The sequence below is a fragment of the Neoarius graeffei genome, chromosome 4 (assembly GCF_027579695.1).
Source record: "Neoarius graeffei isolate fNeoGra1 chromosome 4, fNeoGra1.pri, whole genome shotgun sequence".
Classification (NCBI taxonomy): domain Eukaryota; kingdom Metazoa; phylum Chordata; class Actinopteri; order Siluriformes; family Ariidae; genus Neoarius; species Neoarius graeffei.
In genome coordinates, this window is record NC_083572.1 from 19,691,403 (window position 1) to 19,755,758 (window position 64,356).

Below are 64,356 nucleotides of genomic sequence, written 5' to 3' on the forward strand. Positions count from 1 at the left end.
AACCATGAGAACATGGCTTCCCCATCGCCACCCTCCAAAATCTAGTGTAAAGTCTTCCCAGAAGAATGGATGCTGTTACAGCAGCAGTGATGAGAACCAACTTGATATTTAATGCCCATGGTTTTGGAATAGGGGTGGCACGGTGGTGTAATGGTTAGCACTGTTGCCTCACAGCAAGAAGGTCCTGGGTTTGAGCCCAGTGGCTGACGAGGGCCTTTCTGTGTGGAGTTTGCACGTTCTTCCCATGTGTGCATGGGTTTCCTCTGGGTGCTCCAGTTTCCCCCACAGTCAGACATGCAGCTTAGGCTAACTGGTGGCTCTAAATTGACTGTAGGTGTGAATGTGAGTGTCAATGGATGTTTGTCTCGATGTGTCAGCCCTGTGAGGACCTGGTGACTTGTCCAGGGTGTACCCTGCCTCTCATCCATAGTCAGCTGGGATAGGCTCCAGCTTGCCTGCAACCCTGCACAGGATAAGCGGCTACAGATAATGGATGGATGGATGGGTTTTGCACTTAGATGTTCAGCACATATAAGTGTGATGGTCAGGTGATGTTCATAGTTTTTTCCCTATCTTACTGTCGGTCAGGGTCGAAAAATATTATCAAGCTAAAACTATTAGAGAGTAAGACTTTAATGGATTAGGAATACATTATTTGGACTGACTAGATAAAGAAGATATGTTTTATTTGGATACAAATATAGATACAAATAGGGGTGGCACGATGATGTAATGGTTAGCAGTGTCACAGCAAGAAGGTTCTGGGTTTGAGCCCAGTGGCCAACGGGGGCCTTTCTGTGTGGAGTTTGCATGTTCTCCCTGTGTCTGCGTGGGTTTCCTCTGGGTGCTCCAGTTTCCCCCACAGTCCAAAGACATGCAGGTTAAGCTAATTGGTGGCTCTAAATTGACCGTAAGTGTGAATGTGAGTGTGAATGGTTGTTTGTCTCGATGTGTCAGCCTTGCAATGATCTGGCAACTTGTCCAGGGTGTACCCCGCCTCTCCCCCATAGTTAGCTGGGATAGGCTCCAGCTTGCCCACGATCCTGCACAGGATAAGTGGTTAGGGATAATGGATGGATATAGATAAAGATTGGAGGTGAACAACTGTACTATAGAACACTATCTCCACCTGTGGCAGAATGTGCACTCACATGACTTAGTTCTCTCCAAAGTTCCCAGTTATGACTGGCTTGGTTTAGAGTGTCAAGGTTGCGCTCTGACCAATTGTAGATGTTATCATGCCACCTTTGTCGGTGGGCTCCCCTGCTTCTTGAACTCACAAATTTGAATTTAGCATAGTCATGTGGCTTTATGAGCCTACTCTTCCATGCTGACTCAAGGCAACTTGGAAGAGTTGGAAAGAATTTATACAGTCAAGTTTAAAGAAGCTCTTTTCTCCTCCATCAAGTGGGTTATCCTGTGCCAGATACCAACCTGGAATTTATATCCTCACATTATTGTTTGTGCTGTCAACACTAGATTACCTGCAGACCAATGCTAACAGCCCTAATCTGGCTGTGATGAGACAGACTAGCCCTTCCCGGATGCCACCCCAGTATTTCATGGTTTCACAGAGGGCTAACAGGTACTACATCTTGCCCAAGGGTGACCTGGAGGTAAAGAGTAACCGCATTATCCCACATCAACACTCCACAACTGGATGCAGTTTAATGTCATACCCAGTACACATATACTTAGTGTGTACAGTGCCTTGCAAAAGTATTCATCCCCCTTGGTGTTTGTCCTGTTTTGTTGCATTACAAGCTGGAATTAAAATGGATTTGGGGGGGGGGTAGCACCATTTGATTTACACAACATGCCTACCACTTTAAAGGTGAAAATTGTTGTTTTATTGTGACACAAACAATAATTAAGATGAAAAAACAGAAATCTGGAGTGTGCATAGGTATTCACCCCCTTTTGTATGAACCCCTAAATAAGAGCTGGTCCAACCAATTCACTTCATAAGTGACATAATTAGTTGATTAAGATCTACCTGTGTGCAATCAAAGTGTCACATGATCTGTCACACGATGTCCATATAAATCAACCTGTTCTGGAAGGACCCTGATTCTGCAACACTACTAAGCAAGCAACATGAAAACCAAGGAGCCTCCAAACAGGTCAGAGACAAAGTTGTGGAGAAGTATAGACCCTTCCCACTGACGTCACCGGAAACCGGAAGTAAACAGACCCTGCGCCATAATGGAAGACCAACAAACTCGTGATCAGGGGGAAATAACAGCAGCACGCGGAATTTAAACCCACGAGGCACTTGATTCATCATAAACCTACAATGGTAAACTTTTGTGCTGTGTTAGGGTGTTCCAACAAAGCTGATGGGAAAGGTGAAAAGAAGTCGTTCTTCAGAATACCAGCTGTGATTGAGACACAAGGGGAGCAAACTAAGGAGCTTTCTGCCAGGAGACAGAGAATAAGTGCATTACTGAGTGTCTGTGAGCAAAGGAGAGCCTGAACGTTGCAACCTCCCTATTGGCTGTTTATTGGCTGTTTGTAAAAATGTATCAATTGTTGCCCTTCATCGTGGACTCGAGAGACGAGACCTGACGAGTTAGTTCGTTGGTAGCAGAACAAAATGTCTGGACACAAATTGGGTTTTCAGAAAAGGAAAGAAAATAAACGCAGGGTCGAAAATACAAAAAAGGAGGCAGAAAATGCAAAACGAGTTTTAAGGTAGGACAAATGGTTACTTTTCTGAGGCAGCCCGCCGTGGCTGCAGGCTTTCAGTTGTGTCATTGAATGCTTACTTTTCTGAGGCAGCCCACCGTGGCTGCCTGCAGGCTTATTTATTATAGCCCTTTTAGTTAAAATAGTTGATCTAAAATGTTTATAGTTATAGTTATGTGATGGTTGTCCTCAGTGTTTGAACTATGCCGATATTTTCGGGGGGTCCCTTTTTTTCCCTGGGGGGTGCTTGCGCTTGTCTCAGAGAGCGGATCTCCAAACACATGAGAAGCCTATCTTACGCACATATCATGCAGACTCCACACCTCCGCACACGCATCGCGTCTGAAGTCATAACTCATCAGGGGAAATCGTGTCCGCATTGGCATGTTCAAAAAACAACCTCGCGTCAACAATGATACCACACGCAAGAAAAAAAAACAGTCAGGCTACTCAACAACCAACCTGGCAGCAGCAGTCGTTGTCATATCGGTTTATTTTATCTTTGATGTAAACACAACACTTCGGATATGCAAATGCTTCCCCTTACACACGATTGCTATGTCAATAAACATCATTTTGCCAATATTTTAGAGACCCCCCAACATTTCCCAAATCATGTTTTCAAGGGATCTCATGTCTGTTTCAGGGGATCTCGGATCCCCTGAGTACCCCCGTAGTTCGAACACTGGTTGTCCTGATTTAGACTGGTGTGGTATTTTTTGGGTTTTTTGGGGGGGGGGGGGGTTGCACGATGTTGCACCCGGGTCCAGATTAGGGCAGAACCGGCCCTGACTACATTTCAGGTGTAGTTTGTTTTATGTATGTATGTACTTGCATAGATGTGTACTTGGTCTTCCAATATGGCGACTACCAAAATCTCGCGGCGCGGTGACGTCATGCGGGATCCCTCTATAGATCAGGGTTGGGTCATAAAAAATATCCCAAATTTGAATATCCCAGGGAGCACCATTAAATCCATTATAGCAAAATGGAAAGAATATGGCACCACTACAAACCTGACAAGAGAAGGCCGCCCACCAAAACTCACAGACCAGGCAAGGAGGGCATTAATCAGAGATGTAACAAAGACACCAACGATAACGCTGAGGGAGCTGCAAAGATCCACAGTGGAGATGGGAGTATCTGTCCATAGGACCACTTTAAGCCGTACACTCCACAGAGTGGGGCTTTATGGAAGAGTGGCCAGAAAAAAGTCATCGCTTAAAAATCACGTTTGCAGTTTGCCCAACAGCATGTGGCAGACTACCCAAACATATGGAAGAAGATTCTCTGGTCAAATGAGACAAAAATTGAACTTTTTTGGCCATCATGGGAAATGTCATGTGTGGCGCAAACCCAACACCCTGAGAACACCATTCCTACAGTGAAGCATGGTGGTGGCAGCATCATGCTGTGGGGATGTTTTTCATCTGCAGGGACAGGAAAGCTGGTCAGGACTGAAAGAAAGATGGATGGCACTAAATACAGCGCAATTCTGCAGGAAAACCTGTTTGAGTCAGCCAGAGGTTTGAGATTGGGACAAAGGTTCATGGTCTAGCAGAACAATGTCCCTAAACATACTGCTAAAGCTACACTGGAGTGGTTTAAAGGGAAACATTAAAATGTCTTGGAATGGCCTAGTCAAAGCCCAGACCTCAGTCCAATTGAGAATCTGTGGCATAACTTGAAGATTGCTGTACACCAACGCAACCCATCTAACTTGAAGGAGTTGGATTAGTTTTGCCTTGAGGAATGGGCAAAAATCCCAGTAGCTACATGTGCCAAGCTAAAAGAGACATACCCCAAGAGACTTGCAGCTGTAATTGTAGCAAAAGGTGGCTCTATAAAGTATTAACTTTGGGGGGGATACCTATGCACACTCCAGATTTCTGTTTTTTCATCTAAATTATTGTTTGTGTCTCAATAAAACAACAATGTGCAACTTTAAAGTGGTAAGCATGTTGTGTAAATCAAATGGTGCTAACCGCCCCAAAATCCATTTAAATTCTAGCTTGTAATACAACAAAATAGGACAAACACCAAGAGGGATGAATACTTTTGCAAGGCACTGTATGTCAACCCAAAACATTATGGTTTAGGCCACACCGATTTTATGCTTAAGTCTGAATACATACACTAATATTCGGAGTACTAAACAAATAAAGAGAAAGACGAGACATTGCATTCCACAAGTTTAGGTTTTTAGTGCTCATTTAAGTGCTTGGAGAAGTGGGAGGTCTTTAGTCTTTGTTTGTAGACAGTCAGAGAAAGTTCATTATACAGCCTGGGCGCCAGAACAGAGAAGAGTCTTAATGCATGTCTTCATGTTGTACCTTGAAGGATGGTAGGTCAAGGTGAGTCAAACTAAAAATGAACTTGGCACAGAACAAGGTTTGAATCACCATTTCAAGATATGAAGAGAACTTCCTCTACGAGTGTTTGACTTGATGAGAGATGTGACAGGGCTATAACTGACATGTTTATGGCTTTATGATCAGTGAACTGGATGTTTTTCTCCACACATCTGTGAATGTAGCAATTTTACATGCCAACATTTGAGTGTACCCATTTTATGGGATCTACAGGACATATCTCTATTAAAGTCTTTATTAAACTGCAACTGAACAAGTCACACTGACTCTTGGCATCGTAATGACCAGTTATTCAGATGCTGATTCTCCATCTGTCCTGTCTGTGTGAATTTTGACCACGTGATTTATTCCATTTAATTTGATCCAAAAAGCAAAACACCCAAATGACACATTCTAAAAGTGCATGCCAATTAATTTAGGAATAAAGAACAATGGGGTGTGCTGTAATAGGAAATCATTAACCACAGGGTGGTGTGCTGTGGTTGCTACCACCCTGAAGTCGATTATTTCTCTGGAACAGCACGTCCTGAAGTGTTTTATTCTTCTTATACCACAGAATTTTACCAACAATTAAAATGCATTTATTAAAGAATGATAAAAAAAAGCCTTGTATAGTTATATTTAATATTTTGGAGCAAGTGAGTTCATGTTAGCACTTACGTTATAGCAATAAATCACTGGCGGCTCGTTAATAGGGGCGATTTGGGCGATGCACTCCCAAACAGGGAGGGAGATTTTTTTTTTTATCTACTCCTACTACCACGGCAACAGTAATGTCATTGTCCAATCAGGCTGAAGTCGCGCCTGGTGTAGCCACGCCCTTTTGGGGCGATTTCTGTCAGGTTCAGATTTGCCCCAAAATCTCCCATTGACAGTAATGGTACGTACATTTTTTTCAAAAATCATGCTCCCAATGCATTTTCTATTGGGTTTTATGTGCTCGCACAAGCAGCGTGCTTACGTCATACGCCTGTTGCGCCGCGCAAGTGTTGCCAGATTGGGCATTTTTAAGTGCATTTTAGCGGGTTTTGAACATAATTTTGGGCTGGAAAACGCAACTTGCGCGGGAAATGTGTGAACATTCTATGAAGAAGATGGCGGCAAGTGTTGAGTGCAACAATACGATAGCGTCTCTGAAAGAAGTTCCCTTTAGTCGTCGTACCAATGAGGAGAAAACAGCAATCAAACAGCTAGGACCTCCTAGACCGAATTTAAACATCAAGTAAGTGTCTACGAAGGGGGAGAAGACCTGCTCAAGAGGTTTTAACAAGAACTGGTACCACCGGAAAACTTGGCTAGCTGGCTGTGATGTAGTCAATGCTCTTTTTTGCTACCCTTGCGTTCTCTTCCACCCTGGAAGTAGCACAGCAGATGGTACAGTGATATCTGATATTTGAATTTACTAGGCAAAAGTTTTTTTTTTTTTTTGTGTGTGTGTGTGTGTTTTACCAATGGAAGTTGTTTTACCAATGGCAGTTTAACATTGCCATGTTTTTGTTTTACCAATGGCAGTTTAACATTGCCATGCTTGGAATATTTCAGTAGCCTCAGGTTCTCTCTGACTTGGTGTAAATTAAGCATATTTTCAGTTTTTATATATTGTACAGTATGTGTTCATTGGACCCAGCAGCACCTTACCTTTTTTCCAACTTGTTAAGCCAAGTTGCACTGACTACAAAACCTTGTGTAACCTTGTGTGTATATAGCTAAATAACTAAAGCCTTTTGTGTTCATTGACATGCTTGTAATACTTTAAATTTCCTTTTAAGGCATGGCTTCCTGGAGGAATTCTTGGGAAAAAAACTGCAGAATTTATTTAGAATTATTATTTGTTGTTAAAATGGTGCAATTCCATATAAAAAAACCACATAATTAAGCTGCACATGTTTGTTTGATGGTTATGCTTTTCTTCATCTTTTTCAAAACTTAAATAAACACTTGTTTTGGATTTATATCCTGCCACTTTAATTGCATTCTTTAGAATGAAGAAATTAGAATATGTTTATAATTAAGAATTTGTGTCTACTTATTATAGAATACTGGAAAAATATGAGAAAAAATGAGTAATGTAATATTAATTGATTGTGATGCCAAATGTTTTGCTTTGAATGCTTCACAATGAATCTTCCTTAGTTTTAGCCTGGCAAGCCAGACTAAATGTGAATATTTGCCACTCATAGGCAAAAATATTTTTGGCCGCTAGGCGGGTGGGTCTAGTTTACTAGGCTAGTTTGCCACCTTTAACTTGTTCAGTGTTGCCACCTAGTGGAGAGAAGAGATATTGTCTATTAGGGGTGGGCAAAAATATCGATACGGCAATATATCGCGATACTTTGTCTTCTGATTCAATATCGATACTCAAAATTTGAATATCGATATTTTTTTCAAATAATAAATCATGTTTCAGACGGGTTGTAAATCCAGTATGACTTCCGCACCTCTGCTCCGCAAGGTGTCGCTGTGCCGCTACCTCACTGCAAGGCACTCTTCGTCTTCTCTTTTTTTCCCGGTGGTTGCAGTGAGGAAAAAAAACAAGCAAGCATGGCTGTTAATGTAAACCTAGAGACGCCGCCGAACTTTAAGGCAGATGTTTGGAGGCACTTTGGATTCCAAAGGAAAGGAGAAAAAAAACAGTGAGCTGGACAAAGAGTACGCACTTTGCAAAACCTGTTTCGCTCCAATTAGATATTCAGGTAACACAACAAACTTGTGAACTTACTTAGCACGACACCACCCCGACATATTAGCTCAGCCGGAGCCACCGAAACCCGACCCGAAGCAAACTACACTGGACAGCGCCAAAGTCCTCCCGTCTACTTCAGTCATGTGTGACTTACTGTAACTGTGAACTTAATTTTGTCATTTAAGGCCAAAGGCAAGAAGCTGCACTTTATTTTGCATTTTCAATTTTAGTGTGTGTGAGACACTGCATTTTATTTTGAGTATTTACTCAAAGTTCAGAAGAAACATGATTCACTGAGGTTTCAATTCAGTTTCAGTGTGTGGACACTGACCCACACTGCACTTTGTTTCATAATTGTGCTCAGGGAGACTAAGATGCACACTGCACTTTTCAATGTGTTCCAGACAGTGTGTTGTTCCTGCAAATATGTTGGAACTTGCGCTTGTATAGTTACAATAAAATGGCATGGATAATTTGAATTACATTGTTTTGACTCAGTTTGTCCCATGAATTATCACTATCATCTGATGTACATACAACTCGGATTTTAAGATGCATAATGCAGTTTACATTTTTCAGTGAACTATGTAGAATATCACAATATATCGCAATATCGTATCGTGACTCAAGTATCGTGATGCGTATCGTATCGTGACTCAAGTATCGTGATGCGTATCGTATCGTGAGGTCCTTGGCAATACCCACCCCTATTGTCTATATTGATATCTGAATTTACCAGGCAAAAACAAGTTCGGCCAATTGAATTGCTACCTAGGTCAATTTACTTCAGTCCTGTGGACATTTATGGTCCGTGTAGACATAACGGGGGGAAAATTGCCCCCCCTGAAAAAAAATTCAGGAGCCGCCACTGCAATAAATATTAAGCCATAAGTCATCCCCACCTTTCTCTTGAAGGGTAATATGACAAAAAAAATGCAGGTTGTTACTGAGAAATAGTAAAAAGTAAAAATAGTAAATTAAAAAAAATCCTCCAGACAAACCACCTCTGGTACAAGGTGCTGACACTGGAGACTCTAGACTTTAAGGTCTCCTTAAAGATCTCATCTCATCTCATTATCTCTAGCCGCTTTATCCTTCTACAGGGTCGCAGGCAAGCTGGAGCCTATCCCAGCTGACTACGGGCGAAAGGCGGGGTACACCCTGGACAAGTCGCCAGGCTCCTTAAAGATGATATATATTTTTCTTTCCTAAACAAAGCAACACATTTCTAATCAGTTTATTAGACTTAGATTATGTGTAGCATCTGCTATACAAGTCTCTGTGAATGAGCTTGAGCTGTTAGTATGGAAAAGATAACATATTAGCACAAGCACATGAATATAAACCTGTGATTTGCCTTTGCATTGGAACTACTGTCAGAGCTGCTGTTATAGGAAATAAACCAACACCTTCTGACCAATCTGCTTTGAGAATTCAACAGCACTTTGTTACAAATACTTCACTAAGCTGTAAGTGATATTACATTTGGTGTTTGAGTGTCATTTTATTTATGCAGAGTTTCCATGGAATTATTAGTGCAGGTCAAATTAATCTTTTAGGAAGCATAAAATACAATAATTGCATCTTAGAAAGAAAGAAAGAAAGAAAGAAAGAAAGAAAGAAAGAAAGAAAGAAAGAAAGAAAGAAAGAACGAGAATGAACTGATCCATGCATGGAAAAACTGGAGGTGCACTGTAACATGTCAGGTTATTAGCCAGGTTGCTTTTGTCACCCATGATGCACTGGCAGAAGACACTGAGTGCACCCTGATGTGTGACCATCTGTGTTTGTGCAAGCATACTGCCAATTCACATCAGTTCATGTAGGCTTATACTGCAGCCTACTTCCATTTATTATTTAACAGCCTGGCTGTAATAGTTTTAGAATCCAAAGTCTCACCGTCTCATATATCATATCTGTTTTTCAGGATCTCTTCGATGTGATTGCCTTTTACAAGCTTTAAACAATGTTAAAAATACATTCTGCCATTCCGCTTACAGTGTTAACAATAACTTGAGGCTAGACGAACAGCACAGCAGCCGGAAGAACAAGCAAAAGACAAAAAGCCGTGTTTTTGAAGATCGTAAAACCTGTCTTGCTCTGTTTATTGTTTACATTTAGTATTGCTTTATTGTTTGTGAGGGTTTTTACTTATCAGGTTATATTAAAATGTCACATGTTTTGGAGTAGTGATAATGAGCAGACTGAAAAATGTGTGACTATTTCCTAGAAAGATTTGTGTAAGAACTTAAATGTTACATAATATTGATAAAGGAGCATAATCCACCATCCACAGCTACATTTCATGTTATAGAACATCCCTGAGACAAATAATCAGTTATTCTACAGCAGCTATAATCAGTTGCTCTGTGACCAGCTTCTCTTCTTTTGCCTCTTGCTTCATGTTAATAAGACACAAACAGGCACACACACAAAAACCTCCACAGCTTGTCATCTAATTGAGAAACTAAAAGTGCAAAGTCCTCCTCTGTCCTGAACCTTTTCCCAAAGCTGAACCCTTACTGTCTGTTACAAAGTGCTGACACTGGAGCCTTCTTCCAGTAATGTTACATAAACATCTCCTCACAGGAACTTTCACCATATCAACACACATATATACAGCATTTTTCTCTTTTAAGTAACATACAGTGCCTTGCAAAAGTATTCATCCCCCTTGGTGTTTGTCCTGTTTTGTCACATTACAAACTGGAATTAAAATGGATTCTTGGAGGGTTTGCACCATTTGATTTACACAACATGCCTACCACTTTAAAGGTGAAAATTATTGTTTTATTGTGATACAAACAATAATTAAGATGAAAAAACAGAAATCTGGAGTGTGCATAGATATTCACCCCCTTTTGTATGAAACCCCTAAATAAGAGCTGGTCCAACCAATTCACTTCATAAGTGACATAATTAGTTGATTAGATCCACCTGTGTATGATCCAAGTGTCACATGATCTGTCACATGATGTCTGTATAAATCAACCTGTTCTGGAAGGACCCTGACTCTGCAACATTACTCAGCAAGCAACATGAAAACCAAGGAGCCTCCAAACAGGTCAAAGTTGTGGAGAAGTATAGATCAGGGTTGGGTCATAAAAAATATCCCAAACTTTGAATATCCCAGGGAGCACCATTAAATCCATTATAGCAAAATGGAAAGAATATGGCACCACTAAAAACCTGACAAGAGAAGGTCGCCTACCAAAACTCACAGACCGGGCAAGGAGGGCATTAATCAGAGATGCAACAAAGACACCAATGATAACACTGAAGGAGCTGCAAAGATCCACAGTGGAGATGGGAATATCTGTCCATAGGACAACTTTAAGCCATACACTCCACAGAGTGGGGTCAGAGACAAAGAGGAAGAGTGGCCAGAAAAAAGTCATTGCTTAAAAAAAATCACATTTGGAGTTTGCCCAACAGCATGTGGCAGACTCCCCAAACACATGGAAGAAGATTCTCTGGTCAAATGAGACAAAAATTGAACTTTTTGGCCATCATGGGAAATGCCATGTTTGGTGCAAACCCAACACCCTGAGAACACCATCCCTACAATGAAGCATGGTGGTGGCAGCATCATGCTGTGGGGATGTTTTTCATCTGCAGGGACAGGAAAGCTGGTCAGGACTGAAGGAAAGATGGATGGCCCTAAATACAGGGCAGTTCTGGAGGAAAACCTGTTTGAGTCAGCCAGAGGTTTGAGATTGGGATGAAGGTTCATGGTCTAGCAGGACAATTACCCTAAACATACTGCTAAAGCTACATTGGAGTGGTTTAAAGGGAAACCTTTAAATGTCTTGGAATGACCTAATCAAAGCCCAGACCTTAATCCAATTGAGAATCTGTGGCATGAGTTGAAAATTGCTGTACACCAACGCAACCCATCTAACTTGAAGGAGTTGGATTAGTTTTGCCTTGAGGAATGGGCAAAAATCCCAGTGGCTAGATGTACTAAGCTAATAGAGACATACCCCAAGAGACTTGCAGCTGTAATTGTAGCAAAAAGTGACTCTATAAAGTATTGACTTGGGGGGTGAATACCGATGCACACTCCAGATTTTGTTAGGACTGGGACTGTTTTGGCCTCTAGAGGCCGCTGTTATTTCCTTTCCTTGTCATGTTTGTTTTGGCCTCTAGAGGCCGCCACTGTTTCTGTGTTTTATGTTTGTTGTTTTCCATGTGTCTTGTGCCCCGCCTAGTCCTCATTAGTGTCACCTGTGTCCTATTTTAGTTTGTGTATTTATACCCCTGAGTTCAGTCCTCTTGTCACGGAGTCTTTGTGCTGTTATGTTTAGCTCCAGTTACCTCTGTTCCATGTCTTTGTCTTTTTGGTTTTGCACTTTGCTTTTCTTTTTGGACTTTTTGGACTTTGTATTTACTGTTTTTTGGATCTTCTGAGCGTTGGTATTTTGCCTTTTCTTTTCTAGTTTTTTGGCTTTTGTATTTGACTTTGACCTTTTGGATATTTTATTTTTCCCTTCATCTTCTGAGTGTTTTTTGGATTATATTTTTTTGGACTGTAAATTATTGTAAATAAACTTTTTGATACTTTTCTACTTCCTCCTCATGCCTCTGCACTTGAATCATCCCCCTGGTGGCCTAGTGGGGGTTTGCTGGATTATCACACCAGCGAACCAGGTTCGAATCCCAGCAAAACTCCAACAGAAAGACTCCGTCATGACCGACTCAGCAGAGGCTGCTTCAACTGTCTACCCAGCCAACCTTCAGGGAATTATGGCAGCTTTGACACGCTTCGGAGCGACCATGGACACTCATGGACGAACACTCACAAGCCAACGTGAGGCCCTTGCTTGCCACGAGGTACTGCTTCAGCAAATTGGGAAAACCCTGGCACAGCTGACACCTCTGCCTGCATCTCCTCATCCTGATCCAGCTCCTGTTCCTGCTCCAGTGCCTCCCGCCACACTGTCTCCTTCACCTCGCAAACCCAGCCTTCCTGCACCACAGAGGTATGATGGCAAGCACGGTGAGTGCCGGGAGTTCCTTACCCAGTGCCAACTCACCTTTGAGCTCCAGCCTACCACCTACACTATGGATCGCCGCAAGATCGCCTTTGTGATAACCTTGTTAGCTGGTAAGGCACGAGCTTGGGCAACAGCTATCTGGCAGAGATGGGGACCCGAGTGCTCTGATTTTGAACTGTTTACTGAAGAGATGCTTCGGGTCTTCGACCAGGCGGACATCAGTACCGACGCAGCCAGAAAGCTCATGTCCATCCGGGAAGGAGGAAGCGTCACAGACTACACCATATCGTTCTGGACGCTCGCAGCAGTCAGCGGATGGAATGAGGCTGCCCTGGTTTCAGCCTTTCACCATGGTTTGTCTGACCCCATCAAGGACGGCCTGGCCTCTATTGGATGCCCAAGTGACCTCGAAACTCTGATCTCACATGCTATTCATCTGGACAACAGAATTAGAGAACGCCGCCAAGTCCTGAGCCTCCCCGGCCTCACTGCCTCAACATGGAGCCTGTCTACCTCCTCCAGTGACTGTCCAGAGCCCATGCAAGTTGGCCGTACTCGTCTCTCCATAGCCGAGAGGGAGCGCAGAAGGAGGGACAAGTGCTGCATCTACTGTGGCAAGCCTGGTCACTTCCGAGCATCATGTCCCGAGCTCTTGGGAAAAGGACCGCCCCGTCCAGCCGAGGGAGGGTTGTGACGGGGCCTACCCTCTCTCCAGGACTCCCTGGCCAAGGAATCTACATCCCGGTCTCCATCTCCTGGGGTGAGTCCGTCCACTCTTGTCAAGCCTTGTTAGACTCAGGGGCGGCTGGAAACTTTATGGATATCCACTTCGCCCAAAGCATCAATGTCCCGACTGCGCCCCTTGAAGTTCCACTGTCTGTGTTTGCCCTCGATGGCCAAGCGTTAGGTGATGGAAGAGTCACCCAAGTTACTTCTCCAGTCTTCCTCCAGCCTCAAGGTCACAAGGAAGAAATATTCCTGCACCTGATTCCTTCACCTGAGTTCCCAGTTATTCTAGGTCTTCCTTGGCTTACCCGCCACAACCCTCATATAGACTGGGTCACTAGCCAGGTTGTGGAATGGGGCCCTGCGTGCCATGCCTCTTGTCTGCTCTCTAGCTCTCCTGTGTCTCCTGCCGAGCCCCCTGATCTCACCAAGCTATCTCAAGTTCCCACAGAGTACTGGGATTTGAAGGACGTATTCAGCAAGAGCAGGGCCGCCATTCTTCCTCCGCACCGGGCCTACGACTGTGCCATCGACTTGCTCCCTGGGACTACCCCTCCTCGTGGCAGACTGTTTTCCCTCTCTCAGCCAGAACACAAGGCCATGGAGGAATACCTCAAAGACGCCCTGGTCTCTGGGTTCATTCGACCTTCCACCTCACCTGCTGGTGCCGGCTTCTTTGTCGGCAAGAAGGATGGGGGGCTCTGACCATGTATTGACTACAGGGGCCTGAACAAGATCACTGTGCGCAACCGATATCCCCTTCCGCTGATGTCCACAACATTCAACCTGCTCCAAGGTGCCACCATCTTCACCAAGTTGGACCTACGGAACGCATACCACCTCATCCATATCCGACAGGGAGATGAGTGGAAGACTGCCTTTAACACCCCGTCTGGGCACTACGAATACCAGGTGATGCCCTTCGGACTCACCAACGCACCAGCTGTTTTTCAGGCCCTAATCAATGACGTCTTGAGGGACATGATTAACCTGTACGTTTTTGTCTACCTCGACAACATCCTTATCTTTTCCAAGACCGTGCAGGAGCACTGCCACCATGTTCCCGAGGTCTCCTTTCTGGGTTTTATTGTATGGACAGGCCAACTCCAAATGGACCCAGCCAAGACCCTGGCCGTCTGGGACTGGCCCACTCCCAAGTCCGTCAAAGAGGTTCAGCGGTTCTTAGGATTTGCTAACTTCTACCGCAAGTTTATCAGGAACTTTAGTTCTGTAGCAGCACCCATGTCGGACCTCACCAAAGGGACAGGTGGATCTTATGTCTGGTCTCCTCAGGCGGAAAAGGCGTTCAAAGACCTCAAGCACCGCTTCTGCACAGCACCCATTCTGGTCCTCCCGGACACCTCCCAACCATTCATCGTGGAGGTGGACGCCTCGGACAGTGGTGTCGGCGCAGTGCTCTCTCAACGTTCGGAAGGAAAGCTGCACCCCTGCGCTTACTTCTCCCACCGCCTGAGTCCTGCGGAGTCCCGGTACGATGTGGGGGATCGAGAACTGCTAGCGGTCAAACTGGCCCTTGAGGAGTGGAGGCACTGGCTGGAGGGAGCGCAACATCCATTCCTGGTTTGGACTGACCACAAGAACCTGGAGTACCTCCAGCAAGCCAAGAGACTGAACCCACGACAGGCTAGGTGGGCCCTGTTTTTCAGTCGGTTTGACTTCACCCTCTCGTACTGCCCCGGCTCCAAGAACACCAAACCTGACGCACTGTCCAGGCTGTTCTCTGCCACTAACAGGGAGAGTGAAGTCGGGCCTATTATCCCTGTGTCCCAGATTGTGGCCCCTGTCCGCTGGGGTATTGAGGAGGCCGTCCGATGAGCCCAAAGCCAGGACCCCGGTCCTGGGACGGGGCCACCGGGCCTCTTGTATGTCCCACATCAAGCCTGGGCTAAGATTCTCCAGTGGGGTCACTCTTCCCCTCTCACCGCCCACCCGGGAGCTCGGAGGACCCTGGACTTCCTGAAAAGACGCTTCTGGTGGCCTAAAATGGAGAAGGAAGTAAGGTCATTTGTCCTGTCCTGTGAGGTCTGCACCAGAACCAAGAACCCGCGACAGCGTCCCCAGGGTCTCCTGCATCCTCTGCCCATTCCCCGGCGTCCCTGGTCCCACGTGGCAGTCAACTTCATCACGGGTCTCCCTGAGTCTCAAGGTAACACTGTCATTTTGGTTATAGTCGACAGATTCTCGAAGGCCTGCCGCTTCATACCACTGTGCAAACTCCCTTCTGCTCTTGAAACAGCCAAACTTATTTTTAATCATGTCTTCCGAGTCTTTGGTCTCCCACAGGACATCGTCTCAGACCGAGGGCCCCAGTTCTCCTCCCGAGTCTGGCATGGGTTCTGCAAGGTCATCGGAGCCACTGCCAGCCTCTCCTCTGGGTTTCACCCACAGTCCAATGGCCAGACGGAGAGGCTCAACCAGGACCTGGAAACCACCCTGCGAGGCCTGGCTATGGATAACCCGACATCATGGAGCACCTGGCTGCCATGGGCAGAGTATGCCCACAACACCCTGCAGTGATCGGCCACCAAGCTGTCACCATTCCAGTGCCAATTCGGGTTCCAGCCACCTCTGTTCCCAGACCAGGAGGGGGACGCGGGGGTGCCCTCGGTCAACCAATATGTGAGACGGTGTCGCAAGACCTGGAGCAAGGTCAGGAAGACCCTCATCCAGACCTCCAGAACCAACCAGACTCAAGCCAACCGCCATAGAAGACCTGCCCCTGCTTTCCGCCCTGGGCAGCGGGTTTGGCTGTCCACTAAGGACCTTCCGCTGCGGGTGGAGAACCACAAGCTTGCTCCTCGCTACATTGGCCCCTTCAAGGTGGTGCACAGGGTGAACCCTGTCGCCAACCGGCTCCAGTTGCCCCGGACTCTGAGGATCAACCCCACATTCCATGTTTCCCTGTTGCGGCCCATACTGACGTCCATGTATGCCCCTGCCCCTAGGAACCCCCCACCCCCCTGCATCTTCCAGGGTCAGACTGTGTTCACTGTGCATCGCCTGCTTGACTCCCGCCGGGTCCGCGGCGGGCTTCAATATCTAGTGGACTGGGAGGGCTATGGTCCTGAGGAGCGCTGCTGGGTTCCCGCTCGGGACGTCTTAGATAAAGAACTGTGTCGGGACTTCCATTTGGCCCATCCGGATCGCCCTGGGAACGTCAAGAGACGCTCCTGGGGGGGGGGTGTCCTGTTAGGACTGGGACTGTTTTGGCCTCTAGAGGCCGCTGTTATTTCCTTTTCTTGTCATGTTTGTTTTGGCCTCTAGAAGCCGCCACTGTTTCTGTGTTTTATGTTTGTTGTTTTCCATGTGTCTTGTGCCCTGCCTAGTCCTCATTCGTGTCACCTGTGTCCTATTTTAGTTTGTGTATTTATACCCCTGAGTTCAGTCCTCTTGTCACGGAGTCTTTGTGCTGTTATGTTTAGCTCCAGTTACCTCTGTTCCGTGTTCCTTGCCTTTGTCTTTTTGGTTTTGCACTTTGCTTTTCTTTTTGGACTTGTATTTACTGTTTTTTGGATCTTCTGAGCGTTGGTATTTTGCCTTTTCTTTTCTAGTTTTTTGGCTTTTGTATTTGACTTTGACCTTTTGGATATTTTATTTTTCCCTTCATCTTCTGAGTGTTTTTTGGATTATATTTTTTTGGACTGTAAATATTGTAAATAAACTTTTTGATACTTTTCTACTTCCGCCTCATGCCTCTGCACTTGAGTCATCCCCCTGGTGGCCTAGTGGGGGTTTGCTGGATTATCACACCAGTGAACCAGGTTCAAAACCCCAACAGATTTCTGTTTTTTCATCTTAATTATTGTTTGTGTCACAATAAGAAAAACAATGTGCAACTTTAAAGTGGTAGGCATGTTGTGTAAATCAAATGGTGCTAACCCCCCAAAAATCCATTTTAATTCTAGCTTGTAATGCAACAAAACAGGACAAACATTAAGGGGGATGAATACTTTTGGTACTGTGTATTTAAAAAAAAATCTGTTTATTATTAGACCTAAATTATGTGGTCATCCTCTAGTGAATGAGTTGTTATTATAAAAACAATAACTATAAAGTTGTAGCTGTTTTAGAGTTGTTACTATAAAAGCATATTAGAATAAGCGGATTAATATTAACCCTGCATTTGATAACAGCTGGAATGACCGTCAGAGCTGTTCTGTTGATTTGTGCGAAGAAATTACTCAACACTTTCTGACCAATCAGATTGAAGAATTCAACAACTCTGTGGGATCAAATTCTAAATTTGAACCTGGGCTTCTTTTGTTCTTGTGAATATTTGTGCAATGGTCAACTCCACACCCCTTTTATTTCTAAAACCACAACAAAATAATACACAGTGGGTGTTCAGAGTTACTTATGAAACCATTTTCAGTGTATCACTTATAAAAAGCAAATCAATGCCTATTTAACAAAGTGTTCGGATGCCAAACTCTACAGTGGCCTCATTGATTTTATATTCTGGATCAGCCATACATCATTCTCCATGAAAGCGCCATCATTATACTGGAGAAAATGAAATAATGTGTTGCTTGGCAACAACAAAGTCGTGTTTTGTTCTTGTTATTTAACATCCTACATCCTAAAAAAGTGCATTATGTAAAGTAAAGTCCAGTACCAGTCAAAAGTTTGGACACCCCTACTCATTCATAGGTTTTTCTGTATTTTGACTATTGTAGAACAATACTGAAGACATCAAAAATATGTAATAATACGTGGAACATGTATGGAATTGTGTTAAACAAAAAAAGTGGTAAAAATGTTTTTCTATATTTTAGATTCTTCAAAATAGCCAGCGTTTACCTTGACCCTTTGCACACTATTGGCATTATCTTAACCGGCTTCATGAGGTAGTCAGTTCAAAGACATGCAGGTAGGTAAATGTGGGGCGGCCTTGGGCTGAAGTGCCCTTGAGCAAGGCACCTAACCCCCAGCTGCTGCCTGGGCACTGTAGCATGGCTGCCTACTGCTCTGGGCATATGTGTGTGCTCATTGCTCACTTGTATGTGCATGTGTGTGTTCACTGCTTCAGATGGGTTAAATGCAGAGAGGAATTTCACTGTGCTTAAGAGTCTCGTCTCATCTCATCTCATTATCTCTAGCCGCTTTATCCTTCTACAGGGTCGCAGGCAAGCTGGAGCCTATCCCAGCTGACTACGGGCGAAAGGTGGGGTACACCCTGGACAAGTCGCCAGGTCATCACAGGGCTGACACATAGACACAGACAACCATTCACACTCACATTCACACCTACAGTCAATTTAGAGTCACCAGTTAACCTAACCTGCATGTCTTTGGACTGTGGGGGAAACCGGAGCACCCGGAGGAAACCCACGCGGACACGGGGAGAACATGCAAACTCCACACAGAAAGGCCCTCACTGGCCATGGGGCTCGAACCTTCTTGCTGTGAGGCAACAGCACTAACCACTACACCACCGTGCTGCCGTGCTTAAGAGTATGTGTGATAAATAAAGTTGTTGTGAAATGCTTTTCAATTAACAGGTGTGCCTCATCAAAAGTTAATTAGTGGAATTAGCGCCTTCTTAGTGCGTTTGAGAGCAAACAGTAAATAATAAATAATAAAAATACAGTAAACAGCCCTATTCCACAACCGCAGTAATCCATATTATGTCAAGAACCGCTCAACTAAGTAAAGAGAAACGACATCCATCATTACTATTATACATTTTTGTTTTTGTTCTTTTTTTATGCACTATTATCACATGTTGCACTATTATTGTTGACAGTTCCACCACTTACATTTCAGAATTCCTACTGCTACCTCACTTCATTGCGTCACTTTATATGGCTCTACACCACTAGCTTACACACACCATTAGCTGATGTAATGCCACTACCAATTTTTGTCCTTTGTTGCTGTCTTTTGTGAGCAGTTGCCCTTATTTAATTCTATTTTATATTCTATTTTATTCTATTCTATTTTTTCTTTTACTTAGTCTACATCTATTTATGTCAACTAAGTAAAAGGAAAAAAAAAGAATTGACTTTATATTTGCTCTGTACTTGATCTACTGTAACACCTGACTTTCCCCCTATGGGAATCAGTAAAGGAATATCTCATATTATCTTACTTTAAGACATAAAGTGTCTTTTAATTAATAAAAATAAAGAAAAAACATTGCATTTGAAGGTGTGTCCAAAATTTTGATGGTACTGTACATTTGTTTTTACATTCGAGATGACAACCAACATGAGAAAGCAAGCTATAGACACTGAAATATCTCAGGATGACTACAGTCAGTTTTCCCGAGATCAGGATATTGACAGAATGAATATTTTATAGTGCTGATAGAAACTGTTTCAGTGCAAATGCCACATAAAGAGCAATGATATCTCAGAGGCATGATGTGATTGTGATTTCAGTGACTGAAGGTTAATTAGATAAACACAGATAGAAAACAGTGCCTCATTCTTTCCTACATAATGGCCCTACACTCTTGGAAAACAAAGTATATCATTGTACCTTTAGGAGTATAACGGCTTGTGTCACTGGGGCAGTACCCTCTATTTGAACCATTTATATACTGATATACACTGATTGGAAACAAATATGTAACTTTTTGGCCCCAAAATGGACACATAGTTACAGTTGTGGCCAGAAGTTTACATACAGTGACATGAATGTCATCTTGGATATGAATGTCATGGCAATATTTGGGCTTTCAGCAATTTATTTGAACTGTTCTTTTTCTGTGGCAGAATGATTGTACAGCATACATCTTTAATAAAAAAAAACACACTAGAATTTGGTGCACAAGTTTTAATTTTCTTTGGGTTTTCTGAAAATCAACACAGGGTCAAAATTATACATACAGGGTCAAAAATATACATACAGCACACCTAATATTTGGGTAAAATGTCTCTTCCCAAGATTCACCTTGACCAAACATTTTTGTTTACCATGGGCAAGCTTCTGGCAGAATTATGGTTGGATATTTCACGACTCTTCATGGTAGAATTGGTAGAGTTCAATTTTTTTTTTTTCTTGGCATGGACTCAACTTATAAGCACGGTCCATATATTTTCAATAGGGTTGAAGTCAGAACTTGTTTTAAGCTGAATGTTAGCCTGCTTTTTCCTCCACAACCAGCTCTGATGTGTGTTTGGGTTCATTGTCCTGTTGTAACTCCCAAGTTCCAAGTTGTGTTCAAGTTTCTGATGGTTTGTGCTGAAGAATTCTGAGGTAGTTCTCCTTCATCATTCCATCCACTTTGTGCAAAGAACCAGTTCCAGTGGCAACAAATCAGCCCCAGAGCATGATGATCCTACCACCACCACCAGCAGTTGGTACAGTGTTCCTCTGTACATGGTGGTCATTGTGGCCAAACAACTCCATCTTTGTCTAATCTGACCATACAGCTATCCTCCAGAAGGCTTTTTCTTCATCTGTGTGGTCAGCTTCAAACTTTAGTTAAGCTTGAAGGTGTCAATTTTGGAGCAGAGGGTTATTTCTTGGATAGCAGCCTCTTAGTCCATGGTGATCTGAACTGTAGACAGTGATCCTTCAGCTTCCAGTTCATGGCAGAACTGTGCCATGGTGGTTCCCAGGTTGTTCCTGACCATCCAAACCAATTTTCTTTCAGCTGAGGGTGACAGTTTGTGTTTTCTTGAAGCAAAGCGACTTGGCAAAGTGACTACACCTCACAATAACTTGGATACAATTATTTGAACTGATCTTGGAATTTGCAGTTGTTTAGAAATGGCTCCAAGAGACATTCTGGAGTTGTGTACATCTGCGATCCTTTTTCTCAGATCTGCACTGAGATCCTTGGAATTTCCTATTTTACTGTGTGTTGGTCAATCCAATGAGTGCTGTAAACAAACCCTTTTTATGAAGGTACAGAGAAGCTACCAGCTGTAGTCAATCATGATCACTAACAGGAAGTTAAGAGACCTCGGCCTTGGCAGGATAAGAGACATTTTGGAAGTTTCAGCACCTTTGAATTAATAATCTAAGTGAGTGTATGTAAATTTTTGACCATGTATGTATAATTTTGAGCCTGTGTTGATTTCAGAAAACCCAAAGAAAATTAAAACTTGCACACCAAATTGTAGTGTTTTTTTTTAATTAAAGATGTGTGCTGTACAATCATTCTGCCACAGAAAAAGAACAGTTCAAAAAAAATTACTGAAAGCCCAAATATTACCATGACATTCATATCCAAGATGACATTCATGTTACTGTATGTAAACTTCTGACCACAACTTTACCTTGAGGTTCAGTAATGAGCCCTAGGGGGTATGGTAGTGTAGATTGTACCTTGGGGGACAGAAATGGACTCCTAATGTACCCCTATTTCTGGCAGTGTATATTCTCAAAGCAACTTATCTAATAGTTTTTTCAGATAAACCACCAGGAGCTCAGATGCATTGTCTAGAAAATCTAATAACACTCATATGAAAGGAGGAAAAGAAAAAAAAAAACACTTTTCAATTGCATTTTATGTTTCCCATGTCAGAAACAGAATGGAATTTGTCGCAATGGCCACATCTACCTCTGTGGAGAACATCAGTTGAAGATAGGGATGGGAACAGATTACTGCCCTCTGCTGATTGTATTGAGAATTGTTGCAGAAAGAAATGGTAATGCTCAAAGCATGAGTAAAAATCAATCAATCAATCAATCAATCAATCAATCAATCAATCAATCAATCAATCAATCAATCAATCAATCAATTTTTAACCCAAATATTTTAACCCAATCAACAGATTACAAGATCTACCCAGATACTTTCCATTACCCAACACACTTTTGCCATTTCTCCTTTGTCAGCCCATGAGGCCTTGGAAGGTGGAGTAGGGCTGACCTGTATATTAAGCTTTATAATTAACATGACTTCAGTGGGGTCCAAGATTTATTTCACAATGAAATTAGTAAACATTTGAGTTTATTAATTTAAAACACCACACTCCATCCTTCATCTACATCTTGGTTTATTTTCCATTTGGTTAATGGTTTCTTACATTTAAGCAATATCACATAAGCAAGAGTGTGATATTACGTTACTGGCATTTAGCGGACAGTCTTATCCAGAGCGATATACAACATACCCAGAGCAGCCTGGGGAACAGTTGGGGGTTAGGTGCTTTGTTCAAGGGCACTTCAGCCATTCCTGCATGATTCCAGGGAATCGAACCAGTGACCTTTTGGTCCTGAAGCTGCTTATTCATTAGGCTATAGCTTCCCCTATTGCTCTTTAATCATTACTGTGTGACATTTCAGACACAATGTAGCAACATTTTCTGTTTATTTTTGCTCCTCGAGTAAAAATAGATCTCAGAGAATGCCCACTCAGTTTATAGCATGTTGGCTAGCTCACTAGCTAGCTCAGGTTGACTTGTACACTCCTGTTAAAGGTACTTCTGATAAAATGGGCATCCCCTTTTCATCTTCACCTCATGAATTTTTATATTTTAACCCAAATGTTCCTGGAAATGATCATTTTCACACATCTACTGATGACGTCGTTAACTCTACTATAGTAACAGTTTCAAACTAGGAAGTGGAATTTTCCGTGGTGAACACAGATGATTGGATTGATACACACATTGAAACTTCCCAGCACAGTTATAGAAAATACAGACATTCAACTTGGAATGCTGCTCAAGCAATTAAATCAGTGGACCAGAACTAACTGTTCTGGAACTGTAAGCCTTTGCTTCATTTCTATCAAAACAGAGTGATGCAGCAGTGCTTTAGTCTGTTCAGCTCTCTCACCTCCTCATCTGTACAATCTAGCCAAACAGATCATATTCTAAAGATTCAACTTTCATGCAAATACCACCCTCACCAGCATCATGCTCAGATGAGTCGAGTTTCCACTATAACTTAGTGTAACCGTGTCATGTAGCTGCTTTTTTTCAGCTTTGGAGTCCAACTACTGTACTTCTACATTGGATTTATCATTAATATCACACTGTCACTGGAAAATGGTGACTGAGAGAAATGCTCTTGCTGGGTCTTTTTTGTGTATCTGTTATCACTTCCAGTATATTTGAGATTGTTAAAAGATTTTCTCCCTTGCTAAACAGCATCATAAGTTCACCTGTGATCTCAGTGTGCCAGAGAACCTCTAACTTCTCACAGGAGCAGTGAAAATACACCACCAGCCAAGAAATTAGCACCAGAATCACTAAAAACATCATAAATGTTTCAAGATAAACATATTTAATGATTGTGAGGAGAAACTAATTTGATTCTGGGAAGGGTGAGCTGGCCCCTTTAACATATCAAGCTCAACTGGATTTAAATCAGTGTTGTTGTTGTTGTTGTTGTTGTTGTTTTTAGATATGACAAGAAATGCCAAAATGTATAGTTTACAGTTAACTAGTTAAACGCAAATGTATGAAATGTACAGTACTAGCTTTGATGGCAGATTAGCAAAGCATACACCAGAGGCATCAACGATTGCTGCAACTTCTTCCCAAGATTTATTTTTCTTTGTAATGTCTCTGTAAAAATGATTTGGTGTTTTAACTTGAAAAAAGTTAACAACTGGGCTGCCTTAAAATTTAGCGTTCATTGAAATCCATATCGTAAGTCAAATTGATCTCCTCATTGTGCTAACTAATTATATGGGTTTCAGTGAATTCACAATTTTAAGGTAGCCAGTTATAAACCAGTGTATTATAAACCAGGACAAATTGCAGGTAGGAACTAATGTTGTTGAGCTGAAAAAACATCAGGCAATGTGTCATAGGATTGGTCTGCAGAACCATTCCTACTGAATCATTTCAACTTGCCACTAAGTCATACCTTCACGTTGCGCCATGTCCGTAGAAAATAGAAACCTGTCATTTTGTCATTTGCTAGAGTGAACATAGGGTAAACTTAACGATGGATTGTGTGGCACCTTAACATCCTCTTGTCCCCATGCCGTATCTTCAAACCTTGACACACCACTGAATCTGTGCCAGTATGTTAATGCGCTGAAAGGTGTGTGCTCAAGACCTCCTTATTGAGACTACTGGGAGGAAACTGGAGAACCCAGGGAATCTCACATAGTAAATTATCAGATTTCTTATATCTAAAGTGCTAATTGTTAATGAACTTATTCCTGATCAGGAGTTTAATGTACTGTGTTTAACAGAAATGTGAATTAAACCAAATAAGTGTGTAGCATTAAATGAAGCTAGTCCTCCTGGACACAGTTATATACACCAGCCTCATCTAACTGGCAGAAGAGGAGGCCTTGCAACTACTTATAATGATTATCAAGGCATAACACAAAAACCTGGTCAGAAATTCAATGTGTTTGAAGTTCTTGATATGAACATAAAATATGTAGCCACAAAAAAATACCCACTCAATTCTGTTACTTATCATTTACAGACCCCTGGGGCCATATTCTGAATTTCTTTCTGAATTTGTGGATTTCATCTCAAACCTGGGTATTTCCTGAGACAAAGCCTTAGTTGTTGGAGACTTTAATATTCACTTTGATAACTTGTAAGACCCTCTGAAAACAGCATTCGTGTCCATTCTATATTCAGTAGGGGTTACTCAGAATGTCATAGGACCGACTCCTAATGGTGGTCACACTCTTGATATAATACTGACATTCAGCTAAAATATAGAAAATATAGTCACACAAACAGTCTGAAGCTACCTCAGATCATTATTTCATCTTATTCAAACTGTTTTAGCAATAATATATGCATCTTGCCATGCTACTGTGTCAAATGTACATTCACATCAACTATTTCACAAAGTTTTATAAATAATCTCCCAGAGTTATCAACTTTGATTGATTATTATAGGCCAATATCAAACCTCCCCTTTATCTCCAAGATCCTAGAAAAAATTGTGGCACAGCAGTTATGCTCATATCTACATCAGAATAACATCCATGAAATGTATCAGTCAGGATTTAGACCTCATCATAGCACAAAGACAGCACTGGTTAAAGTAGTAAATGACATACTGTTGGCCTCTGATCAGGGCTGTGTCTCCCTGCTTGTATTGCTTGACCTTGGTGCAGCCTTTGACACCACTGATCATTCCATTCTCCTTGATACACTCAAAAATGTTTTGGGAGTTTAGTGTTTGTTGACGTAAAAGGTGACTTTTCTATGCATACTAAGGTAAAGTTTGGTGTTCCACAAGGTTCTGTCTTAGGCCCACTGCTTTTTTCTTTATATATGTTACCTCTGGGTGATATTATTCGTAAGCATAGTATTAGCTTCTACTGTTATGCTGATGTATGTTTCAGCGAAGCCTGATGAGAAACACCAGCTTAATAAAATTGAGGAATGTGTAAAGGGCATTAGACACTGGATGCTTATTAACTTCCTTCTACTTAACTCTGACAAATCAGAAGTACTTGTATTAGGACTGCATGCAGGGAGATGTATCTGTCGCATGTCCCAGACCTGGTGAAATGTAACTGAATTGTCTTGGCCAGCCCTAAGGGTCCCATCTGCATCTCATCATTGCTGAGGAGTGTGCTCCCATCACCCAATCAAGCATCCAGCCAGAGCAGGTCATGATATATTTTTTACCATATTAACATGCCATTGTTGTGTGTTATGCCTGATGTAAAGACTCTCGTCTCTGCGAGCCTACCACACAGATTTAATACTTGTCATTTTTAGGGCATACCTAACAACCTGTGTTTTCTTTCTCTCTGTCCCTCTGAGTTACATGTTGGTCCTGGGATTGAGATGCTGGCCTCTTCTGCCCCTCGGACCTGCTTGATCCATCCTGGTGCCCTGTGTCTGGTCGGAGTTTTATCGCACCGCTCCTGTGAAGGACGGCCCCATGAGGACAGTTGAGGGCTATACCTGTTAAAACTGTTAATATTATAGTCAGGCTGTCTGTTGTTGCCCAAATGAGGATGGGTTCCCTTTTGAGTCTGGTTCCTCTCGAGGTTTCTTCCTCATGTCGTCTGAAGGAGTTTTTCCTTGCCACCGTCGCCACAGGCTTGCTCATTGGGGATAGATTAGGGATAAAATTAGCTCATGTTTTAAGTCGTTCAAATTCTGTAAAGCTGCTTTGCGACAATGTTTATTGTTAAAAGCGCTATACAAATAAACTTGATTTGATTTGATTTGATGTAAGTTTTCTGATTACATAGTAACTTTGGATGGCCTTTCTGTTTCTTCACGTGCAATGGTAAAAGACCTTGGTATGATCACTGACTCCAGTCTTTTATTTGAAACTCATGTTGATAATATGAAGAGGATAGCCTTTTCCATCTCAGAAATATTGCAAAGATAAGAAATATAATGTCACTACATGATGCAGAAAAACTAGTTCATGGTTTTGTTACCTCTAGGTAGGATTATTGTAATGTCTTACTGTCTGAATGTTCCAATAAGTGCATAAACAAGCTCCTGTAGTCCAAAATGCAGCAGCAAGGGTCCTTCCTAGGACTAGAAGATATGACCACATCACCCCTGTCTTACCCTCATTGCATTGGCTCCCAATTAAATTTCACATTGATAATAAAATACTACTATTGACCTATAAAACACTGAATGGTCTTGTGCCACAGTATCTGAGCGAACTTCTGGTCCTTCATGACCCACCACGCCTACTTAGATCAAAAGGTGCAGGTTATCTGTTGGTACCTCATATAGTGAAGGTGACTTTTCTTATAAGGCCCCATGGTTATGGAACAGCCTTCCAAGTAGTGTTCAGGACTCAAACACAGTCTCATTGTTTAAGTCTAGGCTGAAAATGTATCTGTTTAGTCAAGCCTTTTGTTAATAGCTTTTTATTAGGTAAAGGAGTAAATCTGGAGGGTCCTCAGGCATAGTGTGTTTTGGTAAACTGGGATGTATAGATGCTGTCACCCCCCACTCTCACGCATTCACTCAGATTTGTTGACGGTGGCTGCTTTGTGCCCCAGGGTTCCTTCATGTTACATTCTAGCTCTCCCTTTTAGCTATGCCATCATAGTTTAAAGATATTTTTTGGGGGGCTTTTTTCACCCCCATTGGATAGGACAGTGCAGAGACAGGAAACGAGCAGGAGAGAGAGACGGGGAGGGATCGGGAAACGACCTCGGGCCGGAATCGAACCCGGGTCCCTGGATTTATGGTATGGCGCCTCATCCACCCGAGCCACGACACCCCCATGCCATCATAGTTAGTCTTGCTGGAGTCCCTGCTTGCACTCAGCACCAAATGTATACTGTTCTTAACCAATAGGTGACAACGGGCATACCCAACAACCTGTATTTGCTCTCTCTCTTACTCTGTCTCTCCCTCTGCCCATCTCGCTCTGTCGAGTTTCATGTCAATCCTGAGGTACCAGTGATGCTGGCCTCTCCTGCTCTTTAGAACCGCCTGATCCATCCCGATGCCCTACTTCTAGCTGGAGTCTCATCACATCGCTCCTGTGGAGGATGGCCCCATATGGACAATTGAAAGATACAATTAGAAGATGGCTCTGGACACTTACAGTTTTGCTACGATGGTTTAGGACTACAATTGCCATGATAACTTTAGGACTGCAGTTGTCATGAACAGTTTTGCACTCAAGTCTCCATCAATGAACAGTTGATAACTTAAAAAAAAAGACGTTATGCTAAAACTATAATGAATTTCTTGGTTACACTTTGTAATTATATAGGACACAGTTATAGAAGCAAGTTTTTAATAGTCACGCTATCTGTTATCACCCAGATGAGGATGGTTTCCTCAATGAAATACTGCTACAAGTACCATAGCTTATGGTAACAATATGCTGAAAACATACCCTGGCTTCAAACCAAGTAGTCAATTTTAAGGTAGGTGAGTTGAGGATTAAAAAAAAAAAATGTTTGTGGAAATTTGTTTTAATTCCCACTGCATAAAGATTTCAATTAATCATTTTAAAGTGTTATAGCAATATAATTAAAGTGACATCTAGTGGTAAAACAAAAATACTGCCCCGATCTGTGAATTTTGTCACCCACCCAATAAACAACCTGACACATTTTCAAAATGGCCATTTATTTTTTTCTCCTGCTTTCATTTTTTTTGTAAAAGAAAACTTAAATACTGCTAGATTTGTCTTTTACTATTATTTCCATAAAACCTCTTTTTCTTTTAAATCTGTTTTTATAAATTAAAATCATATATTGTGCATGCAGTTTGCATTTCCCTCATTAATTTCACAAAAAAGAAAGAAAAAAGGAAAGACAAAATGCAAAAGTATGGATCTTTTTTTTCTTTGTTGAATTGGAGCTCAGAATGGAGCTGGAAAGGGATGAAGAAGGTGTTCTGTGTGATTGTCTCAAGCAGCAAACTCAGAGATGAATCTTCAGTGCAGTTATGGTGAGTTATGGGCATTGAATCTCGATCCGTTTGTTTCATTCATCCTCAATTATAGTATTAACAGAGAAGCATGCTCATAGACAACTGCATACAGAACGTACGTGTTTGATTACGTCTTGCGGTCGCAATGTTTTTTTTTCCTTCATGTTTTAAAATCTTTTATTGAAATGCACAAACTAGCATAAATCAATGAGAGAAAATCCAGGCTCTCGAACGTTCAAGTTCCTTAACATGCATGCTTATTATCCATGGATTAGATCGGCCTTTCCATCATGGTGCATTCAAGTAGAAGAGAGAACTTTAGGGAATAATATCCGAGATGTAAACCCGGTCTGTTTTCCAGAGATCAGTGCCCATTATGGTGATATGATCCTGAAGAGCCTGAGAATTTGCTGAAGCCACGACTTCAGTCAGGAGACCAAAGTGGCGCCCACAGGACCATGGGGGAGTATCATTTTTTGTTTTCTACCTGACACTCAGCACCTATGATGAAGACATGTCCTGCAAATGTAGGTCTATTCTGGGGTCTGCTCATGCTTATTATCTAAAAAAAAAAAAAGGTTGAACTCTAAAGAGCAATGTCACCTACATGTATTGTAAACTAGCTCGGAGCAACACGACTGTTTACCAGCAAATATGGTGTGCATCTTTTGGATAAGGAGCTATTCTATCTAGCAAACAATGGTCTATGCTGAGAGGGCCATTAAAACCCCCAAAGCTACGAGGCAGCACTTTCACAGAAGTTACTCTCGTACTAAATGAACATGTGTTCAAGGCGCAAAATGTATCTTATCTTTTATTCAGCTGTATAAAAAAATCCCTCTTGTCATAACTAGATCCAGAGGCTATGGAAGACTCTAAGATCCTGGCCTTGCAGAATTCTATTCACACTCCATAAATATAACAAAATATCACTGGCAGTGGGTTGGTATATCATCAATATTAAGCTTGACTGTACCGTCTGAGGAGCCTCTGCGTCACAGCAACATCCAGCACCGAAGGAAGCATGCATTAAGCACACAGTGTGGATCTGTTCTGTGGGCTTTTGTTTACTCTGTCAGGTCCCTATATCAGGGATATCGCTTGATATATTTTTGAACATCTTCAAGTTTTTTTTTTTTTGTTTCGTTTTGTTTTTTTTTTTTGGCTGGGAAAATTTTGCCTTTACGAACAGTAACAGAGAAACACATACAAACAAAGAAACAAGAGAACACATGAATGGTGGAGTGTGCTGGAAATCTGGACGTTCCACATTTTTCTCAGCATGTCATTCGTGCAGATGGAGATGCAAGTCAGATGACTGGGCTGCAGGAGGAGCTTATGACGTCCACCAAAAAAAACTCAATGCATACCAAAGAAACGCAATGTTAAATGACAATGGACTCAAGCGCAGGGGATGGAACTTGCTCAGAGCCGGTGGTGTGAGTCCTGGCTGTAGCTGCCCGGTGAGCTGCGGTTGCGGTGTGGTTTGTAGCTGTCCTGGTAAGGGTCCTGCTGCTCGTCCATGTAGTGGTGGTGCTCTCGACCTTGCTGTGAGCCTGATGAGCTGCGGTTGCTGCGGCCCTTGTGAGGCCGCTCGTTGTGGTAGTTTTCATCCGGAGTCATCAGGTTGCGCCGCTCGTTAGCTGTGGAGTGGTCTCCTGCGTGGTTGGCGTGCCGTGTTCTTTGGCCCTGCTGGTTCTGAGACAGACAGCACTTGATCAAGACTTATTACCAGTGTTTATTACAATATACCACAACAGACAATTCTTTTAAGAAACTTAAAATTATTTTAATGAATTTAAATGACCAGGTCTGTGGGTTTCAGTGCATTAAAACTTAATGTAGTGTTGAGGTTTACATGATGACCCGTGTAAAAAAAAAATTGGAATAACTGGGAGACATTTTCTAACATAAAACTTCATTTTCTTTGCTTTTATTTACACAAAGCTGTGCTAAGAGTAATAAATAGGGAATAAAACACAACAAGGTAAAAATAATCAACAATGAGGTGGCATGATATATGTTTTATCTATGTGTATTAACATTTAATGCAGGTCCACAAAGTTAGTTCCTGTTATGTTATAACAGCTACAAATATTGGGGGCGGCATGGTGGTGTAGTGGTTAGCGCTGTCACCTCACAGCAAGAAGGTCCGGGTTCGAGCCCCGTGGCCGGCGAGGGCCTTTCTGTGCGGAGTTTGCATGTTCTCCCCGTGTCCGCGTGGGTTTCCTCCGGGTGCTCCGGTTTCCCCCACAGTCCAAAGACATGCAGGTTAGGTTAACTGGTGACTCTAAATTGACTGTAGGTGTGAATGTGAGTGTGAATGGTTGTCTGTGTCTATGTGTCAGCCCTGTGATGACCTGGCGACTTGTCCAGGGTGTACCCCGCCTTTCGCCCGTAGTCAGCTGGGATAGGCTCCAGCTTGCCTGCGACCCTGTTGAACAGGATAAAGCGGCTAGAGATAATGAGAATGAGCTACAAATATTCTTTCCCTACACAACTCCCTGCAGGCTCATGCCTATGGCCCAATCACAGCTGTGTCGATATCTGGTATAACTACACTCTTGCTTTCATACAACAAGAAATGAATATAGAATAAGTGGCATTTCTGACACAATACAGCCGAATGTTTTGTTACCTCCGCCAAGGAGGTTATGTTTTCGGTACCCTTACAGAAAAACCACATGAACTTCACATGTATTTCACATGTGATCACACGTGGAATACATGGTATTAGATTTTGTAACGTGTTACCATGTAGAGCACATGTGGAAAACGTTACCACATGTGGAAAACATTCCCACATGTGATTCACATAAAATTGGGCCAAAACCACGTTTCCCATGTGCAAATAACGTTTCCCATATGCAAAACCACATGTGGAATACATGGTATCAGATTTTGTAACATGTGTTACCATGTGTTAACATGCTTCCCATGTGCAAAATACATTTTCCACATGTGAGAAATCACATGTGAAGTTCATGTGGTTTTTCTGTAAGGGTAGCGTTGGTTTGTTTGTTGGTTTGCCTGTTAGCAACATTACAGAAAAAGTTATGAACGGATTGCTCTGAAATTTTTTCCAGAGGTGTAACAATCCATTAAATTTTGGCGGTGATCCGGATCACCTTCTGGATCCCGGATTTTTTTAAAGGATTCTTGGCGGAGGTCTGCGCTCTCCGGGTGCTTTTCTAGTTTATTTTTGCTCCATGAGCAGAACTACATCCCGAAAAAGCCACACTCACTTTCTAGCATGTTGGCGAGCCAGCTAGGTCACAGTGATTTGTACATTCGTTTGTATATTTAAAATCGCTTCCAACAAATTGGCATCCCTTCTTCTGCTTCACCTTCATCTGACGAGCTTTCATATATGAAGCCAAAAGTTATATTCCTGAAAAGTCCACTGATGATGTGTGAACACAGATGAACGGAGTGATACACACAGTGAAACGTCCCAGTGTGGTTTTAGGAAATATAGATGCTCTTGGAACACCTCTCAACAAATCAAATTAGAGGACTGGAACTAACCACTATATAAGGTGAAATAAACACAAAAAAAACCAACAGCTTTTTCCCCAGTATAAAACAAAATTCACATCTGTTGCCATTATCACCCAGAATGTGAAAGGGTTTGCTTGTTGATTTCTCTGAATACTGCATATGAACAGAGAGAAAACAGGAGAACCTGCAGTGTGTATGTGTATGGCTACTGACCTGCAGGCCGGAGATGGTGGAGGGGTACGGAGCAAGGGCAGAGGGGCCAAGGTTTCGCCCCAGCAGTGGGTTGAGTGGAGTGCTGCTGGAGGTGTGTGTGGCCTTCCAGTACGCCTCTAGATACTCGGCCAAGTGCTCACACGCATCCTCCAACTGATTCTCATCCAGAATGATGTCAAACATCTCCTATGATTGAAGGATTGTGTGAAAAACATCAGTCTGTCAGTGCAAAAAAAAAAACTTACAGTTGAATACTCTAAGAGCATTTCTCTACAGTATAATAATTAAAAAAACAAACAAAAAAACAACAAAAAACCAGGAACCAGTGGAACTTGGGGTTATGTTTCTTTTCCTACCAACTTGGGAGATGACTGGAACATTTATATCAAAGACTGCATCATTGTTAACACTGTTTAACAGTCAAATAGAAATTGAATATGAAAGAAATTATTGGGCATGTTCCTTTGTCTAACCAGCTGTTCAACTGTTTAACCAGATTATATTAATATTAGCAAGTTCAACCCGTAATTTAGTAAAAACATGACAAAACTATGGTACGGATGTCATCATCCAGCCATTATCCGTAGCTACTTATCCTGTGCAGGGTCGCAGGCAAGTTGGAGCCTATCCCAGCTGACTATGGGCGAGAGGCAGGGTACACCCTGGATCATCGCAGGGCTGACACACAGCGACAAACAACCATTCACACTCATTCACACCTACGGTCAATTTAGAGCCACCAATTAGTCTAACCTGTATGTCTTTGGACTATGGGGGAAACCGGAGCACCCGGAGGAAACCCACGCAGACACAGGGAGAACATGCAAACTCCACACAGAAAGGCCCCTGTCGGCCACTGGGCTCAAACCCAGAACCTTCATGCTGTGAGGTGACAGCGCTAACCACTACACCACCGTGCCGCCCTATAGATGTCATCAATAGACTAAAAACATCCATCAGGTGGTGCCTCATATGATCAGCAAGTACAGTAATTCTGTTTATCGGTACTGTGCACTCACCTTTTTTTCCAAAATAAAATCAACAGCTGAGTCAATGGATGTATGAATTTACATCCATTTACATTAATGTATGAATTTGGCGGCACGGTGGTGTAGTGGTTTGCACGGTTGCCTCACAGCAAGAAAGTTCTGGGTTCGAACCCAGCAGCCGGCAAGGGCCTTTCTGTGTGGAGTTTGCATGTTCTCCCCGTGTCTGTGTGGGTTTCCTCCAGGTGCTCTGGTTTCCCTCACAGTCCAAAGACATGCGGTTAGGTTAATATGGGATGGCCTTGGGCTGAGGTGCCCTTGAGCGAAGCACCTAACTCCCAACTGCTCCTCGGGCGCTGTTAGCATGGCTGCCCACTGCTCTGGGTACGTATGTGTGTGTGCTCATTGCTCACGCGTGTGTGCATGTGTGTGTTCACTGCTTCAGATGGGTTAAATGCAGAGAGGAAATTTCACAAGTGTGTGATGAATAAAGTTGTGCTTTCTTTCTTTCTTTCTTTCTTTCTTTCTTTCTTTCTTTCTTTCTTTCTTTCTTTCTTTCTTCAGTGATTGACAAATATGTAGGTGACTTTTGAACTTGAAAACTAACAAACCATGTTTGAAAGTCTCAAAAAAAAAAATCTCAAAAACTCAGTGTGGCAGCGGGGGCGTGGTCAAGCGCCGGTCTGTGACAGGAGGGCGGAGTCAGGGAAGGTAAGTGGCAGAATCACTACACCTGACGGCAATTAACCTGTGTTTGTGTGTCTCCCCAGTGACCGCGCCCTAGCGAGAGCAGAGGGAGCTCTCTCCACAATCAGATGCCTGGAATGTGTGCGCGTGTGTGGTTGAGAGTGAAAGTTATTTTGCACTGAAAAGTGAAAATAAAAGAGTTGTGCGAACTCAGTCTCTGTCCTGCCGTCCTCTGTGCTCCACCCACACCTAGTGAACATTACACTCAGAATTGGACCTCATGGAGAAAAAGTTTGAACATGTCTGAATTAAATTAAATGACTATTGCTGTTTGTTCAGATTTTTTTGTTGTTGTTTCAAACTATGCTGTGGATATGATTTCACATGCAATCAGCAATAAACAATGCACACCATTAGTTCCTGTTGGTGATCATCTTGAGCAGGTACCTAAAAGTGCAATGTTTAGTGCTGGATCGCATACTGATGCTAACTGTTCGGGTTCCTGGTACCAGAAGCACCAGGAGTTTGTGTGCAGTCAAAAAAGGGCTTTACAGTATCGGTTAGAGTGCAGATAGCCATATGTAAACACAGTAGATGGCAATTAAATGGAAATGTAGTCTTTCTAACTGTGTGTGAGACAGCGAGAGAGTTTGTGATAGAAATGACTTACTGGTGGACACTGTGCCAGTTTATCAGCTGCTACCAGCTGCACATTGAGATGTTTACTCTGAGATTTTCCTCTGGATTTAATCAGTCTTTGGAGGACCTGCAGAGCAGAAAAAGACCATCACACACTCGTGCACAGCCATGCTTTATAAATAGCTTTACTGCTCAGTTATTAATGGACTTTTATTATTGGTACCACAGTACAATTAACAGTTATTCCATGAAATCGAGTCGTATATGAGCTGCTAGCCGACGAGGTACATAGTGCTGAGTTGGCTATGAGCCATGTATGACGAAATTGAGTGGAATAACTCTTTTACTCTACCTACATTGACTGGATTTTGAGAAACAGAGCGTTTTTATTTTTATTTTTTGCATGTTTGATAAATAAAAACTTTATACAAAACATCTGACAAAATAATTTCCACTTAGAATGTAAACAAACCAGCAAAATGACAGGAGCAATTTGTGAAAAGTGCTGTAATAATAATTCTTGAAAAATAAAAAAAGATATGTTCTTACCATCAAATACTTTTATTCCATATTTTGTTGCTTTTTTGTATTGTTTGGGGCTTTGTTTTCGAGTAGAGTTTTTATTTCATCCTTGGTTGGCTGAGCAACACACTCCACCATTTTTTTTCTCTACTCATGGTATACAAGCTGATAGCCTGGTTGTAGAGCAGCCAATCAGAGTGCATGATTGCTCATATCCAGTGAATGTGGATAGAATAATGACTGATTTATGTTAAAATCCCGTCGTTATTTTTTACAGAGAGCGCACAAGTACAAGAGAATGAGTACCTTCGGTGAGGACACTTTGACGTGAACGATAATGGGAGCTAGTGATGTCTTTATCAGCTGAGCCGGGTGGTTGACGGTGTCTGCGTCCAGCACTACCAGCTGCAGGGAGCGGGCCAACTCGAAGATGCGCTCAATCTCACTCTGCACTTCAGCTACACAAACATATGTAAGAACATATTAGATCTTGAATGGAATGCTGACACAGATTGACCCAGTGCACAAATAGCATGATGTGGTGTACAATCTTATAACTAGAGTAGAAGAGTATGAAACAGCCACAGCATTCTTTATTCATATACATCCATTCAGCCCAATGTCATGGGTTTCAGTGTATCTTAGTATGACATGAAGAGACATCCATCCATCCATTATCTGTAGCCGCTTATCCTGTCCTACAGGGTTGCAGGCAAGCTGGAGCCTATCCCAGCTGACTATGGGCGAAAGGTGGGGTACACCCTGGACAAGTCACCAGGTCATCGCAGGGCTAACACATAGACACAGACAACCATTCACACTCACATTCACACCTACGGTCAATTTAGAGCCACCAGTTAACCTAACCTGCATGTCTTTGGACTGCAGGGGAAACCGGAGCACCCGGAGGAAACCCACGCGGACACAGGGAGAACATGCAAACTCCGCACAGAAAGGCCCTTGCTGGCCGCTGGGCTCAAACCCAGGACCTTCTTGCTGTGAGGCGACAGTGCTAACCACTACACCACCATGATGCCCCATGAAGAGACAATGATGCCAACAATGTACTATATTTATGATGATATATTTACTGCATCTGTACCATATAAAATATATCATTAAAGATAGACTGCCTTTCAGATTTTTTAACTTTAGGTCATAAAAAGAATTTTCCCTGACACCCAATTATTTTTGTGTAGTGGACCGAAAGCTACTGAATTTGAATCACAGACTTCCAATTTTATTATTAGTATTTTTTAAAATAGAACAATTAATGAATTTAGGGCCACATGACCCTAAAGTCTCTGCTATTTTTTCCTGCTTCACCATGACCCAATTCAAGATACTACGTCATGCATCACGTGGTGGGCTTTCCCTGTTCGCGCAAGGCCTTGTGGGACACGCATTTGAAACAGGAGAGAAAAATGGAGGACATGAGTGTGCGAATGAAACATGAAAGACCGACTACAGTAACGGAAAGCGAGAAGAAAAAAATGCTATGTTGCAAAGGAAAGGAAATGCAGGACCAAACTAATAAGTATCGGCGGTCAGCTAGCACCTCAGTGTGATCGGCTGTTCATTTAGCGACAGAATGATATAACTATCAGTGCATGGTCAAAGGTAAAGCTGTAGATGGCATTAATGCAACACACTATGGATGCCAGCTGCCATAAAACCCAAAAGAAGAAGAAGAAGGTAAACCTGCGCATGCCTCTTCCTGTTTCTGCTTGACTGCGCAAAGCGAGCGATTTTCATGCACATTATTTGCTCAGGAATCCGCTCGAAATAAATAACTTCCCACCCACAGAATGGCCTGATATTTTGTGAGATATTACAGAAATATTTGTATAAATAGGGGACTACATAGGTGGCAAAATGTAGTTTTTTTTCCTGCCATGGAAGTGCACTTGTATACCAAGGAGGAAGCAATTTGCTTTACAGCCGTGAATGAGGATTCAAAATGGCGGCTCGCCTCGGCTCGGTTTTCCCTTTCGGGTGCTCTCATTTTCTGTTAGAATTTGGTAAAGAAAAAAATAAATACTGCATATTATTTACCAGCTTAAGGTCGGTCCGTATGGTGAAATACCATGACCTCTGCCTTGAATACTGACCTCGGCCCAGAGGGCCTTGGTCAGTACTTTCAAGACCTCAGTCACGGTATTTCACGATACGGACCTCCCAGCTGGTAAATAACATATATATCACAATGACCAAATTTCAGAGGGAACTAAATTTCACCGATTTTATGAAATCCAGCTTTAAGTACAATAAGTAACACTAATTTGGACACATTTCTCTGTACTAAGAAAAGAGCAAGAAATGGTTGACTTAAAACTCACAGTCTACAGGCAGTTCTTGGTGCACTCACAACTCTTAAAAACTTTGCTCTTTTCTCAAAATGGCGATATGTATGATGACCGTATAGTTCTTCACGGTAACCTGACATACACTATATGCACAATTCAGAGATGAGTTACACTGAAAGTGTGCACATTGCTATTCAAACCTCAGACGTAATTACAGACTTGTACACTTCTCAGATATTTACATGGGGCGGACTTTGCCAAAAAAAGAGGTGTGTCTTAGTTACATCTGATTTAAGTAGAGCTTTCTTGTGTGTGGCCACAATGCATCATGCTGAGAGATATGTTTTAGGTTGTAAATACAATAAAAAATTTACAGAAGATCATTTAAGACCAACATTTAATTTATAAAAAATACGACATTTTTTAATGAATAAATTTGAAGGGTCTGAAGGCTTGAGAAGCAGCCTTGGGCCCAAAGGGTTGCCGGTTTGATTCCTAGGACTGGCAGGAAAAATGTGAGGGGAGTTGAGTGAATGAACAGCACTTGAAGTGCCCTTGCATAAGGCACCTAACCCCCTATTGCTCCCCAGGTGCTGTGGCGTAGCTGCCCACTGCTCTGGGTATGTGTGTGTGCTCATTGCTCACTTGTGTGTGCATGCGTGTGTTCACTGTTTCAGATGGGTTAAATGCAGAGGAGGAATTTTGCTGTGCTTGAGTGTATATGTGATGAAAATAAAGGATTCTTCTGAAAAAAATAAAGGCTTCTTCAATTAAAATTCTTCAGTTTGGCTTGTTCTTGGGATCTTTTTTTTTTAAATTGTATTTTATGTTGTACAGTCTGTCTTTTTCTTTTTGCATATCTGATAACTTTCTGCTGCAACAAAACAATTTCCCAGCTTGGGATCAATAAAGCCAATCAATCAATCAATCAATCAATCAATCAATCAATCAATCAATCAATCAATCAATCAATCAATCAAGCTAGCTAGCTAGCTAGCTAGCTATTAAATTAAAGTGAGCTGTAAGCATAGTAGATCCATATTTAGTAACTTTATTTTTCAAAAAAGGTTTTATTTAGAAGTGAGCACACTGAATGAAGGAAAACATTGACATGATTTTATAAATTATACTATATTAGTTATATTCAATACCAACTCAAAATAGCAAAGCAAAAGCATGATAAAAGAGACTATATTGCACGCACACTACAATTTAGTGTCTTGTGGTGATATTGTGTGCACAAGGATAATATAAAGGGGGTTATCATGGTGGTGCAGTAGTTAGCACTGACGCCTCACAGCAAGAAGGTCTGGGGTTCGAATCTTGGGCCGACTGGGGCCTTTCTTTGTGGAGTCTGGATGTTCTCCTCATGGGTGCTACGGTTCTCTCCGATAGTCCAAAGACATGCGGATTTGTTTAGCTGGCTATTCTAAATTGCCCGTGAATGTTTGTTTGTCTCTGTCTTAGCCCTGTAATAGACTGCCGACCTGCCCAGGGTGTACTCAGCTAGCACTGGCTCCAGCTTCTCACATGACCCTGACAGACAAGTGGTATAGATAATGGATGGATCAAGGACTATTTTACCACCGAGCAGTAAACTTCACGCAAGTACTTTTAATTAACTGAATGTGCCATCAAGAAAATCAGATCATCTTAGGTAATTAAGTAGCTGTGTAACACAACTCTGAATACCTGTGTGAAATTTTTTAAAACTTTTTTTCATTTACAGTTTTTTCCCCCCGATCACTTACTGAAATGTTAATAGCAAGTTCAGACTTGTGTGTAAGTTTCTTACCGAGACTGGTTCTGGTGTTGGAGCGCTCGATGATGGCTCTCTTACTCGGGTTGTTCAGCACAGATCTCTTAGCCAAGGAGATGTCAGCAGTCACACGGGTAATAGATATCCTAAACAAAACAAACAAACAAACAAAATGCACATTTAGGTTTTGACTCACATAGGCTTTATGCAAGTATTGTGTGTTATAAAGCATCTTTTAAAAGTCATTGAAAGCATTTAATCTGGTTACTCTGCTCACCTGCCATCAAACCTGTGCTTCAGGAAGTCAAAGAGAGCTTTCTGCATCATATCAGTCACCTACACACACAGACAATACACATAAGAGATGAATGTAAAGATAATATTCATAAATATAGTTCAAAGCTCACTCCTTGTGAGTGTGTATGCATGAACAGCATGTATATGCATAGGTGTGTTCTCTTTCGCAGCACTGTTATTTTTAGAAGTAGGTCATTGTCTTGCGTTTGTTGTTGTCGCATTTTTTTTTTAGATTAGCTGTGGCTCTTTTTTTTCGTCTTCAGTAACTGCATTATACTGGACAGGGTCACAGTGGATTCAGAGACTATACAGGGAAGGCTGGGTGTGAGACTCTGAATGGGAAGACAGTTCATCACAAGGCACCGTGCATATTCATTCACACACACACCTAGGGGCAATTTACACATATGAAGTCCACCTACTGGTGGAAGAAAACCGGAGAACCTGGAGGAAATCCATGTAACCATGAGGAGAACATACGGTATGAAACTCCACACACTATTGTGACAGTCTTTAGTCCTGTCTCTACTCCTTCTTAGAGATGAAAGTGGAGCAAAGGAAAAAACCCTGAAATGGGGGGCGGGGGGGGGGGGGGGGGGGGGGCAACGTCCCCCAAAAATATTTTAATAACATAACACACAAAACCCTGCATTCTAGTGCATTTTAGTACTTATTTTCACTAAAACAAGTTATAACTTTTAAGCCTTTTCCTTTCATGTACATTAATGATTAACATGTCAAAAATATCAAATTTAATTCCCCTAGTTAAGGAGTAATTTTCAGGAGTGCATTTAGAAAATGCGGTGATTTTCCTGGCTACACAGTTCATTACTTTGAAAAAAATCAGACAGTTGAAGGTAAACTTAGCAAAATCCCAAAACAGTACTGTTAAAAAGTAAAGGTCTGTTAGAGTTTCTAAAGCTTTCAGGTTTCAATGTTGGGGACATTGAGCCTCGTTTATCAATCTTTTAGTAGAGTTGTGCGTTTGCATAAGCTAAAGTGAACTAAAAATTTCCAATTCATATTTATGCGAGTTGAAGCCAATTGTTTACATTAGTTTGTATTGTCTGTAAATTTAAACACACCAATGAATACCAAATTTCTCATATAAATCAGGGGTGTAGGGTGTGTGTGTGTCACACACTGGCTGGCAGCCTGAGTACATTATGTAACAAAAAATAATTACCATTGCTAGTTTTAGGTAGCTTAGAAACTGGCTCTTCCATTATTGCTGTTTCTTCCACGTTTTCTTGATGTTGTGTTCTGAAACTTAGCTTCGAAACCACAAAATGCAACTTTGATGGGAAAAAAATATATATACAATAAATTGCTTACCTCTCTTCATGTCGAAAGAAGGAGGAAAGTTCTGCTTGTTTTGACATGGCGAATTATTAACACAAGAGAAAATACTCGTAATTCGCAACTAAAAAGACTGCAGCTACACTGGCAGCTTGAACATGCTTTCTAGTGCAATTGTGTTGTGCTTGCGCAGAACGGTGTCAGTCCTGCGTGCCTTAGCACGTGCACCTGAAGGCACGCCTTGGGCGCGCGCGGCTAATGAGCTCCGGCACACGCGCCGTTAACAAAGAACACCTGTCTTTAATCAGTGAACTGTGTTTGGGCTATTTAAGGACCGCGCTCCTGCAAGGACGATGCAAAGTATTACGCCGCATCTAGGAATGCGAAAAATCCGAAAAATAACTTTCTCCATTCGGAAAACCGGAGATTTTCAAGAGTTTTGTCAAATATCCGGATTTCCGGATCATTAGCAGAAAAAATCCGGCGGAAAATCTAAAAATCCGGAATTCCGGGAAATTCCGGAACACTTTCATGACTATCCTTCTGTTGCCGTATGCATGTCGTGCTTATTGTATCCACCTGTGGCACGGTTAGTGTCCTAATTAGTGTGACTAACACTCCTGTTTATTGTAATTCACATTCTTTCTCAGCTGTAAATTAAAATATATTCATCTGCTAAGTTAATAAATGTGAATAAATGTATATTAGTAGAATATTTCAGTCCTTGCTTTTTATTAACGGATGTCATGTTTGTGAGAAACAGGATAAAGCAGTTAGCGATAATGAGATGAGATGTTTGTGAGAGCTAGACAGATCTGATCAAAAGGAATAGTTTGAATAGTTTTCACTGTCTTTCTCTTTTTTCTTTGCTCTCCCTCTCATTCTGTCTATCACTCATTCACTATTATTTATTATTATAATATATAAGTCCCGTTATTTTGAATTCCCATTCTCTCTCTCTCTCTCTCTCTCTCTAGCACACACACACGCATTCATTTTCTAATTTCAAACCATGCTCTACTTTCCAACCACTGACGTCTCTTGGATCCTGAAAGGTTGTTGCCATGGCAACTGAGCAGCGGAGGAGGAGCAGTGTGCTTTTTTGTTTTGTCCACGCAAGTAGACTGAGAGGGGAGCACAGATTTAGCTATTTCTGCAGCTCACAAAACACAGACATGCATACAGAAACACAAAGGAGGAAAAACCTAGAATGGTTCAGGCAGCTGACACACAAAATCTATTTCTAGATTCAGGTTGTGTTGCAACCATTTATTTACCCACACACACACACACACACACACACACACACACACACACACACACACACACATATTGCTCTCCAGTGATTATTGGCACCCCTTGTAAAGATTAATAAAAGAGGTTAAAAAAAATCCACCTTTTGGTGAAGTTGCTTCATCTCACACTGAAAAAATGAGAATAATCTGCCCTTTAAGTGGGATACATATATTCAGAGAAAAACAAACCGCTCACCAAGAAATTATTTTCTTCAACAAAAACACATTTGCCACTATTATTGGCAACCCTGCAGTGCCTTGCAAAAGTATTCATCCCCCTTGGTGTTTGTCCTGTTTTGTTGCATTACAAGCTGGAATTAAAATGGATTTTTTGGGGGTGAGCACCATTTGATTTACACAACATGCCTAAAACTTTAAAGGTGCACATTGTTTTTTTTTTAAATTGTGACACAAACAAAAACAGAAATCTGGAGTGTGCATAAATATTCACCCCCCAAAGCCAATACTTTATAGACCCACGTTTTGTTACAATTACAGCTGCAAGTCTCTTGGGGTAAGTATTAGCTTAGCACATCTAGCCACTGGGATTTTTGCCCATTCCTCAAGGCAAAACTAATCCAACTCCTTCAAGTTAGATGGGTTGCGTTGGTGTACAGCAATCTTCAAGTTATGCCACAGATTCTCAATTGGATTGAGGTTTGGGCTTTGACTAGGCCATTCCAAGACATTTAAATGTTACCATTTAAACCACTCCAGTGTAGCTTTAGCAGCATGTTTAGGATCATTGTCCTGCTAGACCATGAACCTTCATCCCAGTCTCAAACCTCTGGCTGACTCAAACAGGTTTTCCTCCAGAATTGCCCTGTATTTAGGGCCATCCATCTTTCCTTCAGTCCTGACCAGCTTTCCTGTCCCTGCAGATGAAAAACATCCCCACAGCATGATGCTGCCACCACCATGCTTCATTGTAGGGATGGTGTTCCCAGGGTGTTGGGTTTGCACCACACATGACATTTCCCATGATGGCCAAAAAGTTCAATTTTTGTCTCATTTGACCAGAATCTTCTTCCATGTGTTTGGGGAGTCTGCCACATGCTGTTGGGCAAACTCCAAACTTGATTTTTTTTTAAGCAATGACCTTTTTCTGGCCACTCTTCCATAAAGCCCCACTCTGTGGAGTGTACGGCTGAAAGTGGTCCTATGGACAGATACTCCCATCTCCGCTGTGGATCTTTGCAACTCCCTCAGCGTTATCACTGGTGTCTTTGTTGCATCTCTGATTAATGCCCTCCTTGCCTGGTCTGTGAGTTTTGGTGGGTGGCCTTCTCTTGTCAAGTTTGTAGTGGTGCCATATTCTTTCCATTTTGCTATAATGGATTTAATGATGCTCTGTGGGATATTCAAAGTTTGGGATCTTTTTATAACCCAACCCTGATCTATACTTCTCCACAACTTTGTCTCTGGCCTGTTTGGAGTGCTCCTTGGTTCTCATGTTGCTTGCTCAGTAGTGTTGCAGAGTCAGGGTCCTTCCAGAACAGGTTGATTTATACAGACATCATGTGACAGACCATGTGACACTTTGATTGCACACAGGTGGATCTAATCAACTAATTATGTGACTTATGAAGTGAACTGGTTGGACCAGCTCTTATTTAGGGGTTTTATACGAAAGGGGATGAATACCTATGGACACTTCAGATTTCTGTTTTTTCATCTTAATTATTGTTTATGTCACAATAAAAAAAACAATGTGCAGCTTTAAAGTGGTAGGCATGTTGTATAAATCAAATGGTACTAACCCTCCAAAAATCCATTTTAATTCCAGCTTGTAATGCAACAACACAGGACAAACCCCAAGAGGGATGAATACTTTTGCAAGGCACTGTACTTTGTACAATGTCTCTTGTAATGTTGGAAATACAGAGCAGGGCATCTGAGACCATTCGTCTTTACACAGTCTCTCCAGATCATCCAGGGTCCTCGGCCTTCTCTTGTGCTCTCTCCTCTTTAGCTCACCCCATGGGTGTTCCCTGGGGTTCAGGTCAGGGGACTGAGATGGCTAGGGCAGAAGCTTGATTCCATGCTCAGTTAACCATTTTTGTGTTGATTTGGACATATGCTTCGGATCATTGTCCTGCTGGAAGATCCGATGACGACCCAGTTTTCGTTTCCTGGCAGAAGCAGCCAGATTTTGATTTAAAATATCCTGGGATTTCATGGAGTCCATGATGCCATGTACCCTAATAAAGTTTCCAGGGCCTTTGGAGGAAAAAACAGCCCCAAAACATCACACCATATTTTACAGGTAGGATCAGGTTCTTTTCATTTTAGCCATCCTTCTTTTTACACCAAACCCACCTGGATTGTTTATTGCCATAAAGCTCCATTTTTGTTACATCAGACCAGAGAACATGCTTCCAATAACAGGTGTAGTAGAGTTTCGCAAACTTCAGGTGCTTATGTTTGTGGTTAACTGACAGAAAAAGCTTCTATCTGGCATAGCGTCCAAATAATCCGTTGGCATGGAGGTGGCATCTGATGGTGGTTTTGGAAACTTGAAAACCTAAAGATTTTACTTTTTCTTGTAATTCACCAACAGTGATTCTTGGGGATTTTGTTTTGCCTCTCTTACCCTTCTCTTCAATGTACGTGGGGCCAAAATAAACTTGGAACTTGGGTCCTCTTCCAGGCAAGTTTGTAACAGTTCCAGTTGATTGGAACTTTCTTGTTGTGAGGCGACAGTGCTAACCACTGCACCACCATCAGTATAATTAAACCAATGAAATATTAAAATGCTTACCTCATATCCTTTTAGGGATGGACCAATCAGAACCACAGGCCTCATGGAGGGCACGACATCATAGGGAGGCACATGCTCAGTCTGTAAACAGCCACAGATTTGCAGACATTACTTTTAGTTCATTGTGTCAGTAATCATTATTGTAATCTTATACCACAGTGCTGCTGAATTCTAATTCTTGATTCAGAAAGATTCAGTTCCTATAACAGCAGCTCTGATAATAGTGCCAGTTCCAAGGTTTATACAGAATTAATGCGCTCATTATAATATGCTATCATGTATAAAATATTTTTACAGGGATTTGCATGGTGGATGCTCCAAATAAACAGATCTGTACAATCAATGATTTGGCGAATTTTTTCTATGTGGAGATGTTTATTTAGCATTTTTGGAAGGAGTCTCCAGTATCAGCGCTTTCTAACAGTCAGAGTTAAAGCTGTAAGACTTAATTTCCCAACACGGGAAAGTCTTCATGGCAGAGGGCGTTTGCAGCTTCTCTGTAACATGACAATCTGTGTGTTTGTGTCTTATTAACTTCAAGAGTACGAAAAAGGAGAGAATGAATGATTTGGTTACAGTGTTATAATAACAGGAACTTGTCATGCAGATGCTTGGCAACATGAAATGTAACTATAAAGAGATTAAAAAGCATGTCATTCTTTAATACATAAGTAATTGTTAGTGTTGGCAAACTGCTGTGCTTTAAGAAGAATAAAACACTTCAGGACATGATGTTATTCAAAAATAATCACCTTTGAGGTGGCAACAGTCCCTCTTCTTCATGTTGGGCCACGTCATACCACACTATTATTGATTATTTTTCTATAAAAGCACACATTGTTGTGTTTTACTTCTTACTTAGAATAGGTGTAGTCAAGCAGTTGTACTTCCATGTAATTAATGAATTATTCTCTTGTGTTTCCTATTTTATTGATTTCCTGTTTGTTTTTTCACTGATTGCTTCTCTAACTGTAGTTCATTATTTTTATTGTTCTTTCTTTGGTTACTGTAACGAAGCAAATTATTTATGGAATAAATAAGCTAGCTAAATTGAATTTCAGCTTTAAATGAGCAATCGAGATTGAGATGACTGTGCCCATGTTGTACTGTACACTTACCACTTTTTGTTTCTGCTTGCCTGCAAAGAGAAAAAGAAACAGGACTTCAGAATAGTTGTTCTGGCCTCAGCAAATGTCTAAAGTTAATGCATCCGGTCAGAACATTATAATTCACTGCCCAACGCTCACAAGAAGCTGTTTGTTCTTTCTTTAGCCTTACGCAGGACAGTGATGAAGTAAAATCGCCCACAGATGTTTTTTCGTGGCGAATCCTGTGACCCCACCCCCAATTGTTCAAAGCCCCTCCCCCCCAGATCACAGGCTCACCTGATGACATCACATCCCCCAAGCTGGAGGAGGAGCTTCCGCTGGACTTACTAAAGAGACGAGCGAACAAACAGAGACACAGAGAGCACAGTATTAGGATGCCTCTTTATGCACAATAATGGGCTACTCTATATAAACTATATCTATAGGCTAACATGCTAATATATCATCGATCGTTGGTTATTAATATAACTATTATAGCTACAAGGATCAGAACTTATCATATTATACTATTATAATAATGCAATTAATTAAATGTCTCGAAAAAGATCAGTACAGTATATCCGTAAAGAAAGGATTTCGTTCTATTCTATTAAAGCTTAAAAGTAAAAAAAAAAAAAATCTTATTCTAAAGTAATATTATTTATGAACTGTTGTAAGAAATAATTTGTATGTATTATATGGAGAATTACTTTATACTGGGATGAAGTTTAGAATTCTGTGTGCTTATGAAATGCAACAAGAGATCATTTGGGACATATTTAAAACAAAACAAGTACATTTTAAACAAATGTAACAGAGAGGATTTCTGACTTGACATGAACCATGTGTGGAAGTTTCCAAGTGACTTGATTCAAAATTGATTTGCCAAACATGGTAAGAAATAGCTTAAGCTCAACTGACAAGAACAATTTTTATCAAAATCACTATTTCTACCTATTTACGTATATGTATATATTCTACATATTTCTATATCTATATCTATGATATCTATGTAGAGCATTTGATTTTCTGGGAACAGAATGCAATTAAAGAAAGAAAAATACTTCAAGAAACTACACCAACAAACAAACTCCTTTGTCGGTCCAAAACAAAAACCATGAAAATATTTTCCTAAATGAACAAAAATGTTTAAATTTGCAGCTTCATGGCAATTAGTAAAACACATTACAGAAAAAAAAAATCACAAAATGCAGTAACAATGTAATTATTTTTTACAAAAAATTTTAATTTCTGAAAAGAAAAAAAAAATCCCCACCGTGTTGTGGAAAACCAAATGCTCTAATCTATTTCTCGAATGCCCTCCCGGCGCTTACCCTTGAACACGGCTCTTCTTCTGCTCCAGTTGGGCTCGGATGTTTTCCAGCTTCAGAGGGCTGGGAATGAAGCCGATCTCACAGCCCTCTTTCACCAGCCGCCCGATCCACCAGTCATTATTGAACTTCTACAGTTTAGTGGAATAAGGGAACAAAGAAAGGACATGTTGGGGCAAGTATTTTCTTTTTTGTTAATCTGTTTTTACTGTGGCTAAACTTAATACATCAGCCATTATTGAACATCTGAGGTCATCCAGGATGAAGGACTAAAAAAGAAGACTCATATCTTTTGGGAGGTTCCCATCGTTTTAATGCATTTAATATTACAGGACCAAAAGTTATTACATTTTCACAGTGGAACAGAATTAGGGAACGAGGAAATGAGATGCTTTGGTGGGTTCGCCAATATATAGCAAGCTCACAGTTAATAAATCCTTCATCAATGTACAGTAGGCCCTCTATTATATTTAGTTCTACTTGGATGATGCTGGCCTTTACAAGTAAATTAAAACTGTGATATTTGCTTTGCTTTGCTGTACAGCGTAGCTTAAAAATTCTGCATTGATACTATTTCCTTTCAGATTTCCTCCCATTTTGCTCCCCAGTTTGGTCACCTACCAATTCACACCCACTCCGAGGGCACGGCCAATTTCTCTCTTGACCCACAAATGGCTATAGCATTGTCACAATTCGAACTCGCAATCTCCTGATAATTGTGGACCAATTGGGAGCCCGATTGATACCTGATTGTGTTTTGATGTACAGTTTACATTTTTAGTGATATCATATTTTTTTTTAAATCATTTTTTATTCTTACTGTACAGCACTTTGGTTACAATCTAAAACATTCACCAGGTAACATACATGCAGCTTTTAATAGGCAGGGGCATAAAATGAGCGAGCAGTTCTAAGCCCCTTTATTTTTCAATGATAGAAGGTTTCATTTATAGCATCAGATTATTTGCTGTTACCTCAAAAGTCTGGATTTTTCTGAAACCAAGTGCAACAGCACCACCAATGGTTGTAAGAAAAATAAACAGAATGGTACTAACAAGCAACCCTTGGACTGATGTCTTTTGAGACTCATATATAAGTTTAGACATACCTTCTAATTCAGTGGTTTTTCCTTATTTTTATTAATTAAAAGATGCTTCATGTCTTAAAGTAATGATGGATGCCGTTTCTCTTTACTTAGTTGAGCGGTTCTTGACATAATATGGATTACTACAGTTGTGGTGTTGAAGAGGGTTATTTACTGTATGTTTATTAGTTACTATTTACTGTTTGATCTCAAACACACTAAGAAGGAAAGAAACTTGTCCACTAATTAACTTTTGATGAGGCACAGATGTTAATTGAAAAGCTTTCCAGGTGACTACCTCATGAAGCTGGTTAAGATAATGCCAATAGTGTACAAAGCATCATCAAGGTAAATGCTAGCTACTTTGAATAATCTAAAATATGAAAGAATTTGGGGTTTTTTGAAACACTTTTTTATTTTCCACATAATTCCATACATGTTCCATACAGTGGTGCTTGAAAATTTGTGAACTCTTTAGAATTTTCTATATTTCTGCATAAATATGACCTAAAACATCATCAGATTTTCACACAAGTCCTAAAAGTAGATAAAGAGAACCCAGTTAAACAAATGAGACAAAAAATTATACTTGGTCATTTATTTACTGAGGAAAATGATCTAATATTACATATCTGTGAGTGGCAAAAGTATGTGAACCTCTAGGATTAGCAGTTAATTTGAAGGTGTTTTCAATCAATAGGATGACAATCAGGTGTGAGTGGGCACTCTGTTTTATTTAGAGAACAGGGATCTATCAAAGTCTGATCTTCACAACACATGTTTGTGGAACTGTATCATGGCATGAACAAAGGAGATTTCTGAGGACCTCAGAAAAAGCGTTGTTGATGCTCATCAGGCTGGAAAAGGTTACAAAACCATCTCTAAAGAGTTTGGATTCCACCAATCCACAGTCAGACAGATTGTGTATAAATGGAGGAAATTCAAGACCATTGTTACCCTCCCCAGGAGTGGTCGACCAACAAAGATCACTCCAAGAGCAAGGCGTGTAATAGTCGGTAAGGTCACAAAGGACCCCAGGGTAACTTCTAAGCAACCGAAGGCCTCTCTCACATTGGCTAATGTTAATGTTCATGAGTCCATCATCAGGAGAACACTGAACAACAATGGTGTGCATGGCAGGGTTGCAAGGAGAAAGTCACTGCTCTCCAAAAAGAACATTACTGCTTGTTTGCAGTTAGCTAAAGATCACGTGGACAAGCCAGAAGGCTATTGGGAAAATGTTTTGTGGACGGATGAGACCAAAATAGAACTTTTTGGTTTAAATGAGAAGTGTTATGTTTGGAGAAAGGAAAACACTGCGTTCCAGCAGAAGAACCTTATCCCATCTGTGAAACATGGTGGTGGTAGTATCATGGTTTGCACCTGTTTTGTTGCATCTGGGCCAGGCCGGCTTGCCATCATTGATGGAACAATGAATTCTGAATTATACCAGTGAATTCTAAAGGAAACTGTCAGGACATCTGTCAATGAACTGAATCTCAAGAGAAGGTGGGTCATGCAGCAAGACAACGACCCTAAGCACACAAGTCGTTCTACCAAAGAATGGTTAAAGAAGAATAAAGTTAATGTTTTGGAATGGCCAAGTCAACGTCCTGACCTTAATCCAATTGAAATGTTGTGGAAGGACCTGAAGCGAGCAGTTCATGTGAGGAAACCCACCAACATCCCAGAGTTGAAGCTGTTCTGTACGGAGGAATGGGCTAAAATTCCTCCAAGCCGATGTGCAGGACTGATCAACAGTTACTGGAAACGTCTAGTTGCAGTTACTGCTGCACAAGGGGGTCACACCAGATACTGAAAGCAAAGGTTCACGTACTTTTGCCACTCACAGATATGTAATATTGGATCATTTTCCTCAATAAATAAATGACCAAGTATAATATTTTTGTCTCATTTGTTTAACTGGGTTCTCTTTATCTACTTTTAGGACTTGTGTGAAAATCTGATGATGTTTTAGGTCATATTTATGCAGAAAATTCTAAAGGGTTCACAAACTTTCAAGCACCACTGAATGTTATTTCATAGTTTTGATGTCTTTAGTATTATTCTGCAATGTAGAAAACAATCAAAATACAGAAAAACCTATGAATGAGTAGGTGTGCCCAAACTTTTGAATAGTCTGGTATATATAGTATATTTGCAGGTCATGTTGCTTGGAACATTGCAACAGAACAAACTCCTGGGATTTCTGTTGGTTGCAATCATCACTGTGACTAATGGTGTGAGGCCACCATACCTCTTTGATATGCAGGAAGTCCTTAGCATCAAATGAAATGGCTGTTCCTGGCACAGGCACATCTTCATCCAGCGCTCCACAATAACTGACATTAGTCTTCACGGCGAAGGCCACCGCTTTGGCCTGTAACATCACAGATACATTAATGACAGCAGTTACATAATAAAAGAAGGTGCAACATTGAACAACTATAATTATAAAACCATCTATGTTAACCCAGGATCCAGCACTACATCTAGGTTTTGCTGTGATATTGAAGTGTGTATAATCAAGAACACACTGAATGACAAAACTGATCTGTCTTATACATTGAGTTGAATCTTAAATGAGCATTACTGGCATAATGCGAACCAAGGCTACATTGCCAAAGTGATCATATAGAGCAAATTAGAATATAGTAAAGTGTAATATTGTATAGTGTAGAGTAACCTTTGCTCTCTCCAGCTGTACGGCGGCCTGCTGCTCTCGTTCTTGCCGGCCCTGGCTCCCCACATCCTGCCTCTCCTCCTCCAATGACACATCCGAGTCGGACGGCCTGCTAGTGTAGGAATCAGCTGAGCCCTGAAAAGAACGACAACAGCAAACTTTTTACACATTTACACAGACTTACTATATACGGACGTAACAGATTTATCTGTGCCTGTTTGAGAGATGGTACTAGTGATTTACAGTGCATTGTAGTAAACTTGTGTTACCTCAAACTGAGGAAGTTATTATTAAAATTAAGTTATACCCAAAGTAAAATAGTTTCCTTCACACTACTTATCATGAAAATCTCAAAATTGCAATCTCTGACGCAAACTATATCAAAACCTCAAGAGTCCTGAAAAAGGAAAAAGCAAAAATACCTTCAGGGAATCTTAACCAAGGGAAAAAAAAATTCACATTAGGATGAACTTACTTAGTTCAATATCTTCCACTATCGTTTTACAGACTGTTTTACTACATAACGCATAATTAATGGAATATATCCAAATAAATGTTGATTATTATGCCACTTCATATGTTTTTCCACCCACAAACCTTTTAATCCCATTAAGAATAAAAAAATTAGCAAAGAAAATGATGACTCATATCCATATACAGATATACAGTACTTCTCTATTTCTCTGCATTCTCCATTATTAAGAGGATGTTTTTAAGATGACTTCGTTAACTCTCGTTCACATAAATAAGTCTTGAGTTCACAGATCCAGTGCATTAAAAAGATAGTGTTACATATAACAACCTCATATTATTCCCACAAGATCTCCAGCCTACTACTGTCTAAGCCAATACATGCAGTACCTTCTCAGGACCATGAAAGACCTGACAATACAAAATCTGTACGTTTTCATCTGGGATCTCCATCAGGTCTTGAGAAAGCTCCATCGTCATGAACCAAGAAGGAAAGAAGCAGCTGGAATAGATCTCAATCAAACCTCAAAAACAAAGTCCATCAACTGTATCTTGATTATTATAGCTCACTACGATAACGAAAGAGATGCTGTGAGCAAGCTCACAAGTTCGAGATTAATATGAACTCTTGGTGAAGCAGTTTTGTTGTGAAAATCCAACTGGAAAAGACATTAGCTCAAGTCAGTTAAATTAGCGGTTGGGTCAATATCGCATTAGTGAGAGAAAAAGCCTTGCAGTCGGCTAAAAACAAACCCCACACACTCCAACCATGTCAAAGCTCTTTTTCCTCCATTGCAGCAGCAGGCGCTTGGCTCAGGCTTACTTCAGCAGGGACCCAACTGAGTATGGCAAGTCCAATCACAAACCGCCTGATTCGGGAAAAGAGAAATGCACATGCATGCTTATCTTTCACCCCCAGAAGTGATGATTCTGGAGAAAAACTGGGATTCAAATGAATGTCCTTCATCTTTGATTCTGATGAGATAACACTGTTTTTGCTGCAAAATGTCATCTTGGGGTCAGCTGATGTATTTTACGGATTTAAAACATAACCAGTAATACTGTTCTTGCGCTTCCCGTATATACAGTACAGAAACAGGGGTACAGTAGGAGTCCATTTCCGTCCCCCAAGGTACAATCTACACTAATGTTGCCCCTTTTCCACCAAATCAGTTCCAGGGCTGGTTCGGGGCCAGTGCTTAGTTTGGAACCGGGTTTTCTGTTTCCACTGACAAAGAACTGGCTCTGGGGCCAGAAAAACCGGTTCCAGGCTAGCACCAGCTCTTTGCTGGGCCAGAGGAAAGAACCGCTTACGTCAGCGGGGGGCGGAGTTGTTAAGACCAACAACAATAGCAAGACCGCGAAAGGTCGCCATTTTTAAATAAGCGACGAAATATCATGGATGCAGTAAAGCAGCAGTCATCCATTATTGTTGTTGTTGTTGCTGCTTCTTCTTCTTCTCCGTGTTGTTGTTGCTTCGATGTTCGTGCCAAGGTTTATGCAAACGCAGCGACGTAACTGACGTATACAGTGACGTAATGACGTGGCTCCCCTTAGCACCCCGAGCTATGGAAAAGCAAACTGGTTCTCAGCTGGCTCGCAAGTTGAACGAGTTGTGAACCAGCACCAGCACTGGCCCCGAACCAGCCCTGGAACTGATTTAGTGGAAAAGGGGTATGTGTGAACTAGGGCTCATTATTGGACCTCAAGGTAACTATATGTTCCTTTTTAGGGCCAAAAAAGTACATATACAGTGCCTTGCAAAAGTATTCATCTCCCTCAGTGTTTGTCCTGTTTTGTTGCATTACAAGCTGGAATTAAAATGGATTTTTGGAGGGTTTGCACCATTTGATTTACACAACATGCCTACCACTTTAAAGGTGCACATTGTTGTTTTATTGTGACACAAACAATAATTAAGATGGAAAAACAGAAATCTGGAGTGTGCATAGGTATTCACCCCCTTTCGTTAGAAAGCCCGAAATAAGAGCTGGTCCAACCAATTCACTTCATAAGTCACATAATTAGTTGATTAAGATCCACCTGTGTGCAATCAAAGTGTCACATGATCTGTCACATGATGTCTGTATAAATCAACCTGTTCTGGAAGGACCCTGACTCTGCAACACTACTAAGCAAGCAACATGAGAACCAAGGAGCACTCCAAACAGGTCAGAGACAAAAGTTGTGGAGAAGTATAGATCAGGGTTGGGTCATAAAAAATATCCCAAACTTTGAATATCCCACAGAGCACCATTAAATCCATTATAGCAAAATGGAAAGAATATGGCACCACTACAAACCTGACAAGTGAAACTTACAGACTCAGGCAAGGAGGGCATTAATCAGAGAGGCAACAAAGATACCAAAGATAACACTGAAGGAATTGCAAAGATCCACAGCGGAGATGGGAGTATCTGTCCATAGGACCACTTTCAGCCGTACACTCCACAGAGTGGGGCTTTATGGAAGAGTGGCCAGAAAAAGGTCATTGCTTAAAAAATCATGTTTGGAGTTTGCCCAACAGCACGTGGCAGACTCCCCAAACACATGGAAGAAGATTCTGGTCAAATGAGACAAAAATTGAACTTTTTGGCCATCATGGGAAATGCCATGTGTGGTGCAAACCCAACACCCTGAGAACACCATCCCTACAATGAAGCATGGTGGTAGCAGCATCATGCTATGGAGATGTTTTTCATCTGCAGGGACAGGAAAGCTGGTCAGGACTGAAGGAAAGATGAATGGCTCTAAATACAGGGCAATTCTGGAGGAAAACCTGTTTGAGTCAGCCAGAGGTTTGAGACTGGGACGAAGGTTCATGGTCTAGCAGGACAATGACCCTAAACATACTGTGAAAGCTACACTGGAGTGGTTTAGAGGGAAACATTTAAATGTCTTGGAATGGCCTAATCAAAGCCCAGACCTTAATCCAATTGAGAATCTGTGGCATAACTTGAAGATTGCTGTACACCAACGCAACCCATCTAACTTGAAGGAGTTGGATCAGTTTTGCCTTGAGGAATGGGCAAAAATCCCAGTGGCTAGATGTGCTAAGCTAATAGACACATACCCCAAGAGACTTGCAGCTGTAATTGCAGCAAAGGGTGGGTCTATAAAGTATTGACTTTGGGGGTTGAACACCTACCATATGCACACTCCAGATTTCTGTTTTTTCATCTTAATTATTGTTTGTGTCACAATAAAAAAACAATGTGCACCTTTAAAGTTTTAGGCATGTTGTGTAAATCAAATGGTGCTAAACCCCCCAAAATCCATTTTAATTCCAGCTTGAATGCAACAAAACAGGACAAACACCAAGGGGTATGAATACTTTTGCAAGGTACTGTAAGTTCCCTAGCAGTATTTAAAGGGTACAAATAAGTACCTTAGAGGGTACTGCCCCAGTGACAAGCTGTTGTACCCCTAAAGGTACAATAATCTACTTTATTTTATGAGAGTGTAGGTTAAGTTTACTCTTCCCTTACTTTCTATTGTAATGCTGAAACCATGAAAAATCTGATGTTCTCCTTTAATAATGTGACTTTAGAGCAATTAGCCTATTTTTAACTAAATTACTGTCGATATGGAAGGCAAAAATGTTGAGAGTTTTCCACATCTGGTTCCTTTTTAAGGCTACAGTGGGCACAGTATGAGAGTAGGATACTGATGACTTTCTCTAAAGGAATACTTCAGCATTTTTCAACCTAACCTCTATCTACTGCATCTGTAGCATGTAGTTGAATAAGAACAGAAAAATCTGATTACTTGAAACGCATTGATAATGGAGGTCTAAGAGCAGTTTTGGAGTATCAATAATAGTTAAATGTTTTTGTTAAAATTGGTGCTGAAGTGATGGCATGGTGAAGGAAGTTATTACCTGTATGCATTCAGAGGTTCTGGATTTTATTTTATTATTTTTGTTTTCACTTGTCCAGGGTGTACCCCGCCTTTCGCCCGTAGTCAGCTGGGATAGGCTCCAGCTTGCCTGCGACCCTGTAGAACAGGATAAAGCAGCTAGAAATAATGAAATGAGATGAGATTTTTGTTTTTTTAGAGAAGATGTGTCTGGGATGGGACTTACAATAGTATCTAGACTACTGCCTTTAAAGACAAGCGAAGGTCTTTAATGCAGTTTAAAAGGGGGGGGGGACAGGAAATGAAGAAATATGCTGTGGTTGTTAATGTTGTGAATGTTAACACTTTTCTGAGTTCTAGTGAACGCTCTGACCTCAAATTTCTGTTCACATTCCCATTTCACATCTAAAAGCTCACAATTTTCAGTATGTCTTTGCGAAGTCTTGCCAATTTTCTAGGTGTGTGAGCCTTGTTTATCCCTGATAGCCTTGTATGTTTTTATGTTGTTCTGACAACTCTTTCTGTTATCCTTTGAGTTTTCTGTCATTTGATGCCTGATCATGTTTTGACCCATATCTGCTTTAATGTTTGTTTGTTTGTTTGTTTGTTTGTTTTTTAAACTTTGGATTGCATATCAATCCTTTATCAATCCTTTAGCTTCTACTTGATACTTCACTTGCACCATCCTGAACTCTTTACCAGTTTGATTGTTGGAGTTCTGAAAATCCCATTATTTTCCAGGCTTAGATTCTGAGGAAGCGGAAAGCTGGTAACTTTATGCATGAAGAGATATGTAAAAATGCTCTATATGATGAGCCTTTAAACTCTATTTAAAAACTGCGATGGACAGCATATTCCTCATTTTGTACACAGAGCTTCTCCAGGAAGGAAGAAGGAAGTCCATGTCCTTCCTTTCCACTAAGCCTTCTCATAAGCCCATTATTCATAACTGCTCTATCTCATGGACAAAATCGAGAACTTACAAGTTGGAGCTTTCATTGTTATGAGGAATGCTTTTCCCTTTCATGGCATACAATGCATGAATGCAAAAGAGACTAATAAAGAAGAATATGACAGATCATGTAAAAGAGGCTCTGGGCTACACCTTACCCCAAGGATAGGGGACTCAGTCCCTGCAATGTTTTATGAGTTAAATGAAGAAATACAGATATTCATTATCCTCAATACCTTTGGTACTATAAAAAGTGTGGATAGCAGGCATGTGCACTAAACATTATCTGCACAATACATAAGTAGAAAGCAGTGTTCAGTACAGCTTCATATCACTACAAATACTTAGTTATGTCCTGTGTTCTGGTCAGTGGCCCCTCAGTCTTTGTAAAAATACTCCTCTGTGAGCACTATTATTATTATTATTATTATTATTATTATTATCCTAAATTTTGTTTAGGATGCTATTTCTCTCAGTTTTCAACCAATCATCACCAAATTTCACATAAAGAATACCTCAGGGCAGAATTACGTTGCTATGACTTTTGGTGCTGATCCAGATTACTGATCTGGAATGATCTATGAAAAATGGGCTTTTTTCAATCACTTATAACTCTGTCAATTTTCATGATTTTTTTCAATTCGTTTTTTTAAATTTTGTTCAGGGTGGCAGGGCACAACTTTTCCTTGACCTTCAATTGACGAAGGTCAGCTCACGCAAATTACTGTGACTTTAGTCACAGTCTTTGTCTTGTTAAAAATGAAATAATTAATAACAAATAGGCCTTTTCTTAATAAATATTTATGAATGTTTCTACTACCTCAATTTTTCTTCAATTTCTCTTTAGCTTTGGGCAGCCTGTGAAAAGATTTCTTGTTAAATCTATTTGTATGATCATTCGCAGAACAGCTTTTTCACATTTTAGATCTGCTTTTATTTGTGCATTTTTGAGGCATTAGAGCTGTGTTACTTTGCCTAGGGTGAAGCCATGTGTATTCCTATTATTGCACCCTCTGCGGTGTAAACAATGCAATTATGGCTAGGAAAAACTAAAAACTAAGAGATTATGCAGCCTGGTAATAATCATGAATACTTTTTTATTTCATCGATTCATTTCATCGTAAATTTGTATTGCAATTTATCGTTTCACAATATATCATTACATGCCTAATTCTGGTATAGGTCTCAAACACTGGAGCAATATTGCATGATAATTCTTTTTATTTCTGCTTTTTTAATTTCCATGGTCCTTTACGAAGAAAGTGAAACAATTCCTTGTTTGCTTTGAGCTTTGCTCTTGGAAAAAAAATCATCTAGTACTCTAAAGAATTCTTTGGCTGTTCTGTCTGAATGAACCTTTACATGTTCTATGTAGGTTCTACTTTCTTTTCAAAGTGGGTTGACCCCAATAAGGAAGCTAAGAACCCTTATCTTTTGCAATTTATGAATATCTTTTATTAACAGTTGTGAACAAATCAGGAATCTAGGTGTCCAAGACAAACAGATTTCGCGTCCTGGCTATTTTTTTCCCCTTAGTTTCCCTTGCTAGTCTGTATTAATGCCCTTAACTAGCAAGCCAGCTGTGCATACATTACTACATTATGTCAACTAGCAACTTTTAGTCTCAGTGAGGTTTCTGAGCATCCAAAACACAAGACTGGGCAGAACACTGAAGCTTTTATTTGCCCTGTGGATTATCTGAAAAATAAAAAAAAAATTTAAAAAGTAGGATTTGTCCACCCCTGTTAAAGGCATAAACGTTTATTGACACTTCAGCAGCATGTATACTTTTATGACTTTATTTTTTAATTAAACTTATTGAGTTCAAGCTGTTTAGTGCTAAAAGGGCCCAACTGAGATTCTCTGATAGTCCTAAGACTTAAATCCACAACCTTAAATTCATAATCCCGAACCTTAACCACTGAGCTACCAGTGTCCCTACAACTGCCCTTTTCTTTCTGTTTTTCAGTACAGGAAAACGTTGAAAGTCTTGCTACAGACATAGTTTAATATTTCTTGAATAAACCTTTACAAAAAGGTTGAACATTTTTGTCATTATGAAAATGTTTGGTTCATTTAGAGATGCATCTAAATTCCATGTGTATAATGGTGAGTATCCATGAGTCTATCACTGCCATTCTGGTCTAATGCCATAAACATGAATCCACACCTACAAAAACTTGGATACATTTGGATACAAACACAGACCTCTCCTGTATCACTGTCCAAAATATCTCTCATCGTGACAACACACAGGGAACGTTACATCACACCACATGACACACAAGCAGGAACTCACGTAGCGCCTCCTGACACAAACATTAGCTTTTTCTGTCCCTTTGCTCTATACCAGGTGTTCAGGAGGGCCATGGAAATCATGTGACTCTTTTCATTCTATACATCATCACCTGGCCAGTCAAGCCCGGAACAGGACTCTGGTCCTATAACACAGCCACGGTGAATGCAGCTTTCTGACAGCCAGAGCTTTTCTCGTGATATATAAAGGCAAGCTCGAGCTTAAAAATAAGTATGGTGCAAATCATTGCACTACAGAGAAATAAGTGGTGTTATTCTTTTTAAATGAGCTAATTGAATGTAAATGTGTGCTATTAATAATGTATGTATACACACACACACACACACACACACACACAGATGCACCAGGTTCCACTGAACGTGTACACTCCAGTGATCGGCTGGGTGCATCTCTGAATATCGTGTTACAGTGAATCTCCCAGGGCCCGTGTGTGCAGCACAGCTGAGGCAGTGCTTGTCGCACACATACAAGAGCAGCAGCAGTCAGAATACACACATAGGCTGTCACAAAAAATCTCAGTCACTAAGGAAAGAATGAAAGAAAAACAAAAACGCTCACACTCACCGCCTCCGAGTCTTCAAATCCATGCAGGTACAAATTGTCATACATGGAGGTTTGCTATTCCAGAGAGATCCTCTTCAAGAACAGAAGAAAAAAAGACAGATAGGGGAGGAGGTAGAGATGGAGAGGCGGGAGAGGAGGAGGGAGCCACCAACACCACCACCACCAAAAAAAAAAAGAATTGATGAGGGGAATGACGATTCCCTCGTTCAATAGAAGAAGGATGAGGACAAAAAAGCAAGAGATGCTGATCGGAAAATGGAATGGGGAGAGAGAGTGAGTGAGAGAGAGAGAGAGAGAGAGAGAGAGAGAGAAAGAAGGCAGGCCTGTACAGAAGGCTTGGCCTGCAGCTTGGAGAAGATCCCTCGTTCAGCCTTTGATTCTCTCACATCCTCAGGCTGGGAGAAGCTCCCTGGAGGCTGCTCGATGCTTGCATTTCATTATCCCTCAGTACACACATGCACATGCACCCGCATATGGCTCCGCGCACCACCGAGAGACAGATAGACAGAGAGAGGGGGACAGATAGAGAAAAAGAGAAATGAGAGGGAGAAAGAGAGAACCCTTCCTCAATCTGAGACTGATGACACACTTGGTTAGCTCAATCCTGATTGGCCAAGCAGGTGATGACGCATATTCTCCTTGGCTGTGGAGCAGTAGATATTCTCTGATGGGGTTTCAATGTACAGTAATAAGCCTCATTTGTGCTGTGTAGTCCACTCTGTTACACTGCACTGACCTCAGAGTAAATCTGACAACACAACCTGGGCCCCTCATGAATAGGAAGACTTGTTCTATAATTAGATTTCCCCCCCCAAAAAACAATGACAATATTGTCACTAGATCACCTGTCATAAGTGTTCAGAATATTTGAGCACAATTTGTCCATTTCTTCCTCTTACATATGATTGTAAAATAATAATAGAACAAGTCAACTGATATAAATATATTTCTAAAAAAAAATAAACACATTTATGCAAATAAAGAAGTATCCAAATAATGTACAGTAGGTACATACATAATTGGGTGGAGGGGGCTTCTGTTTCCTGATATTTAAATCTAGATGTGCTTAGCAAATAAGAATATGGCACCTTTCGACTGAACCCACCCATTTTTTTTTTCCAATATAATATTTAAAACTGAAACATGTGACTGACAAGTGTTTCTTGTTCCTCAAGTGTGCCCTGTTAAGACTGATGGTTTAAACAATTCATAGCTATAAAAGTCTTCTCCTGGTTTGAGCCCTGGGTTTTGCCTGCAAAAATACATTTGTTGTTAAAAAGGATAAACCAACATTAAGACCAGTGAGCTGTCGATGGGAGAAAAGCAAACCATTCTGATATTGAGAAAAGAGGGGAAATCAATCAGAGCCACAGCACAAGTATTGGGTATAGCCAGTACAACAATTTGGAAGGTCCTGAAAAAGAAAGAACCCACTGGTGTACTAACAACCAGACATGGAACAGGTTGGCCAAGGAAAACAACAGCAGTTGGTAGCAGAAACATGATGAGAGCTGTGAAGAAAAACAAAAGAATTGGTCTTGTCTCATTCCATATATATATATATATATATATATATATATATATATATATATATATATATATGGAAAAAAATGAAGAGAACACTAAAATTATCAGTTTCTCTGGTTTTACTATTTATAGGTATGCATTCGAGGAACATGAACATATGTTTATTTTATTCCATAAACTGGCAGAATTTACCCCAAGTTCCACATAAAAATATTGTCACTTAGAGCATTTAATTTAATTGCAGAAAATGACAACTGGTCAAAATAAAAAAGATGAAGTGTTTTCAGACCTTGAATAATGCATAGAAATCAAGATCATATTCAGTTTTAAACAACATAATAACTTAATGTTTGAACTTAGAATGAGTTCAGAAATCAGTATTTGGTGGAATAACCCTGGCATTTAATCACAGCTTTCATCCATCTTGGCATGCTCTCCGCCAGTCTCTCATGTTGCTCTTGGGTGACTTTATGCCACTCCTGGCACAAAAATTCAATCAGTTCAACTTTGTTTGATGACTTGTGCCCATCCATCTTCCTCTTGATCCCATTCCAGAGGTTTTCAGCGGGGTTCAGGTCTGGAGATTGGGCTGGCCATGACAGGGTCTTGATCTTGTGGTCCTCCATCCACACCTTGATTGACCTGGCTGTGTGGCATGGAGCATTGTCCTGCTGGAAAACCCAATCCTCAGAGTTAGGGAGCATTGTCAGAGCAGAAGTCTTGACTCATGTGTCCTTCACAAACAAAAACCTGCCCTGTTCCAGCCTTGTTGAAGCACCCCCAGATCATCATCGATCCTCCACCAAATTTCACAATGGGTGTGAGACACTGTGGGTTGTAGACCTCTCCAGGTCTCTGTGTAACCAAGTGATGGGAAAAGCTGAAAATTGGACTCAGAGAAGATGACCTTACTCCAGTCCTCTACGGTTCAATCCTTATAGTCTTTAGTAAACCTCAGCCTGGCTCTTCTTTGCTTCTCATTGATGAAGGGTTTTTTCTAGCTCTGCATGACTTCAACCCCACCAAGAGGAGCCTGTTTCAAACCATCCTTGCCATGGACTTAACCCCAGCTGCCGTTTGCCATTCTTTTTGTAGGTCACTTGATGTCATCCTACGGTTGTTAGTGACATTCAAAGGAATTGAAGATCATCCCAGTCAGTGGAGTTGTTTTCGCCCTTTGCCAGCCTGTAACTTTGTTGTCCCCAATGTCTGCTGCTTGACCTTGTTCTTATGAACTGCCGTCTTTGAAATTTTGAGGATGGAAGCAACCTGACGCTCACTGTATCCTTCTGCCAGTAAAGCCAGGAGTAAACCCTTATTTTTCCCCTCACTCAAAACATTTCTTTTTAACTCTTTTGGCATGATGAATAGATATTTGTGTATTCCAATTAAATTTAAGGTACAACCCTGATTCCAAAAAAGTTGGGACAAAGTACAAATTGTAAATAAAAACGGAATGCAATGATGTGGAAGTTTCAAAATTCCATATTTTATTCAGAATAGAACATAGATGACAGATCAAATGTTTAAACTGAGAAAATGCATCATTTAAAGAGAAAAATTAGGTGATTTTAAATTTCATGACAACAACACATCTCAAAAAAGTTGGGACAGGGCCATATTTACCACTGTGAGACATCCCCTTTTCTCTTTACAACAGTCTGTAAACGTCTGGGGACTGAGGAGACAAGTTGCTCAAGTTTAGGGATAGGAATGTTAGCCCATTCTTGTCTAATGTAGGATTCTAGTTGCTCAACTGTCTTAGGTCTTTTTTGTCATATCTTCCGTTTTATGATGCGCCAAATGTTTTCTATGGGTGAAAGATCTGGACTGCTGGCTGGCCAGTTCAGTACCCGGACCCTTCTTCTACGCAGCCATGATGCTGTAATTGATGCAGTATGTGGTTTGGCATTGTCATGCTGGAAAATGCAAGGTCTTCCCTGAAAGAGACGTCGTCTGGATGGGAGCATATGTTGCTCTAGAACCAGGATATACCTTTCAGCATTGATGGTGTCTTTCCAGATGTGTAAGCTGCCCATGCCACACGCACTAATGCAACCCCATACCATCAGAGATGCAGGCTTCTGAACTGAGCGCTGAGAACAACTCGGGTCGTCCTTCTCCTCTTTAGTCCGAATGACACGGTGTCCCTGATTTCCATAAAGAACTTCAAATTTTGATTCGTCTGACCACAGAACAGTTTTCCACTTTGCCACAGTCCATTTTAAATGAGCCTTGGCCCAGAGAAGATGTCTGTGTTTCTGGATCGTGTTTAGGTACGGCTTCTTCTTTGAACTATAGAGTTTTAGCTGGCAATGGCGGATGGCACGGTGAATTGTGTTCACAGATAATGTTCTCTGGAAATATTCCTGAGTCCATTTTGTGATTTCCAATACAGAAGCATGCCTGTATGTGATGCAGTGCTGTCTAAGGGCCCGAAGATCACGGGCACCCAGTATGGTTTTCCGGCCTTGACCCTTACGCACAGAGATTCTTCCAGATTCTCTGAATCTTTTGATGATATTATGCACTGTAGATGATGATATGTTCAAACTCTTTGCAATTTTACACTGTCAAACTCCTTTCTGATATTGCTCCACCATTTGTCGGCGCAGAATTAGGGGGATTGATGATCCTCTTCCCATCTTTACTTCTGAGAGCCGCTGCTACTCCAAGATGCTCTTTTTATACCCAGTCATGTTAATGACCTATTGCCAATTGACCTACTGAGTTGCAATTTGGTCCTCCAGCTGTTCCTTTTTTGTACCTTTAACTTTTCCAGCCTTTTATTGCCCCTGTCCCAACTTTTTTGAGATGTGTTGCTGTCATGAAATTTCAAATGAGCCAATATTTGGCATGAAATTTCAAAATGTCTCACTTTCGACATTTGATATGTTGTCTATGTTCTATTGTGAATACAATATCAGTTTCTGAGATTTGAAAATTATTGCATTCCATTTTTATTTACAATTTGTACTTTGTCCCAACTTTTTTGGAATCGGGGTTGCACTAGCACTGATTTTCCATCCAAACTGGTCCTATTGCAAGAGGATAGTGATGACCACAGCAGTGATTTTTATATTTTTCCTCGTTAAATAAGATTTGGTTGAGGTGATCACCTAATCAGTACCTTAGAGATAGAGACAGAGATAGGCCCCCTACTTTTTTTCATACAAACTTTGTCATAAATTTCTATTTTAAGATTTCTACATTATGGAGTCAGTACAAAAACATTTTAGAGGTCCAAATGTTCATTTTCCAGCAAAAATTAAATGTTACAGAAAACATATGTTTGCATCTGAGCAGCATATTACATAAGAGGCGACTTTTCAGATCAAAAAAGAAAACATAATAAAAGCTACTGGGTTTGCTGCAAAATTAAGAAGCAAGTGTGACAGTCAAAGTGTCCAGAAGAACTGTGGCTGGTCCTGCAAGATGCTCAGTGAAACCTACAGCTCATTCC

At 41.1% G+C, this 64,356-nt stretch overlaps 1 protein-coding gene across 5 annotated transcripts; it reads right to left on the reverse strand.

The window, feature by feature from the left end:
* Nucleotides 1-30,029: 30,029 nt before the first annotated feature.
* Nucleotides 30,030-59,411, reverse strand: cacnb4b (calcium channel, voltage-dependent, beta 4b subunit). 5 transcript variants are annotated; one of them, XM_060918167.1, is made up of 13 exons: nt 59,367-59,411; nt 51,208-51,339; nt 50,779-50,901; nt 47,441-47,568; nt 46,417-46,453; nt 46,137-46,196; nt 45,019-45,099; nt 39,644-39,702; nt 39,403-39,512; nt 35,608-35,759; nt 34,811-34,906; nt 32,468-32,653; nt 30,030-30,442 (listed from the first exon to the last, which is right to left on the reverse strand). In XM_060918167.1, exons 1-13 carry the CDS (start codon nt 59,409-59,411, stop codon nt 30,179-30,181), a joined length of 1,473 nt encoding a protein of 490 aa, XP_060774150.1. In that variant the 3' UTR covers nt 30,030-30,178. The 5 variants fall into 5 exon arrangements, with proteins under 5 accessions (XP_060774150.1, XP_060774148.1, XP_060774151.1 ...); XM_060918165.1 differs by having other exon boundaries at nt 30,030-30,451; nt 46,137-46,156; nt 46,404-46,453; XM_060918168.1 differs by having other exon boundaries at nt 46,137-46,180; nt 46,404-46,453.
* Nucleotides 59,412-64,356: the final 4,945 nt, after the last annotated feature.

What these genes read in the sequence shown, in the direction of transcription:
- cacnb4b (XM_060918167.1), bottom strand. Translation starts at nt 59,411, where the DNA reads ATGTATGACAATTTGTACCTGCATGGATTTGAAGACTCGGAGGCG. An exon ending in ACTTCCTGCATATCAAAGAG is followed by an intron (nt 47,569 to 50,778) that starts GTATGGTGGCCT and finishes ACTAAACTGTAG; the next exon opens with AAGTTCAATAATGACTGGTG. An exon ending in CAACACCAGAACCAGTCTCG is followed by an intron (nt 35,760 to 39,402) that starts GTAAGAAACTTA and finishes ATGTTTGTGTAG; the next exon opens with CTGAAGTGCAGAGTGAGATT.